This window comes from Vitis vinifera, chromosome 12 (genome assembly GCF_030704535.1).
Source record: "Vitis vinifera cultivar Pinot Noir 40024 chromosome 12, ASM3070453v1".
Lineage (NCBI taxonomy): Eukaryota > Viridiplantae > Streptophyta > Magnoliopsida > Vitales > Vitaceae > Vitis > Vitis vinifera.
The window spans coordinates 396162-450557 of record NC_081816.1 but is presented as its reverse complement, the minus strand read 5'-3'; the positions used below and the strand labels follow the sequence as shown (position 1 = coordinate 450557).

Below are 54396 nucleotides of genomic sequence, written 5' to 3'. Positions count from 1 at the left end.
CACAAAGAAATGGAGGAAATGCACAATGAGAAATGTCTAGGACAAATATGTTGGTTAGATGCCCATTTTAGGAGTCCCTAGCAGTAGGGTTGGTCCTGATGTTTTCCTTCCCTTAAGATCTCCTATTTCCTCTGTAGCCAAAATCATATCCAAATTCTATTACAGTTGTGACTGAACTTGTTGGCTTCCAAATACATTTGCTACAAGACCAGCCAATCTGACATGGTTATGACAACTATGACTCAGACGAAGATTGGCCCCAAGGATGGGAGGATTGGTGAAATAGGTTCAATGCCCCAACTACTTGGGATGGTTGACCTATTATCTAGCCCATCAAATTTCACTCTAATTTTGGTATCAGTTTGAAACTACATGGGAGATAATATATATGGAGATAACTTGGTCCATCAAGTAATCACTGGGATGCTACTGACTAAGAGCCCCTTCAGAAGTAATCCTCATAAAAGTGTTTTTAATCTTGTAGAGCTTCTATCAAGAATGATTTTCTGAAGATTAAGCTAAAGCTAGGATATAAAAAATAATGAATAAATAAATAAAAGGGTGTTTAATTTGAATGTGTCGTTTTTAGGAAAAAACAAAACATCCATTGAGTCCTAGTTCAAAATTTTGAGTGATTCAAATATTGTCCAAAAGCTTGAACATCATAAAGAGTAAATAGTTGGCTCTTGGTTCTTGAAGATACCCTAGTCAATAATGGCATATTGGAATCTTAGTCTACTTTTGGATCTTCTTGGAAATGTTGGTGGTTTTTTCAGCTAGGCAACAAGATAGAGCCAGAGTTTGGAGAGACGATTTCTAAGAGAGAGAGATATATAGAGAGAAAACTAGGGCTAGCTCTGAATTATAATTTTTCATTCACCTTGGCTCTAATTACAGCCTTCTTATACAATGTTTTCATCCACTGAAACCCTCTATATGCATGGATGGATTAAGATCACATCAAATATAAGACATGCAAGCACTTGACACTATAGTTGGGTTATTTTGGTGATATTTTATTTGGTTTTTCTATTGTTTTGAGAGAATCTAGGATTTGTTCATACTTTTCTTAATTTCTTCTTCTTTTTTCTCCCTTTTTTCCCTAATATTTTTGGTTATGTTTAATTTCCAAAAATAATGAAAGAAAGAAAAAAATATTAAGAAAAATAATTCTCTAATGTTTGACTATCTTATGAAAAATTCCAAAGAAATCAAATATAATTAAAATTAATTAAAAATTTATGCATTTTCAAATTATTTAATCTTTACATTAATAGTTAAAATAAATAAAATGATTTTGAAGTAGTATGTAAAAATAATTTATCGACTTTTGATTATATTTTTTATTTTTCTTTACTTTTTATTTCTTTTTATTTTTTGTCTCTATTTTTTTTTTCTTCACAATTTTTTTCTCAAATTTTTCGAGAATCAAACATAGCCTTTTGGATCGAAATGGAGCCCTAAGCCAACTTTATTTGGCATATAAGGGTTCTTTTTTTATAGTAGGATGTTTATGGGAATTGATACATTCAACTGTTGTGTTTGATAGCTAGGAATAGGAAAAGTACTTGAGGGAGAAAGACATCCAAGTCATGAGAGGATTTTAATTTTCATAAATTTTTTTTATTTTTACTCTCCTTTATGAAGTAGAACGGATTTTTCATACTTAATCAATATTTTCTAATATAATAACATAATTGAACAAAATAATGGACACAAGTTAATGAAAGGTTGTTGCATTCTGGGGTTGCATTTGCCTGCAAGCTAACATATAATATAAATTAATGACAAGATTTTGTAACTGAGAATTTAATGTATGAACATGAGCTGCCTGCAAACCTTTAATGAAAAGTTCTTTCCCCAACAGAAAAAAATACTGGCCAGGTATGAATTTCAATGAATGGAATACTTACAATCTTTTGAGGAGGAAGGCTGAGTTTTCGTTTAGACAAGTGAGCAGTTTAAATTTTACCTGAGCATTAGCTTCAGAAACAGATCCGGTATTGGAGGAATCAGAACACACTTTTTTGTACCTTTCGATTGTCGTTCTCACACTGCAAACACAAAAAAATTTCACTACATTGGATGATTGCAGAGAAGCATTCATGTCAGCAATTGTTCCGAGTGATAATCAGCAAAAAATGTAGTGCTTGTAATCATAACTTTCAGGAGCATACTACATTCTTTGACATGATAATAATGGACATGCATATATATATATATATATATATGATCAACTGCTAAGCACTTGAAGCACTTTGGAAGATTAGTACTGCATGGCATGGTACAAGTTTCTGTTTAAAATATTTTATGCCAAGTTCAAGCTCAGATTGGCTATGGCTTTTACATTTTTCTTTTAGACAAAGGAATGAAATCCCTAAGGCTGTTTGGTTCCCAAAAAAATTGTGGAAAAATGCAAACAAGAGAAAATCAAATAAGGGAAAATCATTTTTCTTAACGTGTTTTTTCTTTCCTTAATATTTTCCAAGAACCAAACATAATGTAAAGGAAAAAATTAACACCGGAAGAAAAAGGAACAGGAATTCAATGTAATGGAAGTCATTGTTTTTTCAAGATAAAGTAGCGAGAGCTTTGTCTTTGTAAATTTTTGTTGGTGGGAGATGGACTAATCTCTTATGCAAAGAATCTTGTATCGGCTTCTGATTTCATTGTAGCATTACACAAATCACACAGATTTTACATGGACCATCAGATTGAAGCCTTCATGCATGACACAAAAGAAAATCCTTTTTGTTCAAGTTCTTGGAATGCTATACATCTTTGAAAATTTAATGTCTGAGGTTGTTGTTGTCTTCTTGTTTAAGTCCCACCAAGCATTGATGAATCAGAAACAGTAAAGCAAGATAATGGAATATGAAGATGGATACTTGAACACTTCTCTTGGAAAATTCATTGTAAAAGTGAAACAGTAAAATATTTGTGACTTGAATACTGGTAATTAAGTTATAGAAGATGCTATTAGACTGAAGGTCCAACAAATAAGATTAGCTGGAAACCGCACTTAATTCATTCATAAATACTCCTAATTAAGTTATAGAAGATGCACTCATATGTTCTTTAATATAGGGGTTGGGAAAAAAAAAAAAAAAGACTATGTTTGGTTCCGGAAAATTAGAGAATATGAGGAAAAGAAAATAAATGAGAAAAGTGGAAGGAAAAAAAAAAAGAAAAATTAAAAAATAAATTATTTTTATATCATTCTTCAAATTTATTTTGCTTATTTTTCCCTATTATATAGAGATTAGATAATTTTAAAATGCATATATTTTTAACCAAATTTAGTTATATTGATTTTCTTTGATTTTTTTTCGAGTGAAATCAAATATAAGAAAATCATTTTTCTTACCATTTTTTTTTCTTTCCTAAATAATTTTCAAAAACCAAACATACACTAAGGGTTATCATTTTCCCTTTTCCCATGGGGCTATGGTTCTCCAATGATAGATTTCATGTTTTTTGTTTCCTCTAAGTTTGGCTAGCTTGACCAGTATTCACCCAAAAAAAGAAAAAAGAAAAATACCAAACTTATTATATAAATGATTTCCCTAAGTTTTGATAGATGAGAGCATTCCCTGCAATGAAAAACACCCATCACATCCCAAAAAAAATCCTTTTGTGTGGCATTCAATTGTACTTATTAAAGGAATTTTGAAACATCAACAAAAGTAAGGGAGGGCAACTTGTTCCAAGGTAATTAACATGAATAGCCTATGAACTCACTGAACTATATTTATATATATCAAGCTAATGGACCAATAATATGGATATCAAATTAAAGCTAAAATCTTTTGGCAATACATCATAACACTAAACTTTTCTCCTCCTTAACATTACCTAACTAGGACTCAAGCCTTATAGATATCAACTTACTTGTGATGCCCTTCCCATTCCAGCCAATTGAGCCACAAGCTATGCTATTTTCAAAGATAATAACTAAATATGAAAATCCCTTGAAGAATAAACCATATATCCAAAAACCCATATGTGTAATTTACAAAACTCTAAATTTAATTTATTATTTTCTCTTTCATTGTTGTATTTCTTTTTCACACTAAATAAAATATTAAAAGGAAAAAGAGTTAGGTTAATGTAACTATAAAAATGTTAATTAGAAAACTAAAATTTTGACTGGTTACAATAAAATGCAATGATTGATATCTATCAGGGTAACTCAATCACTTAATACAAACACTAAAAAGTATAATTCTAGTAAGTGATACATAGTTATAGGTTCAAATCATGTCAATCATGATATTCTAAATTTATTCGATATTGATTGTTATAGGACGGTCAACACCTTGAGGTTTTGATCCCTATGAAGAGTTTTAAGAGCTTGATCATAAAAGGTTCCTCGATTATTAAAATAAAATGCAATGATTGATTTCTGTATACACACACCCCCACAAGGAACAAGAAAATATTCTAGAATGAATATATAAAACTTAGGAAATATCTTAGAATGAATATATAAAGCTTAACACTAGATATAGGGTCATATTAACCATAATTTCATATGACAATATAATAAGAAGAAAGTATATTTTGAGAAGAAAAAAGAAGAAAAAGGGTAACCATTAAAATAGTATAATAACGTTACTATCTTGCATGGGAACCGGTGAGTTGAGTAATGAGATCTGACCAATTGAAAAGATTGTACAATTTAAGTAAAGCATAGAAAGAGCATGCTAAAGGTACGGAGTAAATTAATGTTGGTCACGTAGGGTCAAACACGTCACAAGCTAAGGACATAGGTATTATATTCCTTTATATAAATGGATTTCAATAAAGATAAGGAGTGGAGTGTGAATTTGATATTATAATATTATAACGACTACAACAACATATGACATTTGTAGGAGTACACACATGAAAAACACGAATACTTTCAATAATTACTCTGCGTAGGAGCTGGCCTGTATTGTACCTTAATCTTGTCGAAACACTGATTGGCTATCTCTGCCTCGCTGGCACAAGATCCCAAGATATGATTGGGTAAAGCACATCAGCCTCTAAGAGAATGACATGCGTCACGTGTCCATTACGCGTAGGGTAATAACCTGGAGAGCCCTCCATTTACCCAGTGTCTCCGTTTTTTTTTGAAAGTTTAATAATTTAAAAATAAGCAAAGAAAGAGAAATATGGATGTGTTTGGTCTTAGGACGGCATCAGAGATGGAGAAAAAGAGAGCAGAGCAGAGCAGCCGGTCTGTATGCACGCTCTCTTCCCCATGCATAGAGAGAGCTAAAAAGTGACTCACCCCCTATTGGCTCCCAGCTACGTGTACTTGTACCTTCTCTCTCTCTCTCTTCTGAACCTCTCTAAGCTACCCCCTCTCTCCTCTGAACCTCTCTCAGCTTATATGATCATTGAAGCTGCGGATACAAGAACCCAAAGAAAAAATAACTTGATAAAAAACCCTACACTTTGTCAATTCATGAAATGATGCTCATAAATCTTTGGGGTTGGCTGTCATATAATATTAACAATATATGTCTTTTTTATCTTTGTGGGGGCTTTCCTGTAGTGTTATAAACCCATCAAGAATAAAACAAATACTTAGCTTTTCTGAAAGAAATGTGCATGAAGATATTTTAAACAAAACCATTATTGCTCAGCAAGTATATCTTTCAGATCTTGGTGCAAAATTAGAATGCCCATAAGAGCTATGGTGAGTAGATGATATCTCAGATTCCATGTTTGGGATGTGCAGAATGCTGCTTTTAGCTTCAGCGAGTCAAAGTGAAAGCGGTCTAGTAGAAGAAATTCCAGAATGGTGGTTTTCACCATTTGAGATAAAATTTATTTATGCAGTTTGATGATAAAAGAGAACCCCAGTAAAGGAATCATGACACCACCTTCTTGTCAGAATTCAAGAACTGAAAAATCATGTCTGAGGTGACCAAAGATTCTTAACAAAGATATCATACACATATAATCACACACTTGCAACTTAACCCTAGACTTGCATTTTTTATTTCCTTTAAATAAAGATTAATTTGTTAATAAGAAAACAAAGAAAAGGAAAAGAATCCTAATTTAGCTTTTTTCTTTGCTGAAAAATGTCGATTTGTGATGGGTTCTCAGCCTCACCCATCTTAGGTTTGAAAACCCTAATTAATTTAGTCTGCAATTGATGGAGTGAGATGTACGCTGTTGTTAAGGAAGGGTCAAGAGACGAAAGAAATGGACTAATGAGAAAGTGACAGCTTTGTAGCAAGACTTTGTTCAAGGCTGAATGACTGATGACATGAAGGGAGAGAGGGAGAGAGAAAGAGAGAGAGGAAGAGAGAGTGTGTAAAAATGGCTAACAAGACTGTTGATGCAGCACTGGATATACAAGGAAGCTGCTGATTTCACAGACATGAATATCTTACTAACCCTGTTTCTAACTCTCGCAAGTCACAACCACTGCTACTATTTCTGTCTATCACCATAACCATAGATCTGTGTATCTATCATACAAAACAACTGGGAAAGAGGCATAACATGAAAGAGAGATATTATCTATAAAACTCATAAAGGTAAAAAAAAAACAAAAAGGAAGCAAGACAAGTGAATCTTTGTTTTGAAGAAGTCAATCTTAACTGCGAAAGAAGAATGATTGTGTTCTGATCAGTCCAAAAACCCATTAAAATCTATCACAAAAACCGAAATCTAGACATGTAATTAAGCACCAATATGCAGAAAGAAATCATGGTTATTCCTCAGTAAAGGCAAACAAATTAGAGATTTGCAACAACATATAAAGCCTTCAGTGTAGAGGATCTTAGGGATGAGAGATGGTGGGGGGGAGGGGGAAAGAAATTAAGGAAATTAACCTGTTGTTAGCATATTCATAGAGGCGGCCACGGCTGGAGAAGACGATGAGAGCAACTTCTGCATCACATAAGACCGATAATTCATAGGCCTTTTTGAGCAAGCCGTTGCGGCGCTTACAGAAGGTGACTTGTCGATTAGTGGTGTTCTCGATCCGCTTAATTTCGATCTTCCCTCTTCCCATTTTTCTTTGGGAAGACCCCTCCGAGGCTTGATTCGGAAACTCCGTGGTTGAAAGCTGAAATGAGCTAAACCAAATTGATGCTTCTATAAGCAAATTTTGTTACATTTAAGCCTGAATTGGAACTTGAAACAAAGCAAGAGAATCCAATACATCCAAAAGAAGCAAAACAAGAATTATAGTGTATCTTTCAGTATTTTGCTCGCTAACCTGGTAAGGAAACTTAGGAGAAGTAGATAAACAAGGGTGGAAACAACAATTTTTTCTTTTTTTTTTTCTCCTCTGGTTGAATTCACACGATTCTTTGGTATAGTTCTGCACAGGAGAGTTGCAGAAAATGGAAATGGTTTGTTCTATCAGATGGGTATTTATGGACACAAAATAGACCATCCAACAATCATCCAACTCACGCTATTATTCTCCCTAGAGATCTACCACCACTAGTGTGTCCCTCTTCCTATGCAATTTGTTTTGAAGAAGAAGAAGAAGAAGAAGAAGAAGATGGAGAGGGAGAGGGAGAGATCGAGAAAGATAGAGATAAAAAAGGAATTTGATGTTCTCCTTCAGATTCCATCAACCGTCCATTTTTTCTCATGTATGGCAGTATGGGAAAAAGGATGGGAGAGATAATAAAAAGAACTTTTGGAAAGTCACTATTAATGGGCTTGAATAAGACCTTGGCTAAGTTGCACTCAAGCCTTTATTATCAATGGGGAGGAGAAAAACCAAAACGAGAGGACCTCTCATGTTTTTAACTTTTTGGATTTGGAGTTGGCTAGCTTTCATACATTCAAGATTTGTTTCTTACTTCATCTGTGGTTGAAAACTTTTCACCTTTCTTTCTTTCTTCCTCTCTCTCTCCTCTCTCGCCCCCTCTCTCTCTCACACAACACATAAATTATTAGTCTTTATTTTTATTGTATGTATTAAGGTTGTGACGTAAGTGAAGGTGACCCCCATGTGATGTCCTGCTCGCCAGTTCATATTCTTCAGTTCATTTATGGTAACAATGCAGAAGTCCCCTTGATATATTTTTTTTATTAGCTGATCTAACTTGTTACCATCTTCCACGAGGGCCATAGGTGGGTATCCTCCATGCCCACTATATAATCTTCATCTTTGTTTGTTCAACAAGGCATATGCAATTTGTTATCATGTAAAAAAGTCTCTAATAGTTTGTGAATTGTGATGCCACACATTCCCGATCCATTGAAATTTCAACCATAGACAACAGTGTTCTCGTCCATCTTCCTGGTTGCTTATTCTAGCATGCACGACATGTCACATATCCCATACCCACCTTGCCCTTCATTCAGGACTTGTCATTTCGTTTGCGAGAATATCTATTATGTTCCCTTGGGCAATCTAATTACCACATCATCCCCTTTAGCTCCCAAGCTATTTCTCTCAATACTACTAATTCTTATCTTCTCACCCTGTGGAGGGAAGACATAATGGGAATGCCCTTCTCCATGAAAATGGGTTTTTTACAATGGCATCAAGTAATGAGGAAGTGGTTCTCAACGGGGATTTGTTATAATTATATTCTTTAGGGTTTGAATTACACGAAGGCTTTTAAGGGCATGTTTGGGAAAATTTTCAAAAATCATTTTCAAGAAATAGTTTTTGAGAATAATTCTTAAAAACAATTCTAACTTACTTTCAAGAAATTTTTTTTACTAGCATAGAGCTTAAATATAAAAACAGTTTTCTTGGTTTATTCTCTACAAAGATACTGCTTAAATACAAACAAGGTAAAAGTTTTCAAGGACTCTTTGTATTTTCACTTATTGCTTGAAACACCGTAATAAAAAACAACCAAAAGCACCTCGAAATTTGTCTGAAAGTACATAAACTCACTTATTAGCCTATTTACATAAAATTAGTAGCTTTCAAAGAATTTATTAAAGCACTTGTTAACCATACGCCTACATTTATTATAAGTGGTGCACCTAGTGGCTTGCTTTGAAGATGATTGCTTAAGGTTCATATTTGCTTAAGTAACCTAAACCTCTCTTATTTTTATGGGCACTTCCTTTCTTAATCATCTCATTCAAAATCTTAAAGTTAGGATAAAAGATTTCATTTTGATTTGATAGATTCTTTTTCTATTCATCTAAATCTGAAGTTTAAGAATTTATTCTTTTCAAACATAATATGTTGATGTTCATATTCAAGAAACTTAATTCTTTCAATTAATCTTTTGTTTCAATCGTAAGCTCTTTGATCTTACCATTCATGTCAATTTCTAAGATTCATAAGAATTTAATTTTTCATTCAAATCATTTTTCTCATATTTAAAGCTTTTAATAAGAGTGTTCCTTTTATTCAAGATTTTCTTTAAATTCACATTCTCAGCCTTTAATTTATAACTCTCTTGATACATGGCATTATATGCCTCTTGAAGAGTGTCAAACTTTCCTTCTTCATCACTTGATTCAATGAGATTTTCAATTTTAGAGGATGAAATAAGAGTGACAATGAAGGCAACAAGATGATTGTTATCATCATTTTTAGTTTAGCCTTTGATGGAATTATGGTCATCAGACTCGAAATCACTCCAAGTCACTTGCATAAATTTCTCATTCTTTTTTGGTGCAAGGCAATTTGAAACAAATTAAATGTTTTTTCCCATAGTTGAAACACTCAACTTGAGATGATTTTGACACACCTTTTTCTTTGTTTTTCTTGGAATAATATTTATTCTCTTTATTTGAGTCATCTTTTATGTTTGCCTCCTTTTACATTTTTTTTATCAAATGTAAAAATTTCAAATTGATTGAGAACTTTTAATATCACTAAGAAATTTTGTAGTCTTAATATAATAAAACTATCTAAAGGGGGATGAATAGGTAGTCTCTCAATTAGCCTCAAAATGTAAACTTTATTACAATTTTTTTTTCCTTTTACATTCATCATTTGATTAAGAGCAAATAATCTCATATATATATATATATATATAAATAAAATTGATCGCACAAATAAACATAGGATATAACATAAAAAAACTACCTAACAACCTACCAAGAGGAAAAAGCCATTAGTGGTCTTTCAACTACTAAATAATTCATTAAGTACGAGAAAAATGTACATAGTTTAACATGACCAAATACACCTATTTACTAGGATCTTATATTGTCAATATATACACTTCTTTTTCCACATCCTTGATATAGTACTCCCTCATGTTCCTTAATGGATTCCTCCAAGCCCTTATTGAAGTTTTATGGTGAAATCTCTCACCTTTATTACATTTGAATATACTTTCAAAATAGATCTTGAAATGGTTTAAGAGGTGGAGGAGCAAGCTTTTGAGGTTGTAAATGCTCACTTAGGATTTCCTTGTAATTGCTCTCTTAGGATTTCCTTGTAGTTCAATAATTTTCAACAAAACAAATCCTTTTATACTAAATCATAAAAACAAAAAAACCGGAGAATCTCATTATGGAAAGTTTTCTAATTTGAACACATTCTAAAACCCCCGGTAACCAATTATGAGAGTTTTCAACCTTTTAAAATACCCTCCAAAACATATTCTTTCTGAATTAAAACCGATTTAGGAAATAAAAGGAACAAAGACAATTTGAACGCTTGTGGAAGGACATTTGAACATCCCTTGGGGTGTTTAAACATCCATTCTAGGGTATCCCAATTTCACTATTTTTCGATCTTCATTTACATACCATTTTCAACTCAAATCTTGTAATTTTCATTGCATAAGTTTTACATATCAAACATGCAAACTTATCTCAAATAAGTTCAAACTTATCTTGAGGCAGATAAAGACCAAAGAAAGTATGTGCCTCACTAAAAAAAATGAAATTACCAACAAAACAAATGCACAACCACAAATTATATAGCATGATTTAGCGGCCACAAAACTGATATGGAGCAACGAAAATGATATGGAGCAACGAAAATGCAGGAGTTGTATATGTAGAAGTCAATGGAATTTGAAAAGAAAAAGTGAAATTCAATTGGTAAAGGGAGGTGGGAAGCTTCTACACGAACATGGAAGATGGTAGATTGCTTGCTTGGGGGTGCGCATTGAATTGCAAAAATTAATTGGATGTATGACTTGCGCCATCTCTAATTGAAGTTGACAAGTCCTACGACTTGGGGGAGTTGGTACGTCTCTTCCTATGACATGAGATTTTTTAATTTGTCTCTCTCTCCATCACAAGTTGCTGTCTCTTCCTTATACCTCTTCCCGTTACAACCTAGAACTAACACCTGCGTTATTAATCTCAAATTCCAAATCACTTCATACGCCTATCTTAACATGTAATTTTCACTATGTTTTTGTCTAATCAAAGAAAATGACGGCCTGAATTGAAAGGAGGTTTTTTTTTTTTGCTTAATAACATATTAGAAAAAGGAATTACATTAATTATAGTAGTTGAGTGAGGTGATGTTTGTTTTTTAAATAAAAATAAAAAATAAAAATAAAAATATTTTATTTTTTCTATTAAGTTAAAAATAATATATTAATGTTAATCAATATAATTAAAATGAATTTGTTATCAATAATTTCAGTTTAGTTATATTAATTGATATCAATAAATTATTTTTAATTACATAAAAAAAGTTAAATAATTTGATTTTTTTTATTTAGCTGAGAAAACAAACATTACCTAGGTAAGTACTTGAAGAATTAGAGTCTATTAGATAACATTTTTATAAAGTATTTTTAATATAAAAGATATTTTTGGAAAATAAAAATAAATGTTTGGCAAAATTAAAAAAAAAATATTTATAATAATCTTTGTATGTTTATTGCCTTACTTTTTGACGAGCTAATGTTACCCAACTCATTGTAGGCCAAAGTGCAGGCAAATCCCGCTCAATCAACCACCTGAATTTTCCTTGACCGCCCAAAATATGAAATTAACAAAATAAAAATAAATATATTTTGTTCATCTAGAGGATGAAATAAAGGGGCCACCATGATATGGGTGAGGACCAGGTACCTTTCACCCTTGTCGCCAGTTCATATCAGTAAGCACATTCTGTAGACCCAGTCTATTCAAGAAGACAACATATATTATGAACCTAAACCCTATCTTACAGCTGTATATGCATGGGATGAGAAACCAAGGCCAAATCCAGAAATTATCTTCGGGATTAAGCAGTAGAAGACAAAACTAAATAGAAAAGTAATGATTAGTATCATATTATATTCTTTAGAATTCACAAAAGTCCTTACCATTTACCCTTACAGGGAAAGATGTATGCAGGATACGATAATTTGTATGGTGCAGAAATAGAAAAGAAATCTCTGGTGCCAAAAGGAAAAGAACAAATGAAAAAAGAAAAGGTTGACAACTATCAAGAGTCGTACATACATGATCTACTTTCAAACTGGATTGAATTGTCATGCTACCTTCGGATATATATATATATATATTATCAACCAAACTATTTTTAAAACGCCTTCTACGAATTTGCATGGACACTGAAAAATCTACATGAGAGAAATTAATTAGTCAGTTTAATTAATTATCAATCAAATTAGGGAGATCGCTCTAATTTCCTTGGAAAATCTTGAGGATGAAACTTGCCTAGATGGCTACAATTTCATTATAAAGCATCTTTATGGATACCTGGCCTTCTAAATGAATTATTAGCCCCTGCAATAACTGCATTTAATGAATCAACTCCAAACTATTTGATGAGACGAGCTATTATCTATGCAACAAGCAACCCATCAATCAAGCATATTATTGCCATGCCATTTGTAAAGTGTCTTCATGCTAACATTTAAGAATCTATTTGATAGTAATTCTATAAAATCGTTTATAACATTTTTGTTATTTAAATCACTGAAAATATATGAATAATAAATATATAAATAAAATGAAATAAGTAGAAAATTGGAATTCATAGATAAGGTTAATCAAGGTTAGAGATTGACTCTATATCCTGAAAATGAATTTGTCATGCCTAGGTGTTTACGGTTTATTAACAATCATCATCCATGATGCAACGTTGTGATAGTAGCACTTCAAATCATAAAAAATAACGAATCACTTGATGATTTGTATTCTCTTATATACCAAATATTTGATAGAAAAGAAAAATAACTAGACTTGAAGTTAAGGAGGATTTAAATGATAAGAAATGAGAAAGAAAGGAGAGAATGAGTGAATGAATGAAAATGTCATGAATGGTCTTATTTATAGATTTGAAGGTGACCTATTAGAAGAGATGTGTCTTTAAAACTCTAGATATATCTTGTGAAGAATTGTGTCTTAAAACACCAAACACATCATTTGGAAGAGGTTGTGCCTTTTAAATACGTGACATATGCATCCTATAAAATAAGTTGTGTCCATCAAGAAACAACATGTCTTTTAAGGAAAAAAAAAAGTTATAATTGAAGAATTTGAAAAAAAATATGAAGAATTTGAAAACAAAATATGGAGGAACACCTCAATTCATTCTGTGATACCTCTTTTTTTACAATGAATGAAAGCATAAATAAATAGCCTACGGATATGAGACAATTTCGGAATGGAATTTCCCTTACATGGAAAGTGAATAAACTCTTACATGGGAAGTGAATAAACTACTCTTACATGGAAAGTGAATAAACTACCTTGCTAGAATTACTCCTAAATATATAAACTACTCTTACATGGAAAGTGAATAAACTACCTTGCTAGAATTACTCCTAAATCAATTATAATAAAGGCTGTACATTACACTAATTAGGGAAGTAAACAGAGGATGCTGGCTTGATTTCCAACACTCCCCCTCAAGCCGCGTTGTAGATGTTGATCATTCCAAGTTTTTCTGTCAGATCTTCGAAGTTAACTCGAGCAAGAGCTTTTGTGAGAATGTCAGCCGTTTGACAGTTTGTCGGAGTGTAGCTGACTTTGAAAACTCCTTCTTCAATCTTTTCCTTGATAAAGTGTCGATCTATTTCCACGTGCTTAGTTCGATCATGATGAACCGGATTCTTAGCGATACTGATGGCAGCTTGATTGTCGCAGTATAACACCATGGGATGCTTCAATGGAACCCGTAATTCTTCTAACAGCCTGTTCAACCAGATTCCCTCGCAGATACCTTGTGCCATAGCACGAAATTCTGCCTCAGCACTGCTACGGGCTACCACTGACTGTTTCTTGCTTCGCCATATAACCAAGTTCCCCCAGACAAATGAACAATAGCCTGAAGTTGATCTCCGATCAGTCACTGAACCTGCCCAATCTGCATCTGAAAAAATCTCAATCTCTTTATTTGTTGTTCTTTGAAAGAAGAGACCCTTTCCCGGTGTCATCTTGAGGTATCTCAATATTCTGATCACAGCAGTCATGTGTTTTTCGGTTGGATTATTCATGAATTGACTTACCACACTAACAGAGAAGCCGATGTCTGGCCTTGTATGAGAAAGATAGATGAGTTTCCCCACAAGACGTTGATATCTTTCTTTATCAACTGGCGCACTTCCATCACTTTCTTCCAGTTTGACAGTTGTATCCATAGGTGTTTCTGCCGGCTTGCATCCTAGCATTCCTGTTTCATTCAATAAGTCCAGAACGTATTTGCGTTATGAGACTGCTATACCTTTCTTTGACCTAGCAATCTCCATTCCGAGAAAGTACTTGAGGTTTCCAAGATCCTTGATTTCAAATTCCTTTGTCAGTAATTTTTTAAGTAAGTCAATTTTCTCTTCATGATCACTTGTCAAAATTATGTCATCCACATATACAATGATAATTGCCAGTTTCCCTTCTGGGAAGTGTTTCACAAATAATGTGTGATCGGATTGACATTGAACGAATCCGTACCCTTTCACTACCTTAGTGAACCGTTCAAACCAGGCCCTGGGAGATTGTTTGAGACCATACAAGGATTTTTGGAGTCTGCAAACCTTGTTGAAATTTGATGTCGTCTCAAGTCCAGCAGGAATGTCCATGTAAACTTCTTCCTCTAAGTCACCATTGAGGAAGGCATTCTTCACATCAAGTTGGTGAAGCGACCAATCGAGATTAGCTGCCAAGGATAAAAGTACACGAACAGTATTGAGCTTGGCAACTGGAGCAAAAGTTTCTTGATAGTCAATGCCATAAGATTGGGTGAATCCTTTGGCAACCAACCGAGCCTTATACCTGTCCACATTACCATCTGCCTTGTACTTTACTGTGAAAATCCACTTACACCCAACTGGTTTCTTACCTCTTGGGAGGTCAGTAATTTCCCACGTACCATTCTTTTCCAGCGCCCGAACTTTCTCATCGACTGCTGCCTTCCACTTAGGATACTTGAAAGCTTCCTGAATATTCTGAGGAACTTGTATCTCTGTGATGCTAGAAGTGAATGCACGAAACGTAGGTGATAGTTTATCATAAGAAATAAAATTTCCAATGGGATGCTGAGTGCATGATCTAACTCCTTTCCTCCAAGCTATGGGCATATTAAGAATATCATTTTCTAACTCGGAATCAACAGTACCATCAGGAGCGTTGTTACCTGGAAGTTTGCTTGGATTAGGACCCGGTTCTGCCTCATGGGTTTGTTGAGAAAGTGCTCTTTCCTCCGTTTCCTCTTGGATGTGCTCCTTATCCCACAAGTCAACAATGGACTCGGGTTGATTAAATGACTCTGGAGGAATGTGATTTTCAGTGGTGATGGGTGACTCACTGAATGACTCAAGATCCCAAAATTGATATTCCTGAGTTGAATTCTCCCCCTGAATATCGTTTTTGGGATAGTAAGGCTGGGTTTCAAAAAAGGTGACATCCATTGAATTGTAGAATTTTCTTGTGACCGGAGAGTAACACTTATACCCTTTTTGATTTGAAGAATACCCAAGAAAGATGCACTTGAGTGACCTAGGATCAAGTTTACTTCTATGTTGTTGATTGATATGAACAAAGACAGAGCACCCGAAAATTTTGGGTGGGACGGTGGAGATGAGACGAGTAGTCGGAAAGGATTTTAGGAGTGTTTGACAAGGTGTTTGGAATTTTAGTACCCTAGACGGCATCCTATTGATGAGGTAGGCTGCCGTAAGGACAGCTTGCCCCCAGAATAATTTTGGAACATTCATGGAGAACATTAGTGATCTAGCCACCTCTAACAAATGCCTATTTTTCCTTTCAGCGATTCCGTTTTGTTGTGGGGTATCAACACATGAACTTAAGTGAACTATCCCTTCTTGTGCTAGAAATTCTCCTAGAATGGAGTTGAAATAATCCCTAGCATTATCAGACTTTAGAATTTGTATTTTTGACTGGAATTGGGTCTGAATCATATTTTTAAAATTTTTGAAAATTTGACTCGTTTCAGATTTTTCTTTCATGAGGAATACCCAAGTTAATCTAGTGTGATCATCTATGAATGAGACAAACCACCTAGTACTAGTTACATTTTTTATTCTTGACGGACCCCAGATATCGCTATGAATGATTGAGAATGGCCTAGACTCTTTATAGGGTTGAATGGGAAAATGAGACCGGACTTGCTTTGATAATTGACAGATTTCACACTCAAAGGATTTTGGATTTTTATTAAATAATGAAGGAAATAAATGCTTGAGATACATAACATTTGGATGACCTAAGCGATAGTGCCACAACCTAATTGCACTATCGTTATTTTGACATGAAACCGAAAAAGAATTACTACCAACTGTCATTTGAGGTTGTTCTTGTGGATCGTGGCGCTCCTTAAGGATGTAGAGTCCAGAGCATTCCTCAGCATTGCCAATCGTCTTCCCCGAATCCAAATCCTGAAATTCACAGTGAGTGGAGGAAAAATTAGTAATACACCTCTTTTCCTTAATGAGTTTACTAATTGACAATAGATTACAGTCCAAGTTAGGAACAAGGAGAACAGAGTTGAGAGTAAGATCCCTTGATAGCACAACTGAACCTGTTCCGGCAACCTTTGATAGTGAACCATCTGCTATTCGGACTGTTAAATTATTTGGACATGAGCTATATGTATCAAAAATTGTCGCATCTCCCGTCATATGATCAGATGCTCCTGAGTCCACTATCCAAGGTTTTTTACGTTTCTTACCAGCAGTGAAGGCACTCAAAAAATTACCTTTGTGAGCCAAGGTTCCGGAACCAATGACCTGGTTGGAAGATGAGCCAGTTTGTGACTGTACTGACAAAAGAGGAGACAGTAGTTTCTGAAGCATCTCCATTAAAGATGAAGACGATGAGACAGGATTAAACCTGCTCTGATACCATGAAGAATTTGAAGAAAAATATGAAGAATTTGAAAACAAAATATGGAGGAACACCTCAATTCATTCTGTGATACCTCTTTTTTTACAATGAATGAAAGCATAAATAAATAGCCTACGGATATGAGACAATTCCGGAATGGAATTTCCCTTACATGGAAAGTGAATAAACTCTTACATGGGAAGTGAATAAACTACTCTTACATGGAAAGTGAATAAACTACCTTGCTAGAATTACTCCTAAATATATAAACTACTCTTACATGGAAAGTGAATAAACTACCTTGCTAGAATTACTCCTAAATCAATTATAATAAAGGCTGTACATTACACTAATTAGGGAAGTAAACAGAGGATGCTGGCTTGATTTCCAACAATAATTTTCATTCACCTATGTAAATTCCAATAATTTTTAGTACATGAAAATCATTATCAAATGAGTCATTTTCAAGTGTTAAAAAGGCTAAAAATACTTCCTATAATCATCGTCAAACAAGCTCCAAATATCCTAGCCACCAGCCATCTTCTCTTAATTACCATGTAATTAATTCATCAATAACTACGACACATATAATTACAACTACTACTTGAGAAAATTGTAATTGAAGTCTACTTAATTAGAACAATAATAGATAAAAGTTACTTTGGATGATTGGATTAATATTACCATGCATGTAAGTGAAAGCTTCAAATTCGAGGTACTATAATAGCACAAAGATCAAATAAATCACGCAAAAGAGATCCATAAAATTTTAAAGTGGTTTAATCATCTACACTTATATCGATGGATGAGAATAATCATTGCACTAAACAAACAAAATAATTATATATTAAAAAAAATTATACATCTCGTGTTTCTTAAACCGTGAACATTTCATTTCAGAGCTTTTTTTTTTATGCTTTATAATTAATGGATTACTCCAAACAAATTTCCTTATTTTATAATGAAATTAATTTCATAAAAAAAAAGGAAATCTAATATACAAAATCTTTTATATAAAATTATTAATTTCTATCAAATGGAAATTTTAGAGATAACAAATATAAATAATATGCATGTGAATAATTATTGAGAAATTATTCGTGCTTAGCTAAAAGTGAAGCATGGTGAACAAAATGCCACATATTTTGAGAGTTTTGGTTCAAGATGACCAGTTTGGTCATTTTAAAAAATATTTTTGAATAATAATTTGAAAACTTATCCAAACCAATAATTCATATTTTAAAGTATTAGTAAAGTCCTGTTCGCATTCTCAATTTTTGGGCCCGTATGCTTATATGTGGGCAGTCAAGTCGAGGGGATGGCTCGTGTCACGAGGTAGAGAAGCTTAAAGTAAATATTTTTTAAAACAATTTTTAAGAATAATTTAAAAAAATTATTTTATAATATTTTACATAATAAAAATTTGTTTAAAAATTTAAAATATTTTTAATTTATTTTTTAATATATTTTAAAAATTATTTTTATGTTTAATATTTTATTTTTAATTATTTTATATGTTTGTATAATTATTTTTTTTAAAACAATCTTTATAAAATAAATGAAAACAAGAAAAAAATGTTATTTGAAAATATTTTATTTTTTATTCTTAAGATTAGAAAATAAAAAATAGTTTTTGATTGTCCAACTTGTTTTTCCATTTTTTATTCTGAATAACAAAAAATTATTTTAAAAAATAGTTACCAAACATATCCTTAGGTTCTATTTGAAAGTATTTTTAAAAATACAATTTTAAGAAAAGTCTTCAACTATTCTCTAATATTTTGTAGAATAAAAATATATTTGAAACCTAAAATGTTTTTAACTTATTTTCTTAATTCCTATGATGATTTATTTTTAATTATGTTTAATATTTATATAATAATTTTTTGAAATAGTTTTAAGTAAACAAGTCAAATTTATTAAAAAATATTATTTGAAAATAAATACTTTATTTTTTGTTTTTAAAAATAAAAAATTATTTTAAATTATTTTATTTTAAAAAAAAATAAAAATATTACTTTCCAAAACATTTATTGAACATGACATTAATTTGCAAGTTGGATCCCTTGCTTCAAGAAAGGTGTGCTCTCTTGGTGTGTGTGTATACGTGTGATAAAAAAAAATTGCTTGATAGTTAATTGGCTCTCTGAAAGCCAAAAACTCTTCTCTCTTCTTTCTTTTCCTTCTTTTTATTTTATAGGCTACCCTTCCCACTTTGATATGCCACTGAAAGTGTTAATGGTTTCAAAAATGAATTAGTACAAAATAAATTAATATAATGTTGCTTTTTATAAAAATAATTTTTTTACATATCATTATATTTGGTTGTAAGAAAATATTAAAAAAATAGAAAAAAATTTAAAAATATGGAAAATTAAGGGGGTAATAAAACTTAATACTTATTATTTAATGAATTAATTTAACTTTAAGTTAAGTTGTTGATTTAAAACTTATTATTTAATTCTTATTTTTGAATATTAAAGTTGTTTGATAAAATTAACTTAAAGCTTATTTTTAATCATCAAATTCACATACATAAATTATAACTAAGCAAAGGGGGTCAAGTAATAGAAGAAGTCGTGGAGTAGCAAAGAAGATCATAGAAGTAATTATGACAAATAAAGATAAAAAGATAAAATGAAGATATGAACTTAAAAATAAGATAATTATTTTTATTTATGATTTAAAGTTGTTTTTTTTACTTTAAGTCATACCATTAAGTTATTTTACCAAACATACTTAATTTATTTAATGATCTAAATTAAGTTATTAAGTTACTTTAAGTTATTAAATTGGTTTACTAAACACCTATTAGGTCTATTTAGTAATTGCGTTTTAAAACGATTTTCTTTCTAAAAAATAAAAATAAAAATTCAGAAAATAGCTATTGCTTATTTTTGACTTGTTTTCTAAAATTGTTTTAAAAAATAATTACATAAATATAAAGAATAATTAAAAATAATAAACTCCATATAAAAATATATTTAAAATATAGAGAATAAATTAAAAATATTTTAAGTTTTCAAATAAATGTTGATTTTACAAAACATAAAAAACAATTCTAAATTGAAGCCTCTCCCACCATGGTTTCTTTTTCTTCAATTTGTTGTTAAAGCCAAAAAACAATCTCAAGCAAGTATTGATAATGTTACATTATATACTACATATGGTAAGATGATTCATGATCCTAGCCTTCTGGGGCTGGCTATGGTGTATTTCGTAAACCCAACAATGGTAGAGGAGGTTGATTGGAATAGGCGTTTTTCCAAAGAGATTAATAAAAACTATGGTGGTTTCAGGTCTATGACAGAGCTAATCGGCACAAATTGAGTCATGTACATAGAAAGCTATGATGGACGATGTCGTTACAAATGAGGACCTCACTGCAGCCACTACTGAAAAGTTATCAGGCTATACGTAAGAATTTGTTTGATGTTGAAAAGAAAAAAAAAAAACCATCACCCTACCTTGGCTTGTAGATTGATATGCTTGCTTTTCATCGTGCCATTAATGAAAATAGTGCTCATCATGCTCTTTTGGAAAGATAAAAAAGGTAGGGTTTTTTTTTTTCATTTACTTAATTCTTAAACAATTGTTTTAAAAATTAAAGATTCTTTTAATTAGAGGCAAATTTGTTCTAATGGAAAAAAATGAATTTTCTTTTGTACTTTTATTTTAATGGAAAAGGCAAATTTTCCGAGATGCAAAATACAAAAACCAATGAGAAATGAATGAAACTTAACTTTATAAAACCTTGATATAAAACTATAAAATCATAACTCTTTTCTTTCACTTTGACAAATTAATTATTAGATTTTATTTACGTAATTTAGTTATGAAATACGACAATCAAAACTCTTTTTTTTCATTGGTTCTCTTCAAGAATTTATTTTAATTTTCAGTACCTTATTGCTATATATTTGTTTATCAGAAAGTATTAAGGAAAATAATTTTTTCATATTTGATTTTATTATAAAAATAATAAAGAAATTCAAATATAATTAAAATTATTTTAAAAATTCTATATTTTTAAATTATTTACTATTTATATAGAAGAGTTAAATAAATGAAAAAAGTTTAAGTAATATATCAAAATAATTTATGGACTTTAAATCTATTTTTTTATTTTCTTTTATTTTTTCTTTCTTTCTATTTTTTTTCTTTATTTTATTTCTCTTCCATTTTCCTTTAAACATTTCGAGAACTAAACATAGCCTGTATGTAAATTCATTATTTGTAAAAGTTATTGTTTATTTCAATATGATCTTTCACATTAAAATGACTTTTTTATTTATTTATATTTTATGTACTTTTCTTTTTGTTTTTGGAATTAATCCATCCATTGTATAGAATATTTTTAAGTTAATACATTATTATAATATTAGACTTTTTTATAGAATAAGGAAGGTTGTTGAAAATATCTTTATAAATGTTCCAAGTTATGAAAGGAAAAAGTTATGAGATAAAGATGATCTTGTAAAGACTATACAAAAATGTAATTTATTTGATTTCTCCCTTTCAATCCTTAATTAATCAGAGTGTAGGTTAATCAAGGGTGATAGGTGGTGGAAATTATTTAGTTCCCATAGAATACCAATTGCTCCTTGGAGACAATGTAGTGATGAGCTTTCTATTATATATGGATCATGTACAAAACAAGACATGATCATTGGGAGCCAAGCTAGATTATCATACATATACAAGCATGCATGCATGCATGCATGCAATTACCATACATATGAGGAGTCCCTTTCTTACACATTCAAACCTTCGATCTAACCTTACTGTCACTGTTACCATACTCTCTCTCTCTACTTTAAATGCACATACTCCTCTTCATTAATTCATTCTTGTTTTCAACCACTATTAACACTAGTTATATTCAAAACCAACGGCTCTCTACATCACAAAAGGAAAATTATTCAACATTTCTGCCCCCTTGGACCATAATGCACCTACAGCCACCTACTACTCCACATCTAAAATATTGAAATTGGCCCATCCACCCCACGTACTCTTTTTAACCCCCTTTATCTATATATAGTGTATACAGTATCATATTCAACAATTTATTTTATTTTATTCTTCCTTTTTCTAAGAATAGAAACACAAAAGAACCGCAGAAAGTAACAACTAGTCAGTATTCACAACTCACAAGGACATATTCAAAAACAAGAACTCATTCCGCAAAATATACCATTAGTTGTACCATTTATTATATCAGTCCATATTTTCCACTTAAGGCGAAATTGGCCCTTTAACCTCCAATTCAAACCCATCATATTTAATTTCTCATGCACTACTCTGAAATTTTCAAATGGGTTTCGATGGGTGTATACTTTTCCACAAAAATATGAGTCATGTCTGTCCCAAATTTCCTGTTTGAGGCATGAAGGCTAGGAACATCTAAATGATGGGAGCCATTAAGTTTATCTATTTGTGTGTTTTCTTAAGAAAAATTAACATGAAGATTAATAAGATTTAAACAAGGCTGTCACAACAAAAAAAGTATGGAATTAGGCCATAATGGGACAAAATGGACTGAAAGGGGGGAAACTTGACTAGAAATGACACAAATCAGCCAAAACTACTTGTGAGACAGGCTAGTGTGCCATAGACGATTATTCATCGAAACTAGAATATTTTGCTTAAAAGGGAGGAGACTGAATGAAATGGACAAAGAAAAAAGGATAATTATCATTTCTCGCCATCCTTAGAAAACCAGAAATTTAGGTGTAAACCACAAATATTAGAGGAAGTTGATAAAGTTTGAAGATGATTTGTTGCCACTTGCTGCTTGCAAGGACTTGAAAGGAGAGAAACCAAACTTTAAAGTAGAGGTTATAGTCCAATTTGATGAAGTAATTAAAGTTGTTAGTATGAAAGTTGTGAGGGTGATGATGTTATTTTGGAAGCTCATAGTGATGGTGAAAGATTCCATTTATTCAATGCAATACCTAATAACAATAAATGCCACATAACATCTCACATTCATACGGCATATAAAGCATTGGAATGCTGATAGAAAGCACTATACTATAAGTCTATAACCACTGCATCATCACATCAGATGCGTGGAGATCAAGGTGCCAGGTATTCATACTTCTTTAACTATTCTATTGTGAGTCTATTAATCTTTTCCTTTCTGTTGGGAGGTTTGATCAAACTACATGGACATATTCCTTGTATCACAATCATTTTTTAAAGTGAATAACTACACCTAGAGGGGTCAATAGGTGTTTTTTAAACAAATTCAAAAAGGTACCCAACATATATTATCTTTTTCTTTGAATTCTTAAAAGTTATATTCCTTTCTTTCAACAACTATTCAACAAAGTGTAAAAATTATAAATATTGAGTATGAATGCAACAATACTCTCCCTACAATTTATAAATATAAGTTATATGTAGATGCTTCAATATTCCCCAACATTAATTCATAAGAAGAATTATTAAGTAACAAAGGATATAAAAAATTGGAGATAAATCAAAGAGTAGAATTAGATCAAGAGAGATGATGACAACATATTTTATGTGAAAAATCTTGTAAGGGATAAAAAACCATGAGCCTACTAATGACAAAAAATTCCACTATAAAGAACAACTAATGTGTACAAGGGTTTACCTAACTCAAGTTTACTAATCCTTCATAGACTACTTGATCAACACCTTCTTACTTTAACCATAGGCTTTTATATTCTAAAAGATACTTAAAGTCCTTACTAAACTTGATCTTGACCTTTTCTTAAAGTGCTATCAAGAAAAACATGGGTTTTCAACCAAAAACCCAAATAGATTAGGATATTAGGTTTGGAAATCAAGATGAAAAAAGGGATTTTTCTTGGCAACCAACCACCCTTAATTGGGTAAGATATAGAGAGCTCAAAAGGGCATTTACAAGTCACTCTCAAAATAGGAAGCAATTTTACGTTTAAAAGAAAGAAGCCTTTGAGCCAACATTTAGGAAAACATCAAAAAACAAACTAAATCAATCTGACCCAAATCTAGATCGATCCTAGAACAAGGCATTTAAACACTTAGATAAAAATTGTTGTCTTGGCCTCCTCAACTCATTTTAGAAACAAATAGTTCAAGAAGAAATAATTTGAAAAACTTGGTTGATTTTCATTTCATCCATTTACAAACTCAACTACATGTATATCTTGACCCCTTAGCAAATTCCACATCTTGATCTTCATTAGGTAAGTAGTTGGATGAAGAATTCGAAAAATTGAGTTAGAAGACACTTTAGGAATTTTGTTTGGAATTGTCAACCTCGCTAACACTCACAATTTCTCATGTAAATCTTCTCATCCTTTTTAACATAGAAGCTAGCAAAAGGATACACTATGTTGTTAAATGAAAACAAATTTAAACAAAATTATAATAATTTCCCACCTTTTAAAGAAGCTAATCACTTGAACAATAGTAACTAGTAAGTGACCTTCTATTTATTTTCTATGGGGTTGTTTAATTAATAGAGCAAGTGAAAATCCAAATTTGGAAATCTAATTCTCCATCATTTTTTGCCTTTTTTTTTTATAGCAAAAATGCCCTTACTTTTTTTTTTCTTTTAAAAATAACATTTTTTAAAAAAAATCTACATATAAATAATTGAAATAGTAAAGGACATTTACATAAAAAATGAATTAATTTTCAAGTAAAAGCATGATAGAGACTAAATTTATAGATTTATGTATTATTTCATCCTTTTAACCCATTAATTCTTTTCTAAACAACCAATTTTCAAATTTCAAACCCAATGGGAAACAATGCACATGGTACACAATATATATATATAAATGAATATTAATATGATATCATTTTTTTTTGTCAAAAATGAATAATAATATTTTTAATAATTATAATGAGTGGGTTATTTCTCTTGGAACGAACTATAATATTTTAAGTATTTTCACAATTTATTATGATATTCATTATTTATTTAATCTTCTTGGAAAAAGAGTAAAAGTCTCAATTTATTTTTAAATGAATATTTACAATATAAAACTATAAGGAATAAATACTTAATGAATGGATTTTTTAGATAAATAATGAATGACAATTTTGTGAAAATATGAATGTTAATATTATAACCAATGTTTTAAAAATTGGACTGGATCGGTCGATCTAGCCAGTCACTGTTTCGGTCCGGTCCGATCAATTGGACCGAATTGGGATTGAACCAGGGTTGGACCGCTTGAATCGGTCGGTTCAATTGATTTTTTTTTTTTTTAAACAACATCAAAATGACGTCGCTTTGATGTTAGAAGCATCAAAACGACGCCGTTTTGGAGTCCTAAACCTGCAACCTCCAAAGTCCAACCCCTCCCTTCTCCCCCCACAGCAGTTGCCGCTCCACCCGTCGTCGATGCGCTATGGCCCGCGATACCCAATCAACTCCTGTCGGCAGCCGTTACAAGACGACAACCCTCCCTGTCGTCACCTCTTCCAGTCTTCCCAGTTCCCCATCATGGCATTGGAAGCCGACATTGGAAACCCCTTCCTGCCTTTGGAAGCTTGGAAACCACCCCGACTGACTGGTACCCTCCCGCCACCCGGCTGTAAACATCCCACACCCCCCGGCCGCCTGTAAACCCCCCACCCCTCGGCGTTTCAGAGAAAAGAGAGAAAAAGGGAAAGAAACGGAAAAAGAAAAAAAAATTGTCATTATTCATGCAATGTAGTTTCTTTTTCAAATAAAAAACTTTGCCTTTCTAGTTTGATATTTTTCTTTTTGGGGGTTCAATTAATTTATTGAGTGTACTAGTGTTTATAATTACACATTAGATAAGACCTATAATGAGTCATAATATTGGTTATCAGGTAGTCACAATTTCACTAAGATACTATGTTGTATAAGCTTTCAATCTTGAGATAAGATTGAGCTAATGTTGAGCTCTTCAATAACTTTGAATTACTGATGAAACCTTCAAGTAGTACATGTTTCTTATGGATTGGGTCAATACTGTTAATTAAGATAGATGATAATAGGTATTTTTAAGATATGACCCATGATATCTCATAGGTTGGAGATAGTGTGTCCCTTTGAGTGATCTAAGGGTTATCCTAGCAATTGTAGCCATAGATTTCATGATGAAATGCCTATTGATTATTGCATAACCCATTTTGACTGATTGTATATGAAGTCGAGACAAAGCTTTGGATGAAATTAGGGCTTGAATATTACAATGAGTGGGGTTAATTTAAATAACTTTTGCGATTTAAGTTGAATTTCCAAATAAGGTTCTAGATTTAAATTGATGTTAAGATACATTTTAATTTTGGATTGACTCTTTGATCATTAAAGTAAGAGCAATCATACTTTCTCTTACAAGTTCAAAATTGAACTTGTAAATTTTCTCTGGGTGGTTTCTTTCATTTTTGTTTAATTTATGGTAAGTATATATATTTTTAATAGAATAATGTTTTATTTAAATAAATATGGGGTTTTATTAGTTTATGCAAATACTTAATATATTTTTTACTTAAAAACAACCAAACACATTAGTGATGATCTTAGAAGGCAATAACCCAAATACTGCAAGTCGCCTGTAATCATATCTCTATCATTTCTTTACTAGGCTCATTACATTAATAGGCTTAGCATTTAATACAATAAAGTTTTGCAGTCATGCACTATGATTTCTACAACAACACAACCCTAATCCTCCAATAGAGAATAAGTGAGACATTAATTACTGATGGTACGTAGGATTCAATGGGCGAGAATGAAATATGGAATCATAGATTTTCTAAAAGTTAAAGTTAGGAGGGTGAAAAACATAAAACTATATATATTTTTCTCTAGAAAAATTATGAGCCGACTACAATGAAAATACATCTCTTTTATGAAATCTTCTTGAAAATGAAGAGAACATCTTGCAAATTAAGGGAAGGTGTTAGATATTTAGGTTTATTGTGCAAATAAATAAAATAAAATAGATAGATAAAATAGATGTTTAGGCTAACTTAACCACCATTTAAGCTGGCCTAAACCGATTAAACCAATTGGACTTAATCAATCTTCCTAGAATCCCCTACAAATTGCATGAATTGACATAAATAAAAGGAGTAGGATATTTAAAGGAAAATGAAAATTTAATGCATTAGAGGTAGAGATATGATATCTTTAAATGTTAAATACAATAGATATAATATTTTAAGGTAGTATATCCAGTGAGATATGCTATGTTATACTTATATTTAGTTTGTAAAATAAATTTAAAAAATAAAATAAAATATAAATTATTTTTCATTGTTGAAAGTAAAAATTATATTGTATTCCAATATTTCTTATTTTTAAAAAAAATTAAATTTATGTTACATTTAACAATATTCATGATTAAGATATTTAAATTTTATATTTTTTTATATTATGTTACCTCAGTATATAAAAATAATTTATATGTATGTGTATTAAATAATACATATATTAATATTATTTTACAATATATTTTATAATTTTTTTTACTTTTTTTTAACCAAAAAATTAATTCTTAATAAAAATTGATTAAAAAAAATAATTTTATGATATATAAGATATGTATATCTTACATCTTAATTTAGAATTAACATATCGTGTATAAAAGGAGTATAAAAAAGAGAGTGAATAATATATATATATATACACACATATACATCTATCCCATGTTTGGTCGAACATAATATATGATATATTATCTCATCTTTTATCTTATCTCATGCTATATCCAACCAATTAAACATAGTCTTAGGTTATGTTTGGTTTACAAGATAGCATAGGATATAATAAATATATTAATATTATTTTATAATATATTTTTTAAAGAATTAGTTTTTTTAACCAAAAATTTAATTTTTTTTTAATCGTAAATTAAAAAAATATTTATTAAAATAAGTAATATAAAAAAAATTGATTAAAAAAAAAAGGTTTATTACACTTTACCTCCCAACCTATAGCGTGTTTTACACATTGTCCCCTTAAGTTCAAAATTGAGCAATGTATCCTCCATGATTTATAATTACATGAAATGTGAATTTTTTTTTAGAGATGATTTTTTTTTTTTTAAATTTTTTTTTTTATGGAATAGCATATGCTCTTCGTGTGACCGAGGACAAAAGTGTAATTTTTGCTATAAGTGAGAGGAAAAGTGTCATTATTATTTTAAAACCCCAAAGTGCAGTCATCTTCCCCCGTGTCAATCGTTATTCTTCTATAGCTGCTACTGAAGCCCTAAGCCAAAGCCCTGCAATCCCAAGGAAGCTAATGCACGACTGACATTGAAGAGAATATATGGAATTCAATCGTATTTTTTTTCTTCCAATTTCTTTAGGGTTAGGGTTTCATTTTGATTTTTTAGAAATTTGGGAGAAATTATAGAAGAATAAAAATCGGGAAATTGAGGGCTAGGGTAGTTATCTTAGGGTTTAAATTTTTATGTTATGCTTCTAGTTTAGGGTTAGGGTTTCATTTTCATGTTTTAGAAAATTGAGGGAATTTTTGGGAAAATTTTAAAGCAATTTTTTGGGGAAATTATGGGAGAATAAAATTAAGGTAAATTAAGGGTTAGGGTTTTTATGTTAATATTTAAATTTTTATGTTATGCTTCTGTTTTAGGGTTAGAGTTTCATTTTCATGTTTCAGAAAACTGGGAGAATTTTTGGGGAAATTTTAGGGCAATTTTTTAGAGAAGTTTGGGAAAACTAAATCTCGTGCTTAGTTACAGTTTGTTGGGACAATTTTATTTTATTTTCCTTTCAATTAATGTTGCATTATTGATTTACCTAATACGAACATAACTTCAAAGTATTATGTGTTTACAGATGGACCATCTCATTATTTTACTATAAAATTGTATTATGGAGGGAGGTTTAGGGGCAACAAGGAAGGTGTACCAAAAATTAGTGATTATGTGGGTTAGAAAATGGGTTGTATCTATAATTGTGACCTGGATTTAATGTCATTGATTGAGTTGGATCATATAATGGAACAATTAGGATATAAAGATTGTTTGGGGTATTACTATGCTAATAAGAAGAGGGAATTAGTATGGTGCTTAACATATCAAACCATGTTAGAGATGTGCAACTCTTTGTTAAAGGAATAGGAAGTAGATGTGTTTGTCAAGCACCTAGAGGTTTTACATCTGCTTGAAGCTGACATTGGGTCTTCAAATGTATGCAGTCAGCCTACTAAAAGTGTGTGTGAAGGTAAAGACTCTAGGACCAATGCAGAAGCAACACCCAATGTAGATGAAGTTGTTGATGAAGCTGAAGATTCATCTAAAGAGAGTGAGTTTGTTGATGATGAGTATACTGTTAGTGATGATGATGACTTGTATGATAATTATGTTGATGCTGATGAAGAGTGGATTGGGATAAAAAGTAATGAAGAGAAAAAGAAGGGAGTTGAGGAGGAAAACATGACAGTGAATGATGTGGAGGGTAAGAAAAAACTTTGCGATGATGACATGAGGAGATTAGATAGTGACAATGAAGAAGAATGTAATAAAGATAAGCCTCGGTACCTGCAATTTGAAGCTGATATAGACATGGCCAATTTGTAATTTAGTGTAGGGCTACTTTTTACAAGTGCAACTGAGTTTAGAGTTGTAGTGAGGGAATATGCCATAAAAATGGAAAAAATGTGAAGTTCATTAAGAATGAGAAGGAAAAGTAAGAGTAGTGTGCTTAGTTGGATGTCCTCGGGTTGTTTATGCATCTCAAGTGAGGGATGAGAATACCTTTCAAGTGAGGACTTATAATGCATAGCATACTTGTGCCAGGGTATTTAAAAATGATAATTTAATCTCAAGGTACTTGTGTAAGAAATATGTTGCTATTTTAGAAACAACCCCAAGTTATCTATTAGAGCATTCATGAACATAGTGAGAAGTTAACTTGCATGTGAGGTATCTCTTATTTAAGCTTATAGAACAAAGAAGAAGACACTAAAAAAAATATAAGGAACCCATATTGAACAATATGCTAAACTTTCAAATTATTGTGTTGAAATCAAAAGAACAAATTTGGGTTCAATAGTGATTATGAAAACATAAATGGTTCATGATAAGCACATGTTTGAAAGAATATGTATATGCTTCGATGCATGCAAGGGATTTTTATTTGGGTGTAGGGTAGTGGTTGGTCTTGATGGGTGCCATCTTAAAGGGCCACACCTTGGGCAACTATTGACAGTTGTTGGCATTAACCCAAATATTAAGATCTTTCCAATATGTTATGCTGTTGTGAAGGTGGAGTCAAAAGATAGTTGGTCTTGGTTTCTACAATTATTGATTGAAGACCTTTCCATCAACAATTTAGACGTTTGGGCTTTCATTAGCTACAAACAAAAGGTATAAAATTATGAACTTATGTTTTCTATTTTCTAACGACTTAGATATAACCAAATATTTTCTATTTAGGCCTAACTATGTTTGATGGTTGAATATGATTGTTTTAAATGTATTTTTTTCCTATACATTTTTTTTTCTATTGGGTCTTCAAATGTATTCATGGTACATTGTTAACATCTATATACATGGCCATATGTTTTAAGTTTTAAGGTTATTTTTTTTTTGTGTTTTTCATTTGTTTTCCATTTTCTTTCTTCTTTGGCAGTGATGTAATTTCTGTGTGTAGGGGTTAATGTTTGCTATTGAGGAGTTGTTGCCTAACTCAGAGCATAGACATTGTTTGAGATACTTATATAACAACTTCAAGTAGAAATTCAAGGGACTAGCATTGAAAAATAAAGTTTGGAAAGTAGTCACTACTTCAAATGTCCTTAGTTTTAGTAGACATAGAGAGTAGATGAAAGAAGAAGATGGAGATGCTTATAATTGGTTAGCCTCCAAGCCGATAGTTGCACACTAATTCCATAAATCATCCATAAGTCAACTAACCAATATCACCATTGTCAAACATCCATAAATCAACCTCCAACATTTGCATAATAATTCCACCAAGACCTCTTCCAAAAGCTAATAGCAATATCAACACTTGAAAAGGAAATAAATCAAAGAGTTGCATATTAAACCTGGAGATGAGTTGTATGTTCTAAACAACTGCATTTGCTCAGAATGCATAATGCAGAGTGCCAACATAAATCATTTGAACACCATGACTTAAAAATCAAAATGTAAAAAATCGAGCTGCAAATTTGTAATTCAATTTGTTCATTCCATTAAACACAAATTTAAATAGCAATTCCATCAAGGCCCCCACATGTTTATAGAAACTGTTCATTTCCTCATTTATTCAAAATGTTTACACAATAAAAAACTCAAACCAAGTAGGGAACTTTCTAATTTTCAGGTAACTTTGGGAAGTCTTGATCCAAAAAAAACACAATTTCTTTGTATTGAGATAACCAAAAGAAGCAAACAGATTGCCCATGATATCATCATCATCCAAAACATGCATTTAACCTTTCTTCGATTTACCACAACTTCATTCTCTTTCTTCTTCACAACATTCAACAATCCAAGAATTATTTACTTTGATCTATCACACATGGGACCATCATACCACAAGAAGAATCCAGAACCTATGTACTTCTGTACCAAATTTGAACATAAGTCTACAAAAACACCAATGATAAATTTGAAAAAAAATTGATAGATAAACACATTATTACCTTGTAATTTTGGCATCCGAGAAACCTTCTAGCAGGATTTAAATTTGTTCACGATGTCATCACACAAGCTTCTTTACCACAATAGCAATGGACTGAGGATTCATTAATCTTCTAGTTGTCATTTGCTTTCAGAAATCTTCAACTTCAATGGATAAATCTTTAGCTTCGACAGCTGCTTTATGGAGCTATATGGGATTCTAAGGCTAGAGAAATTATTTGGGGATTTTGCAAATTTCCACCTCACGTACAAAGAGAAACAACTAACAAGGAGAAATTATGTGGGGTTTTTGGCATCAACCTTGTGGGATTGGGATTTTGGGGCTTTAAATGGAAGGAAGAACAGGAAAGGGCTTCACCCATAGCAACAGAGGAAAAAACAGTCGATGGAAAGAGGAAGGTTGCAGATTGAGGTTTTAAAAATGGAATGACCCATTTGCCCTCATTAAAAATGACCAATTTGCCCTCGATCACACGGAGAGCATATGCCATTCCATCTAAAAATATGACATTGTGACTCAGAAAATGCATATTACATGTAATTATAAACCGAACTCGATGGAGTAATGTGCAAAATATGCTATAGGTTTTTTTTTGGGGGGGGGGGGGGGGGTAAAATGTATTAAACCAAAAAAAGAAAAATGTGATACATGAGATATATATATTTTACGTGTTATCTTAGGATTAACACATCTCATGTAGCAGGAATATAAGAAAGATGGTAGATATCATATCCTACCACTTATCCTATCCCATTACCAACCAAATATAGGGTATAATATGTTATTCTCTTTCTTATCCTATTGCATGATATATCCTACCAATCAAACATAGCTCTAAGGTTATGAATTAGCCTTAGGATGAGAAGTTGTAAACAATAGAACTTTAGTGGGAGTTAAATTTTATATGAACCAAATATTCTTGTTATGTATTAGGGAAGTACCACCCAGATTACTTTATCCACCCTTGACTATGTAAGCGAATTGACGTGAATGGGACATGCACCTTACTTGGATATTTGTAAGAGCTTTAAAGATGACCTCACTTCCACTTTCATATAGGTGAATCCATCAAGTATGTTATGTAACTAAACACACCACCTATTAGGAATATGATATTCATTAAGAAGGCTTCATCAAATCAAGATTGAGAGAGGGCTCAAATTTTTGAAAGTTAAGTTTTTGATTTGAGTTGCTTTTGTGTCATAAATTTGAAGTCATTGAATGAGAACTCTAAAGAAGAAGATAAATAGTAAAAAAAGAAAAAACGGATTGGTTTAGATGATGTATTTAAGTTTAAGGCAGTATATTCCCTTAGTGATTCTAAGCATTTATAATCATAAAATCTAGTCATAGTAATTCCTTCAATGAAATTGGACATATATCCTTTATAGACAATGGTATGTCAATTGATCATGATATAGGTGTATTTAAGTTTTAAGAGTTGAAAAAGCAATCCTAAAAGATTGATAGCTATTACTTTATTCAATTATAAACATTAATTCATGGAAAATTTGCATGAAATCAATAGTAGGTCATGACTTGAGAAATTAATTCATTTTCTCATGCGTAGACATATGAGAACCTTGAGCACCACCTCTGACAAACTCCTAGAAGTGGGAAACATCTCTACATAGTCAGAATTGGCTTGGTTAGCCCAAGTAAGTTTGTTAACTGATCCAATACTTCTTCACATATATAATTGGTACACCCACAATGAATACAAAATCAATCATCTCTACCACAACTTCCCCATGAGCCACAACCTCCACCACACCCAAGGGGACAATCTCTACCATGACTTACAGTAGAAACTAGTGTTGCATCTAGACAAATTTGAGAAGACTTTGTTGTAGATGCTTGAACACCAATTCAATGAAGGCAAGAATAGGCACTACTAATTGTGGGCAGCTTCTTGTCTAATAAATAGTCAATTTATCTTTATTTTTTAAACTTCCATACATAGGATTTAAACTAGAAAGAAACTCGACTACCTTAAAGTCTTCATGTTGCTGCCAAAGCAATTCAATATCACTTGTGAGAGGATGGTAAACATTAAGTTCTTCCCAAAAACCTCAACATTAAACCCCCTAGTGCTTCCCAAATTTGCTCGGTGAATTCAAAAAACATCATGGTAGAGGCGATATGTGGCACCATGCTATTCAAAGCCAAGTCATAATAATTGAATCATTTGGCACCATTTTTCATGCTTTTTAGAATCTTCAAAAGGGGGAACTTCTGACAAAAGCTTTAGTTTACTCTTTCCTTGGCATTTTAGTGGAGTGGCAACAATCTTAGAAGCATATATTTAGACAACATATCACAGAATTACATTATGTTTTTAATTTCAAAACGAAAATATAAAGTTTTTAGATTAATAAATTATAAGGGAAGGAGATAATTAGGCAAAGAAGACAAAGAATGCATTTTCAAGGTTTTGTAAATTTTCTTCCCCATCAACGGCTTTAGAGGGAATTGAGTCTCCTGGGAGGCCTGCAGAGAATTAAAAGGACTTAAAAGTTCAGGGGTGATGCTGCAATTTACCAGAATTTCTAAACCAGAAACAAATGGATTCATCCGTTTATATTCATCTAATTTCCCCAAGCACTAAAAAATGTAAATTCCTTGTAAAATCTGTTTTTCAAGCAGAAATTTATAGAAATAGCATTTTGATTCAATTTCATTAATCCCATCCTTGATCAAACCATCTTCATCATAACTGTATCCATATTTATCGTCATCCAAACAGCATCGATCTCAGAGTCTCCATGCAGGTCTTGTCATTCTTCCAATTATTTTGCTGGAAGACTACCAAGATTCTACAGGATTTTATAAACTTAATATTAAAGCATGACAGATCAGAAAGAAACATCCCTGAAATCTTCAGTTCTTAAATTATTAGGAGGATCATATCTGCCTCCTCATTCTGGAATAACGAAGCTAAAGCACCAACCCATTCAGACAATTGTTATCTAATCTGTTCATTAACTGTGTATCCCAACTGAGATTAGCAACCAAAGACCACAAATTAAATCAGAAGACAGCTGGTCAGCCACTCATGGGGAAAAAATATAAACCTACGCCTGACATCTTATTCCATATAGTAAGGCAGGCTCTATGTTGAAATGTCGGTCACTGGTAAAAGAGGTTAGGAGAAAAGGGCGACCATCAGTTTCTCACCTACCAGTCATCCCCACAGCATACTTTTTGTCTTATAAAGCAAAAGAACCAACTAGCAGTAAGTCCATCTTAGGCCTTCAAACCCAGGACCATATAGCCACCTCATCTTGATCCAGAAATAACTAAAATCAGTACCGAAAGCCAATTAGGGAGAGGGAAAAAAATGAAGAAAAAAACATGTACAAATCCATTGACAAGAAATGCACAAAATCTGTGAATAGTTGGTGAGATAAAGAACATTCCCAAAAATTTTAGAGCAAGAAGGCCCAAGTCTATCATTGGGAGAACAAATTTCCTCAAAATGCTAATCAAGCTCCAAAAGAGAGCCAAGGTTGCCATGAAATGATACAACAATGTTGAGGAACAAAATTTAATTTGAAAAATACCTGTGGACTAACACAAATATACACAGCTCTGTGAAAAGATGGAAAAAGTACAACTAGGCAACCATACCATTGACTTGCTGACTTGTATCAACACATAAGGGCAAAGTAGAATGGCTTGAGAACGATTTTGAATCTGAAAAAACAATAAATAATTGAAGAATGGTTGTGGCAAGTAGAAGTTAGACAGGACTAGAAAAATAAAAAATAAAATAAGAGAACAAACCTTCTAATTCATTCCGCATCCAATCTTGTGCACATACTAAAGCTTGGACAGTAGCTGGACTCAGTGAACTACGATCATGATCTAGCACTCTACCTTCCATGTTAAATGCCGAATCCAAGGCAACTTTGGACATAGGAATTCCCAAAACATTGCGTGCCATCATAGATAGAATAGGATATTTTGGAGTGTGAACTTTCCACCAATTTAATATGCTGAAATCAACATTTCTAGGGAAGAGAGGTTCCTCCAAGTATTTGTCCAAGTCTGACTTTACACTTTGACTCTGTGAAGTTTCATGAAGGAATTTGTCAAAGCCTAACAGCCTGTCCCTAGAGTAATTTCCAGCACTGAGCCTGCCACTACCACCCACCTGCCAAGCCAGACCTTGATCCAAAGAAGCTAAAGGGGAGCAGATAGCATGTTCATTGAAGAGTGCTTTAATACTGACAGAAATATCATCAATGTGAACAGTGGCATTACTGCCGTAAATTTTAGAATAGTAGTACTCTACCAATTTCATCTTGAATCGAGGATCTAAGATGGCTGCAACTGCTAAAGCCAAGCTGCATTTCTTCCAATACTCATCAAACTTGCTTTTCATCTTCAAAGCCAAAGTGCTAATAAGAATATCTGAGCTATTGCACAAATCAATCAATTGCAAGTGAATATCACAAATCTCAGGGAAATATATATTTGCAGTTGGGTACTTGCTCCCACTGAAAACATGAGTAACTTCAATGAAGAGCTTCAAGTAGCCAGCAATAGCACCTGCTCTCTCCCATTCCGTATCAGATGGGCACATTGTATAGGCAGAGTCATGTTCTTGCAGAAGAGAGAATGCATCTTTGTACTCCAAGGCAGCTTCAAGCATAAAATATGTCAAGTTCCACCGCAATGGATTATCAAGACATAAGAATTTTTGACCCTCAACTCTAGCTTGTTGAGCCATTTCATTGAACTTCTCTTGCACTGCTTGTGAACTTTTAACATATCGTATGCTTTCCCGAATCTTACAGGTTACCTCAGACAATGCTTCCAAGGCATCTTGGACCATCATATTCACAAGATTTGCAGCACAGCGTATATCAAATAATTGACCATCACATAATAGAAATCTATTTTGTGAGAGTCGATCTCTAATTCTGCACATGATGTTATCATTGGTTGAACAACAATCCAATGACATGGAAAACAACTTACGATCAATATCCCAATCCATTAAACATGTCATGATAACTTCTGAAAGCATATCTTCTGTATGAGAGGGATCCATAATCACAAAATTCAGAATCTTCTTCTGCAATTCCCAAGATTCATCAATATACTGAGACGTCAAACAAAGGTATTGAACATCTCCTGAAGCATTCCACATATCAGCACCGAGGCTGATCTTTCCAGACAATTTATCCAACACTTCATACATCTTTTGTTTCTCTTTCTCATAAATTTCCATACAGTCAGCCTCAACTCCATTAAGCGACACAAGATCAAACAACGGCTGTAGATTCTTAACAAATATTTTAAAACCAAGATGCTCAACCATGGTCAAAGGATAACCATGTAAAATTATCATTCGAGCAAGATCAAATCGACTCCGCTTTTGATCAATAACATTGTTTCCAATATTAGATATGCCATCTTTCACCTGATCCTGTTCAAATTTAATATTCACAACATTAAGCACTTCATCCTTCCTCTGATCTTCATCAAACGTATAATTAGAAAGGGTAACTGCCCCTTCCTTTTTCTTTTCTCTTGATGCAAATAGTTGAGCCACATCATGATTCGATCTTCTTCGACACCTAATTAAATGATTCCTCAAATGAGATGTTCCACTGGTACTTGATCCACTGAGCTTCTTTTTACAATGCCGGCAAATAGCCACACAGGTATCACCTTTCTTAACCCTATCAAAGTCATTCCACACAACAGATTTCAGTCTACTAGACCTGACGATAACGGACTCTGATATTTCCATTGCATGAACCTGACACAAAAACCAAATCTAAATATTTTGTCTGAAAAATAAAGTCCCAGCAAAAAGAAAACAAAAGTTAAACCTGTTTAGAGCCCAAAAAAAGGCAACAGTAACACATACAAAGCTATTTCAACCAACAACCAGATGAGAATATTGACTAATAAAGATCAGCCCAATAGACAATCAACATGCATATGGGGCGTGCACAGATCTGCTAACCAAAATGAAGACTACAAGAAGCATTTACCTATAAATTTCTTGTGAGGATATGTATGCATTCTCATTAAACCAGCAGAGATAAACAAGTAGGAAAATTTTCCAACCATCTCTGTGGGCAAATTCTTTTGGAAAGGCCCACCACCCCAACCCCTTCTCCCAGCAAGAGAAAGGCTTAGCTGAGGGAAGTTGGTGTGAATCTAGCAAGTGAAAAACAACGATCATTCCAAATTAATTACTCTTTTTTTCCTAATACAGAAATATGGAAGCATAAAGGGTTCTTTTGAAGCTAATATAGAAATCTAATTGATATACATCGGAAAAAAGAGAAATAAAGACGAGAAAGTGAGGTATAGGCTTAAATAATGACAAATGGTGTATGGTATATGTGATATTGTTAAAAATGAATCCTGACACACTAAATGTTAATATCAAGCAAAGGAATACCAAGAAAAATACACGTATATATACATACATACATATATATAAATGGGTAATGGCTTAATTGAAAGTGCACATAAATGCTTCTAGGGTGCATCAATATCTAGAAAAATGCCATTTTCAAACAAACACTGTTTATAGACTGGGTTTTATTAAGGGGATCATTTCATTTGGATTGATTGGATACAAGAACATCTTCATGGGTCTTTTTTATTAAGGAATTTCTTTTCTTTGCACTTCTTGCTAATCAGTGAAGAGATAAAGAAACTGAGTGAAACCAAGATAAAAGCAAAGGATCATAGGAGTCAATTTATGGTATCAGAGCATATAAAAGTGAAGCTACGAATTGTAGAACATTTAAAAGTCTCAAATGAAATGGAGTGGCTGATAATTTTTCTAATTTAAATCTTTTTTATATATACAAAAGCTAATATGACCACCCCACTCCCATAAGAGCATTCATCTTGTATGCTCCTTTGAGTTCTGAAAATTCTAAAGGTATGAAAGACTGCAGCATAAATGCAAGTCAATCATGTGGAAACCCTAAAAGAGAACCTCAATTACTCATCCATAAGGTCAAGCAAAGCTGCCTCCATAAAAACATCCACACTCATCCATGAGGGCCCTTCCCTGTTGTTTTAAGTTTCAATGAAATTTACTTATCAAAGGAAAATGCTTATGAAACATCAGAAAATTGAAATCTTAATCAAAGGAGTCAGTCATAAGTTGTGGGGGACAAAGCTACCCATTAAAATGTTAGAAGTTGGAATACGATTAAGGATTTATCAGGGAAAAGAAGGGTCAGATATAAATTTAGCTAAGATTAGATAAATTACATGGTAGACTAGTTCAATGATTAGTAGCACCTTGTATATTTTTAGAAGTTGTCCATGGTAACAGACAGAGGCAATAATCTGGCAGTTGCAGTGCAACTCAAGAGGGGTTCACTCACATAAACCACTTCAGTAAGATATAAAATTTAATGAATCAAAATTAAAAACTCAACTTTGGCTTGCTATTTACAAATTGGAAAATTTTCATTCTCCATTGGAAGTCATGAGACATATAAGTCATGAAACCTATACACCGCTTTGATAACATGCTATAAATCAGAAGAAATAACAATAATTAAAACCAACACACAACCTGAAAAAACAGGTCACAGTCAAATGGATAGACATGAAAACATAAAGCAAACCCATATATAAAGATCAATCAGTGGTCCAATGCAAGTCCCAATGTATGCAAGTGCCAAGAGACACACACACAAGGCAACAAAACAATAATATAATACAGCCTAATCATGCACCAAAACATTGAAATCAATATAGTTGTGGAAATATGAAGTGCATAACAGAACAATAAAATGATCCAACAAAACAAGGTAGCTAGATGTGCAAGGGTGTCCATTCCTATTAAAAAACTGAATCATTAAAACTAAATAATATATCAAATAGACTAATTTATTCGCTTCAAAGATTTGAAGCAATTATCTTTAAAGCAGTTGCAAACTTCAGTTAACATTCCCAAGATTCGGGATTAAAAATTATCTTAAGACAACAGTAGAAAACCAGAAAAAGTAGAGAGCATCTTATTACTAAAAAATGCTTGAACAATACAACCCAAATGCTTCACTCATCCCAATTACACAACAATTCATTGGTTTCTGCATTACATAAAGAGGTAATAGGGTCATGAGATTTGACCCACACCCGTATTGCTCCTAATCAAAATCCCAAACCCGGGTTTCAACCAATACCCGAAAAAGAGAACTATGGGTCGACCCAGAAAACTCTGGAACTCGGCGAGTATATGGGGAAGTTAGCCGGATCGGGAAATCCCCGGATCTTCCCTGATCCGACCCGTCGGATCAGAAACTGAACACTGATCTGAAACCCAGACGAAACAAAAACAAATGACCCTGATAATGTCCGGGTTTGGATTCACATATAAACCCTAAAACATTAACCAATCATAAAACATTAAGTGAAAGTAAGAGAAAATAAGGTTAGGATTTAGAGCGTACAGCGAATTAAGGAGCAGAGACCCGACTGAATGGTCCACCGGGGTTAGGGTTAGGGTATTGCTTTCGGTGTGTGTGAGAGACAGAGAGAGAAGGAGAAAGAGCGGGTGAGGGTTAGATATGGAAACAGGTGCCAATTTTGTTGAAAACGCGTGGAATGGAGTCCGGGGCTGGAGGCGCGAATTCGGTGCATTTACTAATCTATCCTTGCAGTTAAACGTGGCCGTTTGGTCGATTGGGAGTTGATTTTGGAATTGAAGGCTTGGAGGTTCTTGGACAATCCCCCTAGTCAAGGTCTTTCTTTTCAAGGCCATAAATTTTCTAATTGTTTTTAAATTATGATTAAGTGAATATAGAGTTAATTATCACTAAAAAGAATAATCTAATATAAAAATAACTTACAAAATTCATCAAATGACTTTGATAACTTCTAGGGAATTTTATTTGATTAAACATACTTCTCTACTTTGTGACATTCATTATGATACCCTATACCAAAGTCATTTTACTAGACTAAATATACTTTTTTTACTTTTTGTATATTTTGGGACATCCTTTGTGAACCATATTTTATATTATGTCATTAAATTAATTTAACTAAAATAATTGGAATAGGATTAGTTATTATGCCAGTGAAAATAACTAGTAGAAAAAAGATTTAAAATAAAAGATAAAACAATACCAAATCTTATGATTTGAATATTTTGAATAGAACTCAATCAGATTCACAAGAGAGAGAGGACTATCTACATACCTATGGAAGTATAAGTTGTTTGTCACTTTTTTATTTTCAAAAATACTCTTATCAGTACTAATAATCAAACATAAAAGAATCATTGGAAATCTAACCATTTCATTTGCCTTCAAGTTCTATTTCATCAATTATTTCAATAGGGGTCTAATTTAGGGTTTTAATTACTTAATGTAATAAAAAATTGTCATATATTAGTAACTTGATTTTGATTTCATATGCAAATTCAATCTTGAAAAACTATGAGGGAAGGGGCTAATGTTTGCCAGGGATTCACTTCCAAGAGGTCGATGACAATTATTTGTTTGTTTGGTTGAACACATTATACTTAAAGACAAGAAGTCCATGCATCGCAACCACTCTCATTCGGTCTTCAAAGCCAAGGTATGGATTGCACAATAGGAAGATATATATTGAATTTTGTGTATTATAAGTAAGTGCATTTGGTACAACTTATAATTCAAAAGATGAATTACAAGAAGCATAGAGGAAAATGTAAAAGGAAAGGAAGTGTTCTAGAGAAGAGTCTATTCAAGTTAGGTTAAATGTCACATGACCTTGCTGTAGACCCTCAATTTTGTCCATTTATCCTATGAGTGTCACATGCACCCATGTTTTCGTATGGCACCACTAGGGCCTCCTTTTGGGCTTAGTCGATTTTTTTAGCCTTGTTTAGGTCCATATGTGGTTCATTATGGTGCGAGTATGGTTCATTTTAGAGTGCCATCGTGGCCATTTTCCTAGTTGTTGGCATCATGCCATAGGAAAGAAGTGGGGTCATCCTGAAGTTTTAGCTCAGTTGGAGTTTATCGGAGTGTGTCTAAGCTCGGAGCACTTGGGCCTGTTTTGGCCATATCTCCCTCATCCGAACTCGGAATTACGCACCATTTTTTTTCATGGACTCCTTATTCTTCAGGGGAAATTCTATCAAAATTTCATAATTTTTCTCAACCAGCTCGACCGGTTCCCAAAGTTTCAGTTTAGGTAGAATGCATGGGAGCAAGTCCGAATTCGGATCACTAGGGCCTGTTTTGGCCATATCTTCCTTATCCGAATTTGGAATTGTGCACCATTTTTTTTCATGGACTCCTTATTATTCAGGGAAAATTCTGTCAAATTTCATAATTCTTCTCAACCGGCTCGACCGGTCCTCAAAGTTTCAGTTTAGGCAGAATGCAGGGGAGGAAGTCCAAATTCGAAGCACTGGGGCCTATTTTGGCCATATCTCCCTTATCCGAATTTGGAATTTGCACCGTTTTTTTTTCATAGACTCCTTATTCTTCAGGAAAAATTCTGTCAAAATTTCATAATTTTTCTCAACCGGTTCGACTGGTCCCCAAAGTTTCAATTTAGGTAGAATGCATGGGAGCAAGTCCGAATTCGAAGCACTCAGGCTTGTTTTGGCCATATCTCCCTCATCCGACCTTGGAATCATGTACCGTTTTTTTCATGGACTCCTTATTCTTCAGGAAACCTTCTGTAAAAATTTCATAATTTTCCTCAATCGGTTCGACCAGTTGGCATCCGGTTCATCCAATTCATTGAGCTAGCTTGTATGGAGCACTGGTTTTGATGATTTTGAAGCCCAATTCCTACATGGCTTGGGGCCATAAGCTCCAGATCGGTCTTGGGCTATATTATGGGTCCATTTTGGGCCTTGGTTTGGGTTTCTTGCAGCCCACCATGAATCCATATGGATCCTTGGTGGTGAAGCAAACTGAAAACTTAAAGGAGTCAACTTGCATGGAGAATTAGTGAGGAGAGTTATTGGGGAGTGTGGTTTCGAGGTTGAAGGGGCTGTTTTCCAGAGCTGAATGCATGGGAAAACGAATGGAAGCTGGAGGAACAAAGGGGTCTGATATAAAAGCCAAAAGAGGAGAAGAAGAGGTGGGACTTCTCTCTGGATTCTAGGAGGAAACTCTGTCAAAACAGTGAAAGCCAAAGGAGAAGAGGGTGAGAACTTAAAAAAAAAAAAGAGTGGGGGAAGAGTTCTGGACCTGAGAAAGTTCTGTGTGTTGGGAGAGAAAGGAAAAGAAAGAAGAGAGGAAAAAAAAATAGAAAAAAGAAACAGAGGAAAGAGTGAAGGAGACGGAGGTTTTGAGAGATTTTCTGGTTGTAGAGGGAGTAGTTTCTTGTTCGTGCTATTGAAGGAGAAGGCCTTGATTTCTGGAAGCAGAACTTGGACGTTTGCTACCCCAGTGACTTCATTTCTACCTTGGCATCTTCAACGCATGCATAGGTAACTCTTTGATCCTGCTTTTTGCTATTTTATATTCTCATTATTTTTGAGGTTTGTTGCGATAATCTGTTTAGACAAGAAAATGAGGGTCTTTGCTGATTAATCTTTGGGTCAAGTTTGTAAGTTGTCTAAAACTATGTGTAGACCCTCAATTTTGTCCCTTTAGCACATGACTTTAAGTTCGTTTTTAATGCTCCATAGCAATTCCTTGGTGACCCATTATTACTCGTACAACTTACCTTTTTCTGAGCCACCTCGGAGATTTTGGTTGAGGGATTATCTGACCCCTTATTGTGATTCTTGGCAGCCTTAATTTAGACTTAGGCTTTTCCGTTCATTTTTAGGATAACTTTTAGGTACACTTGGCCCATTAGGTACCGCTCTAGGCTTTTAGACACACTTGGCCCAATAAGCACTTTTAAACTCACCTTCTGTATGACTTGCATGGCCCACATAGGATTGACTATTTTATTCAATTATTTTGTTTTACGTTATTTATTTTTATTTTATTTTAATCTTTGATAGGCTGCAAGATTGCTACCTCTTTTTGTTTTTATTCTCTCTATTTTCGTTTTTTATGGTTTGATAAGAGAATAGGGGCTGCTATTCAACTCTCACAAAGGTATGTGCACTCAAAAAGGTAAGAGAAATATTTTGCGAGGAAAAAATGAATTAATGTGGCTGCATACATATGGAAAGAGAAGATCCTACATGAGAAGAGAGGAACATTCTGATTTTGAAAAAGGAAGGAAAATAGAAGAAAGGAAAGTGGATTCTCTTGAGCAGATTGAGTTTGAGAGGCTAATACGAATATGAGGAAATGAACAGGAATTAAAAAAAAAGGGGGGGGGAGGGACAGTGCACATAAAAGGATCGTCTGGAAGAAAAGGTGACAGGCAAAAAGAGGATTCTAAGGATTTTTGGAAGTGAAGAATAGAGGAAACGGAGAAAGAGCAATTGCAACCAAGGCTATCCAAGTATGCTTTTCATTACTTTTGGAATTTTTACCCATGTTTGATTTTTCAGTGTGCCTGTTTTTGAATATTCATTGTATTGTTGATTTTGGTGTGGACGCAAAGGGGCCACAGTTTGATTTGTTGAGATTGATTTGCTTGCATATTTGTGCTGTTTTAATCTTCCTCTTTTTATGTCTCTGGTTCTATCTGAAAACAATCTGGATATAGGTTTACCTTGGAATTTGATGCTAGGGGTTTTGCCCCTGTTTGTGTTCCAGATTCACTTTAAAATACCCACCGATTGTCTTTTTCTTTTCTTTTCTTCCTTGGTATTTTTGTGTGCTTCTGAATCTACGTCTCTTCCCTTTCTTTACCTTGGTATTCTCGGATATGGAGACCATGAGCATTCCGAGAAAGGTGGGAGCTTGATAAAGGCTGCGTAAAATGGGTTCTCTTGGAGTTAAACAGATGCAGAGGTTACCATAGTTCTTGAGGGTTCATAGTTTGTAGCAGCCGTCATTCCACCCGGATACTTCAGTCGCCATTTCACTCGGATACCTCAACCGCCATTTCACACGGATACCTCAGCCGCCATTTCACCCGGATACCTCAACCGTCATTCCACCCGGATACTTTAGCCGCCATTTCACCCGGATACCTCAGCCGCCATTTCACCCGGATACTTCAGCCGTCATTTTGCCAGGATACCTCAGCCGCCATTTCACCCGGATACCTCAGCCGTCATTCTATTCGGCCGACATTCCATCTTCTCCGGATACTTCACACCCGGATGTCTCACAGTCGCCATTCTACCCGGTCGACGTTCCACCTTTTCCGGATGTCTCATAGCCACCATGCCACCTAGCTGATCTCACAGCCGCCATTATACCCGGCCGATCTCACAGCCGCCATTATACCAGGCCGATCTCACAGCCGCCATTCTACCCGGCTGATCCCACAGCCGCCATTCTACCCGGCCGATCTCACAGCCGTTTGTCTACCCGGTCGATCTCACAGTCGCCATTCCACCCGGCCTATCTCACAGCCGCTATTCTACCAGTCCGACGTTTCGCCTTCTTCGGATATTTCACACACGGCGCCTTCCGCCGGATGGGAGAGGAGAGTGTTTGTGGCCAACGATTCACGCTCCACCCGGATAGCTTGGCTCATTGAAGCATTTGACAGTTGAACACTCTTGCAGTGAATTGGTCCCTCCTATCCAGAATTTCCCGGCTTCACTTCATGGCAACCTTGCTATACACACTTTTTCCTCTATTTGTTTCTTTGATTGAGAACTTACTGTTTTAAATTGAATTTTTGAACCTCTATTCAACTAAACATTCCTGGCTTTGAAAAATTCATCTTAGGTCATTTTCTAGGTATAAAATCCATTTTCTAGGTATAAAATCCATTTTCTAACACACTCTTGCTGCCATTTTCCTTCCGGCATGCATTTTCACTATTTTATTTGATTTTTCAACCGATTTTCTTGATTTTTTCTCGATCTTCAACAAGCATGAACAAGCTTCATGATTCCAAACAATGGAATTCATTGAATCAATTCATGCAAAAGTAATATGGACCTTGGTGGGTGGTCCTACATTCTTGATACCTTCACCAATATTGATTTTAAAGATGATTGTTTGGTATTTAATTGTTTTTTATTCCTCTTGGAGATATACTTGAATTTGTTTTATATTTGTTATTAGGCTAACCTTGCTTCCCATAAAGGCGCTTTAGCTTGCTATTCAGGTACGCTCTTTCTCATCTATTTTTTTTAGAACTCTATGGACTTGTATGCCGTTGATGACCATATCCATATTTGACGCGATTCTTGGATGTTTTGATGCTTGTTTGATCGTCTTTGATGGAAATACATACTGTGTCATGTTTCCAAACTAATCTTTGATGTCTTGTGTTAGCGCTTGAGAAGTGATCCGGGTACGCATCCTAACCCTTTTTTATTGTGATTAAATCTTGTTTGGCATGTTATCTATGTAAAATCACCTAGCCTATTTAGGTATCTATAATTAGCTGATTAATTGCCACATTTCCCTTAATTTTGTTAGTAGAGACCTTTTTAGGGCTTAGAGGGGTGCTACCTCCTAGAGGTAACTTCCCAATAAGTAACCTGATTTCCGGACCTAGACTCGGTTTTCAAAGACATGCTTTTCCAAAAATTATGGAGTCACATTTTATGGTTTTTCTTTCTTGTTTTATTTTCCCTTTAAAATAAAAATAAAATAAGTGGCGACTCCAACTTTTTTTTCCAAAAATTAATTTTTCACAAATAAAAAACGAGTCTCGCCGATCGAGTGGGGGCGCACGTGAAAAATGCGGGTCCAGACTATGCATGTCTAATTCAACTGAGAGTGAGTCTGTTATTTTTTTAGCATTCGAAACGATCATTGGAGGTATATGAAAGATAAGGCTAGGATCCATGCATTTTCGTTATTGCATGCCTAAGCTCCCATGTATGGTGTGATTTGTTTTGTGAACAAAGCAAGTATTCCTCTCATTAGCAACCAGTTTTGATTTGCTTTGAGTAAGTAAAGGTCTCTAGTGCTCGGATTCAGGTTTGGAATGAGGATTCCTTAGCCCTCAATTTAGGTTTGTTTTTTGCTTCCTTCATAAGGCCTTCGTGGTTCCCTTTGTCATTGCATCTAGAGGACCTTTGGGGTTTTGCTGCCCATTTGTGGGTAAGGTTCTAGGTTTTAGAATTAAATTGATCTCTTGTGTGATTTTGTTGCTACTGGAGATCCTCTGTTTTTTCCTTTATTTTTTTTATTTCTTTTTTTCTGCTATTATTTTCTTCTGCTGTTACTTGTGTGGTTTTCTTGGCTAATTGATCATTGATTGGGTTTCAAAAGCTGTCCAAGTTTAGTTTTTTTTATATATATTGGCCCCTAAGGCCTTGACCTTAGTAGTTTGCAAATAAAAATGGGGCATTGGTTGACTATTTGATGCATTCATTTGTTTTAAGCCTGAATGTGGAAAGAGAATTAATAGTCTTAATGGCTTATAAGGCAACTGTTTAAAGCTTTGGTCATATCTGGTTGCTTATGAAGACAAGGCTTTTGTGCTCATTAAATGGCATTCTTTGGGATCTTGGTTGCATGTATGTTTGGGGTAAGAACTCCATTGTTTGGTTGCATAGTGAGGGTGGAATTTGCATTCTGCTTGTGGCATTCAAGTAAGATCCTTGCTGCGTTATTGGTTTCATGTTTGGAAGTGCAGTCAATTTTTTATTTATTTTTGGGTTGCCATTGGGCTTTCATGCTAGGTTCCAAAATACCAAAGAGGGGCTTACACCTTTAGTTTAGGGAACCATTCCCTTTAGTTTTGATTTGAGAAAAAGTCTTTTTGGACTGTTTTGTTTGGAATTTGGGGTAGACCATTTGGGTTTTTCAATTAGGATTAGAGGTTATGGCATATTGGCTGAACCACTGTGCTCATCATTCAGCCATTGGGGCCTCGTTGGTCTTAGATTTGGCAAGGGAGGGGACATGGTGTTCATTTCCTTTGATTGTAGGAAATACGGTTAATTTGTTTGGGAAATAGGCCCTTTCATTTGTGGCCTTACCCTTTTAGCCATGCATGCTAAAGGCTTACGGAAAAATTGCATCTACTAAAGCATTGGCTTAAGTGGCGAATTTTAAAGAAAACAATGCATTTTGGGTGGCTCGGGTTTGGCCTTTTATGGAACACATCGCATTTTTTCGGCCAGTTCTCCCTCATCCGGGCTCGGAATTGAGTTCCATTTGTTTTGTTGGATTCCATATTCTCTGAGAAATATTTTGGTAAAGTTTCAATTTTTTTTTTCAATCAGATGAACCAGTTGGGAACCGGTTCAACAGGTGGCTTGGTGGCAACCCTGTTTTATAAATGCTTTGCATTGTTTCGGCCGGTTCTCCCTCATCCGGGCTTGGAATTCAGTTCCGTTTGTTTTGTTGGATTCCTTATTCTCTAAGGAATATTCTGGTAAAGTTTCAGATTTTTTCTCAACCAGTTGAGCCAGTTGGGAATCGGTTCAACCGGTTCTGCTAGGTAGTTCTAGTTTTAGCGTGTTTTGACCCCCATTTTTGTTATGGTTTGGGCACTTAGGCTCCAAGGCACTTGTAGGCCACCTTTAGGGTCTGAATTCAGATTTGTTTTGAATTAATGTGGGCCCACCTATGAGTTAAGGGTATTATTGGCTAGGAAGGTTGGGGGGGGGGGGGGGGGGGGGTTTATTGTGAATGTTTGGCTTAGGCACATTTTGATGTTTGTTTAAAAAATGCTTGCCACGTGTTGACTAACCCCTCATTGTAGCGCTTGGCTAGGGACCCAAGGTACGTGCTTTGACCCATGGTTTGAGTTCATTTGTGGGCCTTGGTATCTAGTGATTGATGTTTTGACATGTGATTACCATGCATGCTTGTTGAGTATTTATTCCTATTGGCTAATCATTTATGTAACACTTGGCTAGGGACCACAGGTATGTGTTTAATTGTTGGCTTTTGTGTTAGTATGCCCACATGGCATTTGGATTGCGATGCTTGTTGTGCATTGATGCTTATTAACTGATCTTTTTTGCAGCGCATGGCTAGGGACCTCAGTTACGCCATTTGTTGATTTATTGAGTGCCTATGCATGTTAGATATAGAGTAGGTTTGTGTGATTCGTGTTGTCTATGATAAGCCTAAGAGGCTATTTGATCCTTGACCCATATACTCCCACATGCCCAATTCAATAGTAGAGACCGAGTTCCGGGCCTAGAGGGGTGCTACCTCACATGAGGTACCTTTCCGATAGGTAGCCTGATCCCCGGACCTAGACTCAAGTTTCGTAGACCGCTTTTTTCATACTGGAGTCATCGAGGGTTTTTGTTCTTACTTAATTTTTCCCCTTTAAAAAATAAAAATAAGAAGTAAGTGGCGACTCCAAACAAAACAGTTCCTCATCGGGGATGGATTTTTCAAAACTTGAAAACCACTTTTCCATTCCATTCCACACTACTTTTTAAAAAAATAGATAGCCAGTCGCACCATCCGAGTGGATCGGGTGAGGGTCCACACTTGCATTATATTTCTACTCTTGAAAGTTGTTTCATCATCATCACATATTTTTTCTATCTATATAATTCAGGAATACAATGCTATAATAAAATTCTATTAGTCTCCATTCATTGTGGAATCAAGTCAGATCTCCATATCATAGGAGGTCCAAAGCAAAGAATATCAAGAGTGAATTCCATTTCCAAGCATGCCAAACAATAGCCAAGAGTGGATATCCTTTTGTTCAATACTTATGTTTGGAGGATAGGTGACATGAGGATCAAGTCATTGTAAGTTTCTCTTGAAACACATAGATAGCTATGAAGTAGATTAAGGTTTTCAATATCAAGTAATAGAAGTTTTAAAGTTTATTTGACAATGATTTTAAGAAGAGTTTTTAAATTTTCTAACACTTAAAGCAATTCTTTTAATAACTAATTTCAAGTATAAAGAAATTTAAAAGCATTTCCTAAAATCACTACCAAATAGATTCTTAATATTATAATTTAAAAATATGTGAATACCCTTTTTGAGTTGCAATGTGAATTAAATAGATATGGGGTTCATTTGCAAATGGGAAAAAAGGGTATGAAGAGTTGGATGCCCAAGTTGTGGATCAATTTGAAGACATGGGCTAATTGGGTCAAGTCAAATGTTAATCCTAACAAGATTGTGTCTTCTTCACAACCATGCCTCTTACACGCATGATGTTTGCCTCTTTATATCTTCAACTCTCAAATATAATACAAGATTCAATAATCATATTCCTCTTATTTGAAGCACAAACTAGAACAATAAGGATGACGAAAAATGCTACAATGAGACAAAGTGATGAAGAGGGAGCATTGAAGGACTAGATCCAGTAAAAGGAAAATAAGTGTGGTTGGTAGCATAATGGAGAAGATGAAGGTCCTTATTATTATCATTACTATAACATAAATGTTAGAGCACCAAGTTAATGCTCATAGATTAGTTTGTATTGAGACTTAAGGCAAACTATTAATAGAGGAACAGAAGGCAAACCTGTTGCATCATGCAGACTGCATTTATTGGTGTTTGCTTAGAGTTCCAGATATGTGGAATCAACTTTTCTTGCATATTTGTAGCCAAAAAGGAAAATGAAACACAACTTCATTTGTTTCTATGGGTCTCTGACCACATGATATCATCAATTATACATAGCCTTTTAATTCCTCTATATCAAAATTTTCATTTATATTTGCTTAACTTGAGCGATACCACAAACCAATTATATGTTCTTATGAAACATAATTGTGCCTTCAAATTCTTATGTAATTCATTCATCAAGAGATGTATCAAGAACACAAGGCTTATTACATTTGTCCAATGCTTTTTTACATTGCTATATTTTATATGGTTTGGTATGCTTTGTTCCTTTATTAATCTAATTCTATAATTTTTACTTATATGTTTTTCCCATGTCACAATTAAATTGCGGTTTATTCGATGTCATTGTCTTTGTTGCATACATTTTGTAGACCATGGTGTGACATATTGCTATTAGTTTAGGTGTGATATTTCTTCACATAATATATATAATTCTTTAATTGTATTTCCTTGTACTAAATTGTGTTCCATTCACTACTACAAAAATAATTTATGGTGTCACTATTTATAGTGTCACTTTTAAAATAATGACACCATAGGGTTTATAATTAATAAAGGTGACACATCATATAAAAAATCTTCAATTGAGGTAGTTAGATGATGTTAGTTTTATATTTATAGTGTTATTTTTCGAGAAGTGACATCATATAAAATAAATTTTTTTAAGTATTATAACTTAATGAGCCCACTTGAGCCCACTTTTAGAATTAACAATGAGGGATAATATATATATAAAAAACCCATTGTTTCCACATGCCACACACAATCCAAAAAATCTCAGTATACAAACCCTATATATAAAACCATAATCTTCTTCTACCTTTTTTCTCACCCATAGTCAACACGCTCACAACCGACATTCTTCACTTTGTGGACTCCCAGGTAACCCAAAATCTCTTAGAACTATCATATTTTTTTTCTTTTATTAATGTCATTATATTGATTGTTTCAACATCTTTATATTATAGTTTTTGTGAACTTCGTTTTCTTGAGTTGTAGGGAAGAAAAACTTAGGTTTAAACTTCTAGCATAGAATAAAAAACCTATAGATTAATTGATTTTTTAATCTGAACCAAACACATGGTCGAGTCCTTAAAAATAAGTGAAAAACAAGAAAAAATGAATGGTTTTTAATATGTAATTGTGTGAGAATGATAGGTACAGAATCCCCCATATGGTGAACACGTCCCTTATCTAAAATGCCTCATTGTATTTCTCCATGTAAACATTTCCGTCCAATATCACTAGCCTGAAGAATGTTGGGTCCTTCGTTGCTTCCATTATTTCTTTGGTGATTCTGGTCTCCGCCCATGGCCGGAGATCCTCATAGATCCACCGGAAGTAATCTAGGCATGCATTACTGAAGAGTGGGTGTTGTTTGGTTGAGAATGTAAATCTGTGCTCGACAAGATCGAAACCCTCTCAGATTCTTCGAATCTAAATTCAAACTCGTTGGTGTTTGGATTATCAAATTTCAATGTGGAATTCATTTTGTAGCCTCTTCTGTTGGCTCTTGATTCGGACTCTGCGAAGGTCATAAAGTCGACGCTGGAGTGGTTGTTCAAGTTGTATTCACTGGGGCTGATCCGCGGCGTGGTTGATGGGAAGGGGATGATAGAGGAGGTGTGTAAATTGGCTAACAACGGCGAGGAAGCGGTCCACCTCACCGTGCTTAAGGTTCTTCTCTCCGCGGTTCGATCGTTGTGCGTGTACATCAGGGGTGAGTGTTCAACATGAGTGAGACCAATCAGATTTGTGCAAAGGCGGTGCTTGCGCATATTATGTCGATTGTTTTCACGATAATGAAGAAGGATTTGACCGAGGTTGGTATTTGGACGGTGTCGGTGAGTGAGTTGTTGGAGTTTACGAATAGGAACTTGAACGAAAGAAATTCTATACTGTTAGCCCAAGGGTTCTCCTAATCAGGTTTTGATGATAACAAACCACGGTGAAGTTACTAATTGGTTTGATTTGTAAAGAATCTCAGGTATTAATTTGGAAATTCATCAAAGGACCTAATGAATACAAGGTCAAGACATTTGGAAGACTTTTAATCATAGGAAACAATTGTAAGATGAATGCATCCGTGCACTTAGGTTTTACATTTCATTTCATGCATTTTTGGAAAACTCATTTTATTATTTAAAGTTACAATTTCATTAAAACCCGAGTTTTATCAAATGTACCTTAGGCAAAACATTTCAAAATTGGCATATTAGTTTACCTAAAGACCTTGCCTAAGTGTTAGAAAGGAAACTAACAGAAAAATATAGGTTTTCGGGGCTAAAAGACTGAACTGATTGAGGCGCAGGTCAATCGGCTCAACCGGCCAGGGAATCGATCGATCGGTTGCCCTTGTCCGATCGAGGTCTGGTCAAGGAGTGCTAAAAATACTTTCTCTCATCCAGTAGTCTTCCCTTCCCAGTTGAGGTATCCTCTTTCTCGGTCGACCTCCAGTCAAGGTCCGGTCGAAGCAATAGTAACCTGCCAAAACATTAAATGCTCCAACGGCTAGTGAACTGGTCGACCCCCATCTCGACTGATTGAGGCTGCTTTTTGTTTTTCTTAGCTCCCGATGTTAGAAACCTATAAATTGAGAGCTCCACTTCATTTATGACATAGGGAACACTTGCATTTAATTGTCTACCCACTTGTTCTTGCCTTAAAAGCTCTCATTTCTTTCTTGGTGCATTAAATCTTCACTTGTATATCCTTTAGTGCACCTTTGTGTTTCATCCTAGCTTTGATTTGTATTTAAGCTATCATTGAGCTAGGCTGAGGGATTCATTCTTGTAAAATTGAGTGTTAAAGCCTTCAAGTGAGTTGAATCTTGAAGAGATTGTGTAAGAGCCCATTGGAGCCAGAATTAAAGTGTAAAGAAGATTAGAAGCTTGGTTGAAGCTTTAAGTTAGTGGAACCCTCACTCGGTTAGGAGCCTGAGGAGAGTGGACGTAGGCAAGGAAATATCGAACCGCTATAAAATTGGAGTTTGAATTCTCTAACTCTATCTCATTATATTTTGCTTCTATTGTGCTTAAATTTGTTGTGTTGAAAAAGTTTTTGAAAAACCCAATTCACCCCTCTCTTGGGTGTTTTTCTCATTTAAAATTAGCCGTTATTTTCTCATATACAAATTGTTCAGAGTTTTATTTATGAGGTGATGGAAGTGAGTGAAGGCAATGCTTCGATGATGGTGGAAGTTCTGAATGGGTCTAAATGTGATGGGAAAACTGAAGTGGACAATGGAGAAATGGAAAATGGGTCTAAAGGTTCTTCATATCATCTTTTTAGATATAAAATTTCATATGATTTTGATCTCTAACTTAGGCTGCAAAACAATTTTTCTATGTTCAGGCACTTTAGCCTTTTGGTGCTTGCTGGATAACTGTCACAACAAATATAATTTGATGAGATTTCCTGGATAAAAAATTCTGTGAGAACAAAAGACCTATGAACTAAATTTTAGGCCACCAAATTGTATGAGCAATGAAAAAGGATCTTGAAAAGCTTTTCAATTAATTGCATCCCAAACCACCATGCTACTTAGTCTAAACTACTGCTTGCTTGTATTTGCTTATGATTTTCCTGGACCAAGAATGTGAGACATTTTGAGATTTTTGTGTACTTCAACTTGAACTCCAATATATAGTAACTATTATCTTTTAGAAGTTGCAAGAGTAGTTTCCCACCTGACCCAAATTTACTTATCCTGATCTTTAACTTGTTTTGGTTTAGTTTGTTTATGATTTTTAACTATCCAACATTAATAGACCTATTAATGCAGAAAAAGACGATCGACTGGTAAACCTCTAAGAAGTTAGTATTTCCATTTATGTAGAAAATTTGTAGTATTTTTTATTTTGCATACTTCGTTTAGAGACTGGAATGGATCAGTGGGAATGAAATTGAATGGATCTTGATTTCTTGATTTCTTGATTTCTTTTCAAGTGGAAATGTTGATCAATAGGAAGATCATATCACATACGCCTCTATCCCTTTTGTAATTGTGTGTCTGAAA

At 33.8% G+C, this 54396-nt stretch overlaps 2 protein-coding genes and 1 pseudogene across 4 annotated transcripts in view; 1 reads left to right on the top strand and 2 right to left on the bottom strand.

Moving 5' to 3' along the window:
• Positions 1 to 7889, bottom strand: part of MADS1 (MAD-box transcripion factor) — a 12788-nt gene extending 4899 nt beyond the window's left edge. The window contains exons 1-3 of one of the 2 annotated variants that reach the window (XM_059740888.1): positions 7229 to 7889; positions 6840 to 7075; positions 1978 to 2054 (exon numbers count right to left, since the gene is read on the bottom strand). In XM_059740888.1, coding sequence (XP_059596871.1) covers positions 1978 to 2054; positions 6840 to 7075; positions 7229 to 7408 — 493 coding nt within the window. In that variant the 5' untranslated portion in view covers positions 7409 to 7889. 2 annotated transcript variants of the gene reach the window in all.
• A 26803-nt stretch (positions 7890 to 34692) lies between these two features.
• On the bottom strand, positions 34693 to 40507 carry LOC104880811 (zinc finger BED domain-containing protein RICESLEEPER 1). 2 transcript variants are annotated; one of them, XM_010658641.3, is made up of 4 exons: positions 40272 to 40507; positions 35611 to 37597; positions 35455 to 35520; positions 34693 to 35123 (listed from the first exon to the last, which is right to left on the bottom strand). In XM_010658641.3, the coding sequence occupies exons 2-4, from the start codon at positions 37586 to 37588 to the stop codon at positions 35104 to 35106; spliced, it is 2064 nt and encodes a 687-aa protein (XP_010656943.1). In that variant the 5' UTR covers positions 37589 to 37597; positions 40272 to 40507; the 3' UTR covers positions 34693 to 35103. The 2 variants fall into 2 exon arrangements, with proteins under 2 accessions (XP_010656943.1, XP_010656941.1); XM_010658639.3 differs by having other exon boundaries at positions 34693 to 35107.
• A 749-nt stretch (positions 40508 to 41256) lies between these two features.
• Positions 41257 to 52115, top strand: LOC132254773 (protein trichome birefringence-like 3; annotated as a pseudogene).
• The last annotated feature ends 2281 nt before the right edge of the window (positions 52116 to 54396 follow it).

Bases quoted from the DNA above. Each gene is read 5' to 3' on its own strand.
- LOC104880811 (XM_010658639.3), bottom strand. From the start codon at position 37,588: ATGGAAATATCAGAGTCCGTTATCGTCAGGTCTAGTAGACTGAAATCT. The intron at 35,521-35,610 runs GTTTGTTCTCTT...TTGTTTTTTCAG, and splicing joins GATGCGGAATGAATTAGAAG to ATTCAAAATCGTTCTCAAGC. The intron at 35,108-35,454 runs GTATGGTTGCCT...TTCTGGATCAAG, and splicing joins TACAAGTCAGCAAGTCAATG to ATGAGGTGGCTATATGGTCC.